Source organism: Thamnophis sirtalis, unplaced genomic scaffold (assembly GCF_051295495.1).
Source record: "Thamnophis sirtalis isolate CommonGarterSnake01/CBP01778 unplaced genomic scaffold, rThaSir2_p1.2 scaffold_5, whole genome shotgun sequence".
Lineage (NCBI taxonomy): Eukaryota > Metazoa > Chordata > Lepidosauria > Squamata > Natricidae > Thamnophis > Thamnophis sirtalis.
In genome coordinates this window covers 132,640,925-132,707,110 of record NW_028261385.1, presented here as the reverse complement: position 1 = coordinate 132,707,110, position 66,186 = coordinate 132,640,925, and the positions used below count along the sequence as shown (strand labels likewise).

The 66,186-nt window shown below is 38.3% G+C and overlaps 3 protein-coding genes across 5 annotated transcripts in view; 2 read left to right on the top strand and 1 right to left on the bottom strand.

The window, feature by feature from the left end:
• LOC106538330 (phosphatidylinositol 3,4,5-trisphosphate 3-phosphatase TPTE2) overlaps positions 1–32,434 on the top strand; it is a 35,007-nt gene extending 2,573 nt beyond the window's left edge. The window contains exons 3-19 of the mRNA XM_087715166.1: positions 3,648–3,728; positions 6,077–6,124; positions 6,752–6,913; positions 8,681–8,800; positions 9,420–9,519; positions 15,825–15,888; positions 18,601–18,665; positions 20,343–20,403; positions 22,634–22,715; positions 24,594–24,682; positions 25,644–25,705; positions 26,476–26,556; positions 27,322–27,427; positions 28,952–29,049; positions 30,453–30,548; positions 31,034–31,104; positions 32,168–32,434. Coding sequence (XP_087571292.1) covers positions 3,648–3,728; positions 6,077–6,124; positions 6,752–6,913; positions 8,681–8,800; positions 9,420–9,519; positions 15,825–15,888; positions 18,601–18,665; positions 20,343–20,403; positions 22,634–22,715; positions 24,594–24,682; positions 25,644–25,705; positions 26,476–26,556; positions 27,322–27,427; positions 28,952–29,049; positions 30,453–30,548; positions 31,034–31,104; positions 32,168–32,270 — 1,489 coding nt within the window. The 3' untranslated portion in view covers positions 32,271–32,434. The remainder of the gene's footprint in view (positions 1–3,647; positions 3,729–6,076; positions 6,125–6,751; positions 6,914–8,680; positions 8,801–9,419; positions 9,520–15,824; positions 15,889–18,600; positions 18,666–20,342; positions 20,404–22,633; positions 22,716–24,593; positions 24,683–25,643; positions 25,706–26,475; positions 26,557–27,321; positions 27,428–28,951; positions 29,050–30,452; positions 30,549–31,033; positions 31,105–32,167) is intronic.
• A 2,038-nt stretch (positions 32,435–34,472) lies between these two features.
• Positions 34,473–52,999, bottom strand: SLC25A15 (solute carrier family 25 member 15). 2 transcript variants are annotated; one of them, XM_087716928.1, is made up of 8 exons: positions 52,762–52,999; positions 50,907–50,992; positions 49,230–49,363; positions 44,854–45,112; positions 41,824–41,961; positions 39,935–40,104; positions 36,201–36,359; positions 34,473–34,746 (listed from the first exon to the last, which is right to left on the bottom strand). In XM_087716928.1, the coding sequence occupies exons 3-8, from the start codon at positions 49,282–49,284 to the stop codon at positions 34,625–34,627; spliced, it is 903 nt and encodes a 300-aa protein (XP_087573054.1). In that variant the 5' UTR covers positions 49,285–49,363; positions 50,907–50,992; positions 52,762–52,999; the 3' UTR covers positions 34,473–34,624. The 2 variants fall into 2 exon arrangements, with proteins under 2 accessions (XP_087573054.1, XP_087573056.1); XM_087716930.1 differs by having other exon boundaries at positions 34,621–34,746; positions 36,168–36,359.
• Positions 53,000–54,115: 1,116 nt separating this feature from the next.
• Positions 54,116–65,932, top strand: MRPS31 (mitochondrial ribosomal protein S31). Of its 2 annotated transcripts, XM_087716927.1 has the most exons (8): positions 54,176–54,316; positions 55,925–56,144; positions 57,907–58,021; positions 58,162–58,308; positions 59,208–59,342; positions 61,931–61,995; positions 63,157–63,315; positions 65,340–65,932. In XM_087716927.1, exons 2-8 carry the CDS (start codon positions 56,132–56,134, stop codon positions 65,597–65,599), a joined length of 894 nt encoding a protein of 297 aa, XP_087573053.1. In that variant the 5' UTR covers positions 54,176–54,316; positions 55,925–56,131; the 3' UTR covers positions 65,600–65,932. The 2 variants fall into 2 exon arrangements, with proteins under 2 accessions (XP_013908273.2, XP_087573053.1); XM_014052798.2 differs by lacking the exon at positions 57,907–58,021 and having other exon boundaries at positions 54,116–54,316; positions 55,920–56,144.
• The last annotated feature ends 254 nt before the right edge of the window (positions 65,933–66,186 follow it).

Below are 66,186 nucleotides of genomic sequence, written 5' to 3'. Positions count from 1 at the left end.
TCAAGTTAATACTAGATATCTAATAACATATCTACCCAAATATATGAAAATACAGTTTGAGTTCAAGTTATACTTTTGTGAAAGTATGAATTAATTTAATTAATGTGTAGTTTGTGAGATTTATAAATTCTTGAAATGCTTTATCATTCCTACCATCTTCATAATTGTTCCATTATATTTTAAAACTTTACAGTTGCTCTAATAAATAAAAATTTACATCTATCGTAGTAAGCTCTACTTTCTTCCATCAGATATACCTTAAATACAGGTGATACCCCTCTTATTTCAGAAATATTAACAGAATTACTAGCTTGTCTTAGTTTTATTTTCAGGGGAGGGGCAAAGATGGACAAATTATAAATAGCATTTTAAGAATACAGTTGTTAAAATGAACGACATATTCTAAGCATGCTTGTGCCTGTTCCTTCTTTTTCTGGAGACAAGAAGCATAACTTGCTTTGGTTTCTAGCAAATAAAAGTACAAACAATAGAAAGATAAGATAAATAATTTGGATTTTCAAGCAACAATACTGAGAAAGTTAAACCCTCCTAATTTAAGTATCACTACAAAAATTATTCCGAATAAACTTTTAAAAAGAACACTGAAAAATCTTATTTTCTAATATAATTGATGTTTATGTTTTCTAGATTAATCTCATTTTTACTGTTTGTTAACTTCCAGACAACTTTGGTAGTTGGGCAGATTATAAGTACTTTCTTATCAATTAGATAAAATGAGATAAAAGGGATATGGGTTTTGGATGCTTGCTAGCATACTTTTCAGGATGCCATTGCTGAATATTTGTGTACATATAAAAAACGGTCTTGGTGCCTGGGGAAGGTGTGAATGCCCTAGGAGGGCCCGAATTATTTAAAAATGCACTATTAGCTCAAAGCTCTTTTGTGTGGCAGCACCTACCTGCCCTTGGGGGAATACCAGCAGTGTGCAGTCTGGGGGAATGGGGCGAGGCAGATTCAAGTAATGCCAACATAAGAACGTAAGGAAGAGAGTGATCTTCCATTTTTCAAAACATCACAGATATACCTCAAAGGAGGTAAGTTTGCAGTCTGATACTGCTTTTGTCAGAAGACGCGTAGTAGGCCTTAGACTATAGGCTAGATTGAAAAATAAAAGACAAAAATTCAAAATAAGTCAATGGCAAAGCATTCCAGTTTATTGATAAGAAAAGTACACAGAATGTCCATGAAAACAGTTTGGGTCAAGCTCAAACTGGAAGAAGATTGTACATTTTAATTAATTTCATTCAAAAACTGGGAATGGAAATATTTTTAAGATGCACTTAATGTTGGGTTTCACACATGATAATAAATTATGTTTTGTTTCATTATGCTTTGTGGAAAAATCTATAATGTCCTCTTCTGCATATAATACTTTTTGTAAACTACAGTACAATGGCTACATTTCTATATCATACTAAGTCATAATCAAATCAAATGACCATATATCGGATCTGATCATGTATGAACCTGAATAAAAAAAACCAGTTGTCTGAATTAATATTTTCTTTATTATCCAATCGTGCATTTCCCCTCACATTATTATTATTTCAATAGTTTGAACTGGGCATTAATATTAATAGGCAAACTTTCATATTTTACAGTAGATAAGACATTTCATTTGAAATGCTAACTTGAATCACATCTTGTGCTGTTCAGGGCATTTTGTATTTCGTCTGAATATGGGAAAGACTTGTACAGACAAGTGTGATGTAGTATAACCCATGACATTATTAGTCTGCACATTTTCCACTTGAAACCTTCTCAGTTTTATATACAAGTGGACGACTTTCATGGGAGTAAACAGAAAAATCAATACTACTACTGATTAGATATGTGAAGAGGATGTATTCATAAAACACTTTTTCAAGATATGTCTTTGGCTGTTCCTTTCCATCCTTGACTAATTTTGATTTCTGCTGTTTTTGAAGAAAGAGGAAAGTACATGTTTAGAAAGTGAACAATAGTGTGTAAAAATATGTTAGACAGAATGCTTTTTCATTCAGCAGCATCTTACAATTTAGCATTTCCCAGATGTAATAAGGGTAAAATCATTCTTGAGTCACTCAATTCCTGGTGATTACATGGACACATACGCATGGAACACCAATATGAAAGTTGTTTGCCTCTGCCTTCTGGGATATAGTCTACTTTCCAATTTAGTCTAGAATCCTAGAATGTGATATCTGGAGGGCAGTGATTAGAATGGGGAAGATGTTGTAGTATGTTGCCTTTGAAGAGAAAATATTAACTACAGCAGCTTGATTGATTACAGGTAATTCCCAGGTTACGAGCATTCCCTTAGCGAACATTCGAAGTTATGTGATTAGCGCCCCCTAGAATTTATAAACAAGTCCTGAAATTATGAATATTGCAGCACCACAGCAGTTGTTCGCTGTTACGAACTATTGCAGAGGCTCTGCAACATTCACGCCACCAATTCCCCCCCCCCCGAGTCTTCACCAATGCTTCACCTGTGGAAACTCACTCACCTTGCAAAAATCTCCTCTGTCACGGTTTCTTTGCCTGCATTCGCAGAGAACAGAGGCCTAATGTAGTGGGAGATCATGTGAGATCAGTAGTGTGAGATCTCACATTATTTTGTTCCTCTAGGCTTCAGCAGCCCTTTGCAAAAAGCCTTTGTTGGCACCAGCAGATCTTGGAAGGAGCAGGCACATCCCTCTGAAGCTCTGTTTCTACTGGCAAAGGCTTTTGCAAAGGGCTGCCGAAGCCTACAGGGAAGCAATCCTTAAGCACTTTGCCGAAGAGAAAGTAGCCTCATAAGGCCTCATGTGCTGTTTTCTCACCGGAAATCAACTTGATGAAGCCTCCAGCGGACAGAAAGCAGCTCCATAAGGCCGCACAGTTTTCTCTCCTCCGGAGACCTCAAGCTGATCTCCAATGAGAAAGCAGCTGCAAAAGGCCACATGCAACATTATGGGACTGCGTTCTCACCTTGGAAGCCTCGTCAAGCTGATCTCCACCAAGAAAGTAGCCGTGGAAGGCTCCATGTGGCCTTATGGGGCTGCTTTCTCGCCACCAGAGGCCTTGTCAAGCCCTTTGCTGATGAGAAAGGAGGGAGCAGGGACAGAATCAGGCTGGGGAGGAGACAGATCTTCATAAGGTAATTCACGCGGTGCGGCAGGAGGGGGAGGAAACAATTGTGGGGACCCCAGGGGAGGGAGAATGAGGTATCTGTGGGTCGGGGGAGGCCTTGGGTGGTCTGAAGTAGGTGGCCTATTCCCTCACTAACCCCCTCCCCCCATGGCCTTCCCCAAACCAAAGTATCTCATGTGCACTTAACGAGCTGTGCATTTTCCCACGTATTAAATTAGTGAATGTGTGAGTGAAAGCAGGGAGTGATCTTTATAACAAATTCTTGAGTTACAGATGGAATAGGCAGGATCCATTAGATTCGTAAATCGAGGGCTGTAATTCTGTGGCAGAAATCAAGTGACCAAGGGGATTACTGAAGAGGATGCAGGCACACATACTAAATAAATTAAACTTCCTGAACTGTTTGAGAAATTTAAACAACACTAGTCATTTGTCTTTGGTATAAATGGATATGATTATGTTACCATTGAAGAAGAAATGTTATAATAGCAGCTTGACTAATTCTATGGCAGACCTGAGCTAAAGAAGGAGTCTGAAGTTTCTCTTGATGATGGTGTTGAGGTAGAAGATTCTGATTCAGACTCATGGGTGAGGTAAGCTGATAAATGTAAATAAAACACAATATAATAATATTATAAATAACATTTCTCTGTTATTGAGTTAACTTAGTTTAAAAAAGCAAATTAGGATTTTAAAAATGTTTATGTTTAGCAAGTGTTTGGACTACTGCAATGCACTGTATATGAGGCTATCCTTGAAGAGAATTTGGAAACTTCAATTGGTGCAGAGTGTAGTGGTGTGGACAGTTCTTGGATAGGCCATGTTAACAACTATGTGAGCTGCATTGGCTGCCAGTTTGCTTCCAGATGCAATTCAAGATGTTAGTAATTCCATTTAAAGACAGGCATTGCAAGGGTCCAGGTTACTTGAGAAACTACATCATCTCATTGGGACTGGCCCACTTCACTCATACTGGAAGAAAGAACATGTTACAGGCTCCACAGTCAAGCAATTTTGGCTGGTCTGATCCAGGAGGTCTTCTTTACCATGGCTCCTTCCCTTTGGAACATCTTGACCTCTGACATGAGATCAACTTCCACCCTTCTGACCTTATATAAGGGTCTGAAGACCTGGCTCTGCCAGATGACTTGGGATCTCAATGGCAGAGCATCACACCGGAAATGGTTGATGAATTAAGATTGCTCCCTCCTGCATATCCTTCTCCCTCCCTCACCATCTTTTAACTATAATTTTACCATTGTAATTTCCATTTTTATTTTTTAGAAATATTTATTTTGTTAGATGGTCACGGATAAAGAACAGGCAGCAGGCTCTCGTAAAGATTCAGCACTTTATTTCCCTATTTGGTTGCAATGTGATCTGCCAGCAGGCTGCTGGAGCCCTCCATTTATTCAGCTCCGGCAAACCTGCTGGCCAATGACAGCAATTTAAACTTCCTGCAGCTTGGCGAACCAATCCGTGGGGACATGCAAATTATGGCTACGTCCATACGTCTGTAACATATTTTTTATGAATTTTAGTGCTATAAGCCACCTATGGTCACTTCAAAATGAGATGGCAAATAAATCTAATCAAGCAATCAACCCAAATAGTGGACCCCACAAAACTTCACAGAATTATGTATACATTTATTTATGAAATGTATAGGCCACCCCATATTATATATAGTAAATTCCTTGTCAATATGTACCGAAATGGTAATAAAGTCACCCAAGGTTGTAAAAGTATGTATAAAGGGAAAATGTGGTCAGTGACGGGGGAAAGATCCAGTACAGATCAGAAGAGATTAAACATTTGATCAGGCATGAAATGTTTGTTTTCCCTGATTGAAGAAGACTAGTGTTTTAAAATATATCATATTTGTTCCTGGTCCTTTTCTGTTTATCATTTCATTTAAATTTAAAGTGCATTTAGTTTTTAAAATGTGCCATTCTGTTAGTTCCTGTCAAATGGTAGTTCTGAAAAATAAAAAGCACTTCCCAAATTGGTAGTGTAGTTATGAGACTCTGTAGTAAATAACTATAAATAGTAAAATAACATTGAAAAATTAATTACACAATTAACATTAGAACCATAGGGAAAAAAACAAAAAAAATTCTTAAGGACATAATCTTAATATAACAAAATTCAGACTCTGGTTCTAGGTTGCTTGTTAATGGAAGGGTATGCAAGGGACAATAATGTATTTTTGGATAAGAAACACAGGCTTTTCTGTTTTGCAGGCATAGTTGAACTATGCAGCTGAATCCAGGGTGTAAGCACTCATTTGGTTTTCTTATTTTATTTATTAGATTTTTTAAATCCCACCTTTATTACTTTATAAACAACTCAGGTGGCGAACATAAATACTCCTTCCCCCTATTTTCTCTGTAACAATAATCTTGCGAGGTGAGCTGGGCTGAGAGTGACTGGGGCAAAATCACCCAACTGGCTTTCATGGCTAAGGCAGGACTAGAATTTTCATTCTCCTGGTTTCTAACCTGGTGTTTTGACTGCTAGACAAAACTTTCTTTCTTTCTTGATGGAATCCTGTTTGTTCTTTTTTTGATAGAATTCTATTAATGAATGAAAATTTATAAATGTCAATTTAGTTATCTTTTAAAGCTTGGATTCAAAAATCCTTAAGACAAAATAAACAATTGGCTACTTTGAGGAATTATAAGGAAAACAAAAAGGATTGCTAGGAAGATTTAACTAGTACCTAGCAGGCCTAGAAATATAAGTGTTACTGTGGGTATAATTCTAGACTGTCTTTTAAATACAATAGAAATTTTTATATTACTGATACCACTACAGTATTTAAACTTGATCAGGGAGTACTAATATGATTCTTTTTTGTAAGGTTTGATTTGTTCCTTGAAATCTTAGGCAAAATCGTTAACAATTTTTCTTTTACTTCCTTTCTCCACTAATTATTCAGGAAGATGAAAAAAAAGATATCTCCATGTGTGATGTCTTTAGGATTCAGGTAAATATTATGTTTACATGAAAAGTAATTAGTACAAGGAAAGAATTGTACAGTGAATTGTTCCGTTTCAATTACCACTAATTTACTGTATCAGAATGTATTGCTCATAATGTATGCATTTTTTTATAAATCATGTTTTTTTTCCCCAGTAAGTCAGTTTGTTGGAGTCATTCAATTATTAAACCATAATTTATAATTTACAATCCATGACACACATAATATGAAACTATATTATGGTGTAACACAATGTAAGAAGTCTACAATGCACATGCCTCCAGCATATATAACTTTGGAGAAACTTTCTATATTTGCATTAACATAATTAACTGTTTTTTTAATGTCTTTTCAACTGTTTTAATATACACGCAGGCAGGTTGTACATCACACTTGTGGCTCTCCAACACCTTGTCATTCCACTACTGAATTGATAGGGTTTGATGAGACAATTTATCTACAGCTCTCATTATCAAAAACTGTAGTTAATGGTAACTAGAGATTACAGAAGATGTGGTCCAAAACCAATTGGACCTCAGCATCTCAACAGAAAAACAAAAAGTGTAGAATTATGACTTGCATTCTTTTTGCTTTGAAATATGCCTATATTTCTCATGTCCCTTGCACTTGCAGATTTTTTGGTGTGGTGCTTATTTTTGTGGATATTTCACTTGTGATTCTTTCTCTGTTGGTTGATGAAGAACGTGAAACTGTTGAATCCATGATTGCAAACCTCTCTTTCAGCATAGCACTATTTTTCTTCGTAGATGTACTCCTGCAAGTGTTTATTGAAGGGTAAGAGCATCTGTGCACATAGAAATTTGCTGATTCTTACAGGCACCTTGATGGAATCCAATGTGGAAATTTAGAACTAGCCCTAAGGATTGAAGGGAGAACTATATATTCTTATAGTAGAATTATACTGGGAATAAAATATTTTAAAGATTTTCTTTTAAAAGGTTTAAAGTTTTGGGACAATCTGTAAAAAATAGTTTGGAATACTCCTGTACATATTTCTAGAGATTATATTAATTATTCAAGACACTGAAATGCTTTCAGGTAAATTGCATTTTGTTTCTCGTAGAGAGAAAAGATGGAAAACTTGATCAGGAAAAGATAGGAGGCTTCTAAGTGGAATTTTATATAATCTTGACTGTCTGTAAAATGTCATGAATTAGGCAGCATTGTTGCATCTCAGAGGAATAATCTAGAAGCAAACTTAGTTCCACCTCTCCTTCCAATTTCTCCCCCAACAATCTGTATTTTATGATCACTGAACATGATCAATGCTAAGCTGTTTCTTTTAAATGGATTGTGTATCTAACTCAGTGGTGGGTTTCAAATTTTTTTAGAACCTCTTCTGTAGGTTTGTGGGAGTGACTTGCCGGTCATATAAACGGGTAGGAGTGGCTTGGCAGTCATGTGACTGGGTGGGTGTGGCCAACTTGTAAAATGTGATGAAACTCACTTAACAACGCTTGTGCTTAGCAACCAAAACGTTGGCTCAGAAACTCTGGCACTTGAAGCATGCAAGTCTTAAAGCTGTCAAGTTACAAGACCCTCACACCCCTAACCCTTTAGAAAAAAACCCCAAGGGGTGTTCACACTTGACAGCTTTAAGACTTTAAGGTTTAGATAGGACTCTTAGAGGGCAGGGCGATTGGTGAGCCAGCCAATCAGTGAGCGGCGGGCGGGGCAAGCGTGGTGCGGACAGGTGGGGGGAGGGAGCTGGAACCAGTTCTAAATGGCACACTAGATTTGTGGAACCTCTTCTATAGAAGAGGTTAGAACTGGCAGGAACTCACCCCTGATCTAACTTTTTTAAATGACTTGTTTTGTATTTAAAAAAAACATTGCGCTTTCCCCTAAAGGTGTTGATAATAATAAAATAATGGATTACATACAGATTCTGAGGTGATAATATATACAATATAGGTTTTACAGCAGACTGTTGCAATGTGGAATGCTATGGCAGGATATTTTTGAAACATGAATAATCAAATTGCCCCAGATTTGATAAAAACTCAAAGCGTTAGAAATCTGGACAGTTGGCTTTGGTTTCTGAATTCTGAATCTCCCTTCAACAGTTTGGGGTGACTTTTAGTTTATGAAATAAAGAAAACTTACATAAATAAATAAATGTAAATTATAAGGACTTTTAGCTATTTCGTATCATCTTTTAACTATTTTCCATGAGCTCTTTATCAACACTATATTCTGTATCTTTCTATCCTTGTACTATATGTTTCTAATATATTTATTGCTAATATCTATGATTTTTTTTTGTTGTAAAACCTGTATGGATCCTATTGTCACTCTCCATAGAACTATACTATTTTCTGCAGAGTTCATTTACAGATAGAGGGAAGAAAAATATAGGTTCTGTGCAGAACTCCAAGGTAGACATTTTGTGTCTCCTCTTCCTCCCTTACCTCTTTAGTACTGAAGTCTTATTGGCAGCAGCTTTTTGATGGCAACTGTATCATTCTGAGAGTGGGAGAGGGACGCCATTAAGCTATTGTTACTTAGTGTTTGAATATTCTTATTTGTTTTGCATTTCAGATCCAAAAAGTACTTCAAATCTAAATTAAACATTCTAGATAGCCTCATTGTTGTGGGTACATTGTTGATCAATGCTGTAGATATTACCTCTGACTTGGGTGGAATAACTGTAATTCCAAGGTAAGAAATATGCACCTCTCCAGCTCAAATGTGTTTTTTAAAAAGGCAACTAGACTGTTTTTTCCTTGAGGAAGAAGACATTCTTATCATCCCTCTCTCTCTACAGAGGGGGAGGGATAAGACACCACCTATCCTCTATCATATAAGATAGCCCTTGCCACAATTACAAGAAGATTCCACCCCTTTTGCTCTGTGATACAGAGGACCCTGAGGGCACAGATAGACTCCCAAGACTCTTTAAAAGGGAGAGATGGGATGAGATGAGATTTTAAATTATTGGGTCTTGCATGCATTGATTTTTATTTATCTTATTTGGATTTTTTGTTTGAAGAATGATAACATTTTGATATATAACAATAGTCACTTCATTTGCTTCCAAAACAAAGTAGATATTAAGTGGCATTCTTACTCTCTTTTCTACCACAATAACGCTGATATCTATAGAAAATCTTTATATGTGGGATGATATGGTAGGAGATGAGGTTGTACAATAGTTTGGCGGGATTGAAATTTAAGGATTCCCAAACCTGAATACCAATGTAGATGGGCCTAATATGATATGAGCATAGCCAAAGTTGGCACTAATAATTGATATAATCCCATTCTTTCTATTTCCCAGAACATTTGTCATTCTTCGAATGTTGAGAATTATAATTCTGGTAAGAGTTTTTCGATTGGCTGCTGAGGCAGAGCGACTTGAAAAAATGACCCGGAGGTTGGTAAGTGAAATAGAATGTTTGCCAGCTCTGGTGCCTAGATTTGCTGAATTCACTTCCTAAGCAGACTGATATAGTGGTTTACGGGCTGGTTATAAACAGGTAAACTGAACTAGCCTTTTTATGTATATATTTTGAAATCTCTGATTGACTCTTCTTTCTTTTAATAAACATGAATACCTTAATTAATTTTTTTTTCAAAATACTTTTTTATTTTCCATTTACATAACATATAATCACATGTATACTATTATATAGCCAATATCATATTGTATTAAGTAATAATTACATCAGTTCCTCTTGCTGTCAATTGACTTCCGGTTGACATTGTGGTGCTATCGGATGCGAAGAGCGGGGCTCCACGAAATCGCTCCGAATCCCTTCGTTGGGGTGCTCCATAAGGGGCTAAAGTCACCCTGTAAGGTGATAAAAAGTCGAGGCCCTGCAGGTCACGGAGAGTGGTGGCTCTTCTACTTGACCAGGTCTAATTCGTTCTCAGCCGATAGCAAAGTGGAATGGCAGCCATTATGGCTACCATGAAGCTGGAACAGCCGAAGAAAGAAAGAATGTGCTATACTGGTGTGGATGAACAGTGACTGGAACTGGGTGAGGTGACCTACCCCAAGGAAAACCTACCCCAAAGAAAATTAACTGTGAAAAAGAGACTCTTTGAAAAGTTTGTTTAAACAGGGAACAATTACAGAGAGAAAAATTACCGACCTGAAAGAAAAGATTTTAAGAAAAAAGGCAAAACTTTTAAAAACATTGAAAGATTAGTGGACAAGGGGAATGTCGTTGATATAATTTACTTGGACTTCAGTAAGGCATTTGATAAAGTGGACCATAACCTACTACTAGATAAAGTGTAGTGTAGGTTAGACAGCATCACCACCAGATGGCTGACCAACCACACTCAATATGTAGTCTTTAATGGAACTGCATCTACATGGAGGGAAGTATGCAGTGGAGTACCTCAAGGCTCTGTTTTAGGCCCAGTACTCTTCAACATCTTCATCAATGATTTGGATGAGGGGATAAATGGGGAACTCATCAAATTTGCAGATGACACCAAGCTGGCAGGAATAGCCAACACTCCAGAAGATAGGCTTAAGATACAGAAGGATCTCGACAAACTTGAACATTGGGCACTATCTAACAAAATGAAATTCAATGGTGAAAAAAGTAAGGCTTTACATTTAGGCAACAAAAATGAAATACACAGGTACAGTATACTACCTTGCTCAATAGTAGTAACTGAAAGGAATCTTGGAGTGCTAGTGGACAACCATTTAAATATAAGCCAGCAGTGTGCCGCAGCTGCCAAAAAAGCTAACACAGTTCTAGGCTGAATAAACAGAGGGATAGAATCAAGATCACGTGAAGTGTTAATACCACTTTATAATGCCTTGGTAAGGCCACACTTGGAATACTGCATCGTCACAATGTAAAAAAGATGTGGAGGCTCTAGAAAGAGTGCAGAGAAGAGTAACAAAGATGATTAAGGGACTGGAGGCTAAAACATATGAAGAACAGTTGCAGGAACTGGGTATGTGTAGTTTAATGAAAAGAAAGACTAGGGGAGACATGATAGCAGTGTTCCAATATCTCAGGGGTTTCCACAAAGAAGAGGGAATCAAACTATTCTCCAAAGCACCTGAGAGTAGAACAAGAAGTAATGGGTGGAAACTAATCAAGGAGAGAAGTAACTTAGAACTGAGGAGAAATTTCCTGACAGTTAGAACAATTAATCACTGGAACAGCTTGCCTCCAGAAGTTGTGAAAGTCCCAACACTGGAAGTCTATAAGAAGATGTTGGATAGCCATCTGTCTGAAATGGTATAGGGTTTCCTGCCTAGGCAGTGGGTTGGACTAGAAGACCTCCAAGATCCCTTCCAATTCTGCTATTGTATTGTATTGTATTGTATTGGATCTCTAATTTTTACTGGCAATAAGGCATTTTAAAATGCTCGATAATCACAAACGGAACCTGTTAAGAATTTGTGCAATGTTGAGGTTAAGCTGAAGACGCCATCTACTGGTGAATGAAATATTTCATTCATTTCATTTTATTAAGTTTGTATGCCGCCCTATTCCCAAGAGACTTAGGACGGCTAACAATAAAAAGGGAGGGGATACAAAAAATAAAATAAAAAACAACAATTTAAAATTCTACAACAGCCATAACCTCGAATGGGGCTCGATAGTTCAACAGCCCCAGGCCTGCCGGAACAGCCAGGTCTTAACTGCTTTGCGGAAGGCTGGAAGGGTAGTAAGGGTCCGGATCTCCACAGGGAGATCGTTCCAGAGGGCCAGAGCAGCCAGAGAAGGCCCTCCCCCAAGGAGTCGCCAGCCGACATTGGCCGACAGATGGAATTCGGAGGAGGCCTAGTCTGTGGGATCTAATAGGTCTTTGGGAGGTGACTGGCAGGAGGCGGTTTCTCAAGTACCCAGGTCCGATACCATGTAGGGCTTTAAAAGTAACGACTAGCACCTTGAAGGGTGTCTGGAGACCAATGGGCAGCCAGTGCAGCTCGCAGAGGATAGGTGTAACGTGGGTGTACCGAGGTGCACCCACAATCGCTCGCGCGGCTGCGTTCTGGACAAGCTGAAGTCTTCGAACACTCTTCAAGGGCAGCCCCCATGTAGAGCGCGTTACAGTAGTCCAGTCTTGAGGTGATGAGGGCATGAGTGACTATCCGAAGGGTCTCCCGGTCCAGGTAGGGCCGCAATTGGTGCACTAGGCGAACCTGGGCAAAGGTCCCCCTGGTCACAGCCGACAGATGATGTTCTAAAGTCAACTGTGAATCCAGGAGGACTCCCAAGTTGCGGGCCCTCTCTGAGGGGCGTATAATTTCACCCCCCAGGCTGAGAGATGGAATAGCTGGACCATCTTTGGGAGGGAGCATCAATAGCCACTCGATCTTGTTGGGATTGAGCGCCAGCTTGTTCGTTCCCATCCAGACCCTGACAGCCTCCAAGCACTGGCACATCACTTCTACCGCTTCACTGAGTTGGCATGGGGCGGACAGATACAACTGTGTATCGTCCGCATATTGATGATATTTAATCCCGTGCTGGCGTATGATCTCACCCAGCGGCTTCATGTAGATGTTGAATAGGAGGGGGGACAGGACCGAACCCTGCGGCACCCCATAATTGAGGGGCCTAGGGGTCGATCTCCCTCCGACCAACACCGACTGCGACCTGTCCGAGAGGTAGGGGGAGAACCACCGAAGAACGGTGCCTCCCACTCCCACCTCCCACAACCGTCGCAGAAGGATACCATGCTCGATGGTATCGAAGGCCGCTGAGAGGTCAAGAAGCACAAGGATAGTGACCCCTATCCCTGGCTCGCCAGAGATCATCGATCAGTGCGACCAAAGCAGTTTCCGTGCTGTAACCAGGCCTGAAACCGGACTGAAAGGGATCCAGATAATCGGTTTCATCCAAGGACCGTCGGAGTTGAAAGGCCACCACTTTCTCAACAATCTTCCCAACAAGGGAAGACCGTATACTCCTACAATCCTGGGAAAAATACTAATAAGACAGAGGAGAAAGTGGAAATAGCACCTGGAGGATTGCTATGCTATCTATTGCTCTATACCTATCTGCTCCAAGACTATTGGAGTTCTAATGCTGAAAACATGGATGACATCAGGAGTTATGATTGAATTTATAGACTTAAGGAGACATTTGCAAATCTTCCTGGATTACCTAAAAGAACTAAATTGATTAACTGTGGGACATAAAGAACTATATTACTGTATTCCCTGAGGAGCAATGTCTGGACTGACTAAATGGTTTTCAAATCGCCTTTCTGAGATCAAATATAATTGAGACTAAGGGGAAGTGATAGACCATTGATGGACTTTTGAGCTATACTGGGACTTATGAAAAGAAGACAAGATGTTTTAGCAGGGGGAAGTAAGTGGGTTACAAAAAGAAATGATGTTGATGTTTCAAAGCATTTATGATATCATGACAAGGAATCACAGGGAGATAATGGATTTAATGAATAACATAAATGGGAAGCTAGAAAATGTTCCATAAGGGATCATGAATAATGATAAAAAAGCCCAGGAAACAGGAGATAATAGAGGACCAGGGAAAAAGTTAGAATGGACAAATCAACAAATAAAACAAGAAGATAAAAGAAAAGACAATGAAAACGTATGAAGCAATTCAGGAAAAATACATGCTAAAAGACCAAAAAATGATACTGGATAAACAGAAAGATATCTTTGAAAAGAAAATAGAGATTTGGGCAGATCTTCTGGAGGCTTGGCAGCAAAAGATAGTAGAGATGGAAGAAATATTTAAGCTAACCAGGAAAGATGTACCATATTTTTTTGAGTCTTAAGATGCACCAGAGTAGAAGACACCAAGATTTTGAAGAGGCAAATTAAAAAAGTTTTTGCACTCTGCAGACCTCCCAAAAATGGCCTGTATTTCACAAAAACAGGTCCGGTTTTTTTTGTCAAAAAAGGAAGCTTATAGAGTGCTCCTGGGGGTGGGGGTGGGGAAAATTGAGCAAAAACTGGGCCTTTTTCACTAATTTCTGCTCTCCCCAGTCCCCAGGAGCACTCTGGAAGCCTCCTAAAGGCTATGCCATTTTGGTGAAGAGGCGGGGTTTCCAGAGGCAAAAAAATGCTGTATTCAGTGTATAAGACGTACCGGGATTTTCAGCCTCTTTTTTGAGGGAAAAAGGTGCATCTTATACTCCGAAAAATACAGTAGATAGAGATGAAGACATGGGAGAAAATTGGGAGGCAAGTTAAAAAACAAATAAAAATTGAAATATTAAAACAGGCAAGAGATATTAGATAGAGGAAATGTTATGTAACACAAAATTGGATATACACACACATACACACAGACACACACACACTTTTTCCCTTAAATTCTATGGTTAACTTTGTACAGGAAGATGGGATAGAAGGGCTTGAAGACTTTTTCACAGGAGATGAAAGGCAAATGTTAGCTTAGAATAGAAAGTTGCATTTCCAATCTAAGACAGAAAACATTAAGGTCTTTTGTTGGAAGATACACCTTTTCAGGCCTTGTGATTCCAAGTAATATTCAGGTTTTCATTCCGAGTTTTAGATGATATGTCATCTGCTTCACATTTATTACAAATTTTGCACTTTAAATTCTTGGTCCTGATTTTCTGAAGAACCCATCATAGTACAGATATTCCTCAACTTAGAACAGTTAATTTAGTGACCCTTCAGTTACAACGGCACTGAAAAAAGTGACTTAAAACAATTTTTCACAGTTAGGGCATTTCCAGCATTCCTATGATCATGTGACCAAAGCTCAGATGCTTGACCACTGGTTCGTATTTATGATGGTGCTGTGTCCCAGGATCATGTGATCACGTTTTGCAACCTTTTGACAAGCAAGCCAATGGGAAAGCCAGATTGACTTAACAAGCAGGTTACTAATTTATCAACTACAATGATTCACTTAACAACTGAGGCAAGAAACATCATAAAATAGGACAAAAATCACTTAGCAAATGTCTCATTTAACAACATATTGGGGTCAATTGTGGTCGTAAGTTGAGGACTACCTATAAGGCTGAAGCTCTTAAATCAGCCTGAGCTCAAAGTAGTGTGTGTGTTCATTTTAACAGCGAAGTAGCAGTATTTGCAAATGGGTGACAGTACTTTGTCTAAACATATCTTTCTGATTTTGGACCACTTGATCTATTTTTTTTTAAAAAAGATAACATAATGTATGTATAACTTTTCTAAGGATATATTTTTAAAAGCCACCTACAGTAGATTAGGACAAAGACTTGGCTGCAGATGAAAATTGTCTTTCTCTGACTTCCAGTATTTATATTTCCATCCTAAAATGTGAGCAAAGAATAGCCAGATTTTTGAAAGAAAAAAATCTGAAAATTTTATAAAACTTATTCATTGTAGAGATTTATTGGAGAGGAGTTATTTTTGTGAATACAGTTTATGTTTACAATGTTTAATACAGATTACTACTATTCATTGTACCAGCCTTTGCAGTGTTTTCAAAAAAAGTATTTTTGCACTTGCTGAATTAAACTAAGTTATGATTTTAAAGCCAAGGTGCTTCAGAGTTAGGCAGAAAAATATTGGAATTTTTTTCAAGAAATATTCAGTGGCAAACCATTTCTCCACCCATTGTGTTAGGAAGTTACCAGGAGATGAGTGAATTGAAAATGTCTTCATATTTAATGGGGTAATTTCTGGAGTCTAGGCTTCCATGACTGACTACTTATTTCCTAAGATCACTATTTAATAATTGGTTTTTTTTCTTTTGACTGACAGGTCTCAGAAAATAAAAGGCGTTACACAAGAGGTGGCTTTGACTTGGATCTCACTTATGTCACTGGTTAGTATTTCTTGACTAGTGGAGATATTGGTTAAAAATGGAGATCTAGGCATCCAAGGATAATGGAAGAATGTGTGTAAGATGAACACAAGAAGAACTCTTCGTTCCATTTTCCATCTGTATAGACTGCTTTTAGGGAAATACCTGTGATACCTGTGCTTCTTTTTACTATTGCTTCTTTGTGTTGAGAACCAGTGCTTGCTGAGGTAGACATTACCAATTATACTGAGCAGTTAAATGCTAATTATTTGCAACAGAATATTTCTAGAGTGAGAGTCATGTAATTTTTTTTGTATGTGGCCAAGAGCCAATGCCACCTCTTTCAACCTTTTCATTTACATAGACGTGCCTCCCTTTGAATGAAAAGGAAATTAGATCTTTAATTCTGTTATGCTTGGTTATAATAGAGAACATTTATGCATAAAATTTTGATATCATGGGTCAGTGATGTTCCTCACGAAGGGCGGAATGCTGGTCCTAAGGAATGAGGAACAATGGCCGGGATGGGTGGGGGGGACGGGAATTACCAGTGTGAATTAATTGCATTAGCAGCTTTTGCCAATGACTCTGGCATTACCTTTTCTTGCTAGTAATTCACGAATGACTAGATCTTGAGCAGGTCCTTTGGCTGTAGTTTGAAAGAAAGTATAGTTCATTTTTCCCTCAGCCTGATGCCCTTCAAGTATTTTGGAATTACAGTGCCCAAAGTAACATAGGTAACATAGCCATTGGAATATTGACTTGCAATTCTGGGATCTGTGTTAGTGTATTTGGGAGGTATTAGATTGTGGAAAGTTGCAATATCTAATACAGGATATTAGATATTAGTAACACATTTGTCTTTTTTCATGGAGCTTTATAATCCATTTGTACTGCATAATATAAACAGTTACTGATTGATATTGGGACTTAGATATGTGCCAATAAAATGCTTTTAATTTAGGAATATTTCTTTAAAAATCAAATTTTCATAGCTGTAGGACCTTTTCCATTTGAGTGTCATAAGAGACTTGATGGTATGCCACTAATATATCGATTTTATCCTTCACCAAGTCAACTGGTGATCATATTTTTATTTTTAATTGTTAGATGTCTTTCATATCTTTATTGTAACACAACACATTTTTCTGTTTTTTATAATATAAACCAACAAATTTATACAGTAAGTATAAGTCCTTGACTTATAACTATTCAATTAGTGACAGTTACCACAGCACTGAAAAAAATGATTTCTGATGGTTTTTCACTTTCTCTTTAAAGTAGAAAACGATACTTTAATGAAGGAATAATAAGAAAAAAAATATACCCCTACCAACACTGGAAGGGGCAAGCTACTGTACTTTGCTATTGTGTAGCAAATATCACGCTCACACTGATGATGTTACTTAATTGTAATGAAACATCTGCAAGCAAACAAGCTCAGCAAACAAGGACTCCACAGTTACTTTTTTCCTGCATAAAATCTAATGTTTGCTTGGTGGTGCTAACCTTAAAATTGTCCTTCAGTTTTTTAAAAATATTTTGTACTTCTGAACTGATTTAAGTCACTAATTAATCCAGTTTTCTCCCTTTAAAAAATGTTTTACCAGAGTTGCATTTGCAACTATGACCACAGGATTTGAAACTGTCACGTTTTTGCTTAAGAGAATGTACAAACTCCAAACCTCAGAGTTGTATGTGACAGAAAGGGCCTTGTCATAATCTCTAAAACCATGAAATGTTTTTTCTTGTTTTTAATCTACAAATTATATGAAAAAGTACACTCCATGTAAAGTTTTTTTTTCTTTTTTATTATATATGGGCATGTCATTTTATCTTCATTTAAACAGTATGTAAATATAGAGGTATTGAAGAAAAAATTCTTTGCAATCATTAATTCATCAACAAAAAAGAGCAAACATGCCATTTCCTTCTGTGGAAAAAAATAATATAGCTTTGGTTCTAACACCTGGTATTACCTTTTTGATAGAAATATGCTTTTCAATTGGTATCAGGTTCTACTGGTGAAATGCTTACTTTGATTTTTGCTAAACATGTCTTCTGGTACTGTGGCCAAATAACTATCTTACATCCTTCCACCTAGATGTAATTTGTACAACTTTTTTATAATAGTAAACTCCTGCATTTTGATATCAGTAATGGTGAGAACTATAGTGGGTGATGACATTCTTCTGGATAGGGGAATCATAGATGTCCCAAATGTTTGACAATTTTTTGAAATTGTCCCCAGACTCGTAGGCATTATAATCTCCTTTCTGAAGGCTTCTGAGAGTTTTTTGGATCTAGGCAGGTGTTCAAGAACAGAGAGCAAAATCAATTAAATGTTTGAAGTTTTAGTAAAATAGGTTTAATACGGCCTGACCTGGTATACTTGAGTCTAATATTAGGTATTTGAGATAAAGTAGTGATAAATATTGGTGGTCTACTTAGTTTTTCCATAATGAAAATTTGCATTTCTGTTTATTTAAATTACACAATGTACTCCAAAATGTAAATGGTGCATGATATTTCTAATAATTTATCTCCTTTAATAACATTGTTGAAATGAAGATCAAATATTTGTATGTTGCAATATGTTGAAAACGTATGTTGATATATTTACTTTTTCACATGACTCTACTTGAAGTAGTGATCCTATGAAAAATCTCACATTTCTCTCACAATGCAGATCTTACATTTTCTTTCTTTTGCTTATTTGTATCTATTCATTAGCTCGTGTTATAGCAATGTCGTTTCCATCTTCTGGGCAGCAAGCTTTCTACAGGAATCCTATATCGGTAATCTAAAGATTAAAAGATAATGGAAATAATTTCTGTTATTCTGTGAATCTTCCTCTTTGTTTTCCTCCACTCCCAGTTATTATTGGCTGTGTTTAATTTTAGTATGATTGTAAGAGATAATAATGGTAATTGTAGAAGAAAAGACTTCTTGGTAGTTAAAGCTATATTGTAAAGTAAAAGACAGTCTGCCTTTAGGATTTTTTCCTCAAAGCTTTAGTCATTAATTCATATATAGCATCTACTTAACATATGAAAAAATGGGCTTCAATGATAAGCAATGAGAAATCATAACTACTCAAGGAGAGAGCCAACGTAGAAGTAAGGAAAAATTTCCTGACAATCAGTTGAACAACTTGCCTCCAGAAGTTATGGTCGCTGCAACAGTGAAGGCTTTTCAGTCATTGGTCTGAAATGTTATAGAATTTCCTGCTTGAGCAGGGGCCTGAACTAGAAGACCTTCAAAGTCCCTTCCAACTTTGTTATTCTGTTAATAATGGTATTCAATTCCTCTTCTAAATTGGTGAGTTCTGCAGGCCTCAGAATGCTGACTATGCCTCCTTCATCAGTTATCAAATTTAGCAGCGAAAAGTACAATTTTTGAGTTTGTAAATAAAGCAGAAGTGCTTTCTGCATTTTGAATAAAAAGTCAATAGGATCCGCATAATGAAGATTTACTGTAGGTTCTCCATACTACGGATTATGGTATGATAAGCACATATCCATATAATGGATAAACAGGGAGTTATAAGTCCCAAAATGCACCTCCAAAACTAAATTCAGCTTATCCACTAGTGGGCTTACATGGTAGTACTTTTTAAAAATACATATACAGATAGTCCTAGATTTACATTTTGTTTGATGATTATTTGAAATTACAATGGCAGTGAAAAAAGGTGGCTTATGACCTTTTTTCACATCACTGTGCAGCATCCCCAAAGTCACGTCATCAAAATTCAGATGCTTGACAACTGACTCATATTTATGACAGTTGCAGTGTCCTGGGGTCATGTAATCCCTTTTGTGACCTCCTGAAAAAATAAATGAGGAAGTCAGAATCACTTGACAACAGTATTAATAACTTAACAACTGCAATGATTCACTTAACAACTATAGTAAAAAAGGTCATGAAATGGGGCAAAATTCACTTCTTGCTTAGCAACAGAAAGTTTGGGCTCAATTATGGTCATAGGTTGAGGAGTACTTGTATATAAACTCACCCTCAAATTTTTAATTAAAATACCATGAAAAATGTGTCACCTGAAGCTAAGCAAATTGTGAAAATTAAAACATACAAATTTTTTAGGGTTGGCTTCCCCTTGAGTGGCACATTTTTCGTGGTACAGCATTTTGATTAAAAATTCAAGGGTCAGCTTATCAACAGATGGACTGATCTGTAAAAATATGCAGTGTATGTACTTTGGTTTATCTCTTTCCCCGAGTAGTCCTTTAGCTTATTGATGGACTTTAGCAATACCAGTATTTATAATTCACTCAGGCATACTGGTTGGAACTTATGGAAGTAGAAGTCAGATTGTAGGAGGTTGCTGTATGTCTCTATATTGGCACTAGAACCCTCTATCTGAGATTCGAATCTCCCTTGAAATGCTACATAAATAAAATTATCAATAATTCATGCCACCTTGACAACTAAAATATATTATTCTTTTTTATAAGGAAGTTGCAAAATTCTTGGATACAAAACATGAAGACCATTACAAAGTCTACAATCTTTGTAGTAAGTATTACTATGTTTCCTAGTCACCAAAACTGGAGCAATCAGGAAAACTTCAACTGCATCTCTTCTAATCACAAACCAGGCCATCCACCATCTTCAGTCTTAGCCCTGTCTTCTGTAGGTATGTAGTGAATGTCCATAACTGATGGAGGACATGAACCTGGATATCACATATCTTAACCACACCCCACTAAATCAGTAACTGCTTTCTTTTAAAATGAAGTTTTGAATGATATAGAACTCAAGTGTTCTATATCTATATGATAGCTTTAAGATACATTCATAGTCCCATTTTTTAAACCTCTTTAATATAATGTCATTTAGTCTTCCTCAGTCCCATGTTTTCCCAGCTTACTGGTTTCTAACTGGTGGGTTCAATACCTTACTGATTGAAATTCTTGAGTTGTAATGTCAAAGCATCTAATTCGTAATTAATTCGTAATTTAATAAACTTATATGCCGCCCAATCCCGTAGGACTCCGGGTGGCTTACGAATACAAAGATAAAACAAAATAAAAAATAGGGGAAAGTTAAGAACAATTTAAAAGGAACACACCATACACTCAACTTAGCTGGGGGCTGGACCTCATTCATGGGTCAGCAGCCCCAGGCCTGCCGAAACAGCCAGGTTTTGGTAGCTTTTTGGAAGGTCGCGAGAGTGGGAAGGGTCTGGATCTCTGCGGGTAGATCGTTCTACAGGGCCGGAGCAGCTACAGAAAAGGCTCTCCCCCGAGGGGCCGCCAGCCGGCATTGTCCGGTCGACGGCACCCGGAGGAGGCCCAGCCTGTGAGTTCTTATCGGCTGTTGGGAGGTATGCAGCAGGAGGCGGTCTCGCAGATATCCAGGTCCAAGGCCATGTAGGGCTTTAAAGGTAATAACAGCACCTTGTAGCGCGTCCGGAGACCAATAGGGAGCCAGTGCAGCTCACGGAGGATAGGTGTAACATGGGTGTATCGAGGTACACCCGATATTGTTCGCGCAGCTGCATTCTGGACCAACTGTAGTCTCTGAACATTCTTCAAGGGCAGCCCCATGTAGAGCGCGTTGCAGTAATCGAGCCTCTGGAAGATACAAAACATCTAGAAGGAAAAAACTGCTTCGGTTATAGATTAATGTAATTTTTTCAGTTCACTTCTTGTCAAGCCTCATTGTGGCAAGTGTTGAATCAAACTTTTCTAGGTTTACATCTATGTCATTCAATAATCAAGATTCTGGTCCCAATTGCGGTCATAGGTTGAGGACTATCTGTAGCTCAGCAACTATCTAAAAACTGTAGAGGTTAACTGAAGACTGTTTCTGTTAGCAACAAGATTCAGTATAATAGCAGGGAGGAGGGCTGAACATTTTGTTGTTTGCTATCCTGTCAACTCCAGTAGAAATTTGAAATTAATATAGTTTTGCTTTTTTTCTACACAGTTTAATAACATGCATCTTTGTATATGTATTTAATGAACCATATACGTATTGACATTTAAGATGGCCATGCACTTCTGGGCTTTGAATACGGAGATGAAATACATACTGTAATTTGATACATCTGATTCTATAAATATAACTGAAATGTAGATGTTTTTGTTGCTAATTTAAAAAAATCTTCTCCAATCTGTTGTTAAAACTGGAAATTCTACTGACTAATTAGGGGGGAGGTAGATTTACATCAAATTTGTATAAAATTTGGTATAGATCAGAGGTTCCCAGCCTTTTTGGAATAGGTGCATTTAAAGTTTTGAGTACAAATAGTGCTATTGCAAAACAATTGCTGGTAAAGATTGCCTGTTCTCAAGATGGTTGATAGAAATGTAACCAAATTCAAAGTAAAGGTTTGTCAGAATATTACCTGCCATGCAATTAGTATTCCTTTTACTTGATATGCTATATTGCCCTGATTTAGTGTTGCCCTTTTTCTGAGCAGATGGGCATATTTCCAAACTAAACATGTTGATTAAAGTTGCTTAATATTTTTATTTTCTTAAGGAACCCAGATATTCATGAAAGAAGGATGAAAATATGCAGTTTCCCATTTTAAAAACTCTGGGTATTTTAATATTAAAAAAATCAGGTAGGGCATGGAGTTGTGTATTCCAAAGGGACGTGGAGTAAATAGTGTCCCAATTACCATTTAAGGACATTTAAGGTCTAGATATTTGTCCAAAGTATTGCTTTGTAATCTTCCTAATAGAAATTGGTCTCTGTTTATGTACATAATATCTGTATAATATTTTTCCTGCAGGTGAGCAAGGCTATGACTCAGGGATTTTTCATTATAGAGTGGAGAGGCTGTTTATTGATGACCACAATGTTCCCTCTCTAGCGTAAGTATGATTCTGCAATGGTTCTATGTAGATTTGACAATAAACCAGCTGGCTGAATAAACCAAGTTCTGTTGATTAACGTTTGCAGATATCTATAGTCTGTGAAAATATATAGATTATTGAATTTATATATTGCTGTCCCACAACTGTTGGCAATTCACAATAATAAGGTACAAATAAAATAGCCACAGTAACTTATAAATTAATTAAAATTGTACAACTGAATCCTGCAACATTAGTTAATACTCAAAGGCCCTCTGGAATAACTTACTTGTAACTTGTTTCCTGAAAGTTGAAATCAATGGACTCAATATCTCCAGAGAGAGGCCATTCCAGAGGGCAAGGGTCATCAGAGAGATACCTCTGGACTTCAGCCCTATCATTTCCTAGAAATAAAGCAATACCAACAGCTTCTCCCTGGAGAAAAGCTTTAAAAAGCTTTTAAAACAAAACTAGATCAATATAAGCCTACTTGTATTTGTGAAACAAGATTATTGTGGACCAGTATATGGTTGCCATGGAGGACATGAATTCCTGGGCCTGCCCTTACCCAGCTTTCAGGGCCAGTAAAATAAGGGTTAGGGTGAGGTCATCCAGCACCAAAAAGAGAGGGGAGCCTGCTAAAAGACCAAAGATTTCCTGCCTTCCATCCTTCCTTAGTATCTGTAGGACCCCAGATCAAGAAGGGCAGAATTCTGAAACTGAATTTAGGTAATTCAGGTGATGTCTGTTAATTTATTCACAAGTGGTTTGTGGGTGAAAGTGGTTTTATTGCAGGTAGACATGGCATCTACTAGCAGCCAATTGGAACCAAGGTCCTTGGCAATAATTTTAGGGTTTTTTTTTACAGTTTTCATGTAATTAAGCACAATAGAAAGAAATTAAAACATTATATGCAATATAAATAACAATAACAATCAAACAATATAGTAATATAGTAATATGAATTTCCTAATACCATATCATAATACAATACTAACACAACCTTAGTAGATGTAATAGGAAGAAGGAATAACCTTGTGGGACAAAAGAAAAAGCTGCTACCAAGATAAGGGTCATATAAAAGAAATCTGTGTCCGGAGCAAAATTGTAACCTGCGAAAACATCTCATACAAAATATTTTCTTATTTTTCATAAATGGGCCGGTGGTGAGGGGATGCATTTAGATTGCAGGTTTGTGTTACTGTAACTTTAGTAAAAGTAGTATTGGCCTGCATGATTTCAGTTTCCTAGTCCGATCTACCTTGAAGGGCTAATATTATCAATCCAGAATCAAGCCCACTGGATAGAAGCAGGGATGGTTATCAAATTGTTGATTGCTCTTCCTCACAATTGCTTTTCTGGGCCTCATTATCCCTCAACCTATTATAACTGGGATCATCCTGCTACTGTCCTTAATGGTGTGTCCACAATACCTATCCCTCTCTTACGAGCCGATTAACCAATCATACACCCACACTCTAGGCTCAGTAGTCTAGTTCTTGCCAAGCCACTTTAGCAGGCTATCCTATCCTGACCCACCCCCTATTCCAATAATATATCTCTCAAAATGCTCTTCCTCACGAAAGCCCTCCAGCCTAATCTGCCTGTCTCCTCTCCCAAGAAAACAAGACTGTTAATTAGTTCAGCTTGTTTCCAATTGTAGCAGCAATGTAAGCCCTTTCAGTGGGAAGTCCTTAAAATCTCTTTTATGAACTTTGTGCTTCATGTGGCTTTTCTCCAGAGGCAACTAAAAGAAACCTGTTTGGAAATTGTGTGTGGTTATAAGAAATTCCACTGTCAGATGGACTTGTGCTGGTCTAATAAATGAGATAACATTTTAATTTTTCTACAGTAATATATAGACAAGCTCTTAAACAAGGCATTCTTTTCTTTAAGGGAGACACTCACATTCACTGCCAATGTGAGGCAGTGGATGGAACAGGACAACCACAATGTTATAGCAATACATTGTAAAGGTGGGAAAGGTATGTTAACTTTTTGGTTTGGAAAGCATTTCCAAAGATCCCTCTTTTGAAATTTCTAGTGCAGGAGAATGTGTAAAATGATGGACAGAGGCTAGCATTGGTATTAATGTTGAAGGCCTGATAAAATGTTTTCAGATAATGTATTAGTTAAAGGATGTGCTGTCCATAGCTCCATGATCTTGAAAAATCGTCCTATGCAAAATGCACTGTAGTGATCCAGTCTCTTTCAAATATGCTCAAGGGGAATGTCATTTTAGCCCTTCTGTAAACCTTAGAGTAAGTCATTATCTGGGATACATGGAAATTCTGTAATAGATTTAGCATTCATTGGCAGTACCTATCTGCAAAAGCTGTTTGCATCACTTAGTGTTAGATGTGAACTTTTCATAGATTCAGATGCTTTTCAGATTTCTTAGGCCCATGATGGCGAACCTATGGCATGTTTTTCGCCTCTGGAGGGCGAAAAACAACCCTATGGGCAACCCAGAAGTTTGGGAACAGACTTTCAGGTTGCCCATAAGGCCATTTTTCTCCCTCTGGGGACTTCAGGAGGCTTTCCTGAAGTCCCCAGGAAGGTGAAAAATGGCCCAACACGCAAACCAGAAGTCAGAAAACCTCGGAGGGCCTGCAGGGGGGGGGAGGCTGTTTTCGCCCTCCCCAGGCTTCTAGAAAGCTTTTGGAGCCTGAGGAAGGTGAAAAATGGATCCACCATGCCATCGTGTGCCAAAAGTGAGGAGGAGGGCGGGGGTTGCGTGCATGCGCGGAGGGGAGGAGGCATGCATACAACCCCCTTGGGCTCCCCCTGCTTTTGGCACACGATGGCAAAAAGGTTAGCCATCACTGTCTTAGGAGGTGCAGGGGTGGGGTTGCTTAATACTGATGCTGTCATTGCCTCATTCTTGGGGACAAGTAAACACGACAGTGTTATTTCTAAGTAACTGATTTCTCCTTTTTCATGCAGGTAGAACTGGAACTATGATTTGCATCTGGCTTATTGACAGCGGACAGTTTAAGACTGCGCAGGTACCAAAATAATGTTGATATTTTCGCTCTTGTTTCTGAATGAATTAAAGTATCTGAAATGACTATGCAGAGCATGTTGAAAAGTACTACCTCCCATAATTCTTCTGTGTGGTTCCAAATGTAAAATGGGATTCAAAACTAATACTTTCAGTATGGCTTGACCGAATCACCTAGCATGCAACTTCTTGTTTATTCAATGTCATCTTTGATAAGGACTTTGAATTTGCTATATCCAGGACTTCATTTAATAAAGCCTGATTCTGTCACTGTGTGAAATTCCTTCAGTAAGGCTTGTTCCTATGTGTGTCCTATTATTATTATTTCTCTCTGATTACTATTTTACCTCTTTGCCCGCAGGAAACTTTAAATTTACCAACCTGTAATTACTTGGATGTCTCCTGGAATTCTATTAAAAATTCAATTTAAACGTGGCATTAACGTAGGTGCTGCCCATAGAGTTCTTCCAAAAATTGCTTATGGTATAATTTATAATGTGACTAAAAGGAAAATAATTAAATATATATTACAGTAACTGTTTCTTTAATTAAATCCAAATTAAGTTTTTTTCCACTATGCCCAGTTGGTTTTCTTGGACACGTCTGTTTTCTGAAGTATAGCTCTGGTATGCCACTCACAAATAATGAGTAGTTCTGAGGCACTCTGCCAATCCCAAGTTGTGCACTTTTCTCATGTAAGGTTTCTAGTTGTTCTTAAACTAAATACTGTAAGATGCTACTATAGTTATAGTAACACAATTCTCAATTTTTAAGGAAAGTTTGGAGTACTTTGGCAAACGAAGAACTAATGAAGCTACTAGCACCAAGTTTCAGGGTGTTGAAACTCCATCACAGGTAAAAATGTATTATGAAACCATGTTTAAGGTTGAATCAAAGAACTACACAATTGATGGGCAAAAAATAGCTTTGTAATTTAAATATTTATTTTCTATTTTTACCTTGCATTTCTTAAGTGCTGCTTCACTTCTTTCATCCAATCATATGAGCTTTGGGTTTGGTCATGTTTTGATTAAGTGAAACTTGGGACAAGAATGTTAAATTTGTTCTTATGAAGTCAAACATCAGAGAATGATATGGGAAATACCTTGAGAAATGGGTGCTGCCTAGAGAACGGTCAGATAAGAGATGGCATATCCTACAGCTGGATAGTAGTTGGGACAAGAGGTTCAGAAGGGAGTTTCTTGGGCTGTACCTTCAGACTTTTCAAATTTCTATTAATGTAACTTCAAAGTAGAATTAGCTCATCTGATCTTGTTTCCTGTCTGGCTACTTGATAAGGCTGACATCAGTTTTGCAAGTTAAGTACAGTTCTCCCACTGTCTACTTTGCAGCCTAAGAAACTCAAGGAGGGTCCTTTCCGCGCTGTTGTCCCACCCACCATCCAACTGCAGGGTATTTCTTGGGCAATATCTTTGTTCCGTCTCCCAACAACTTTGCAACATAGCATGACAAATAGACTTCCCATTTTTGTGGATTAGCAGGGCATTTGCTTTCCTTAAGATTTTGACTTTATAGAGATATATTTAATTATCTATATTTATTATAGATTTCTTTATAAAATTATTTTTGTCTCAAGGCACTCCAACATTTTATTTGCAGAGTAGGTATGTAGAATATTATGCAATCTTGAAATCAAAATACAACCTGATCCTCCCACCAGAGAAGCTTTTCAGAATCAAATGCATAAAAGTCTATGCTATCAAAGGTAAGTGCCATTAAAATGCTGTAGGAGGGGGATTTTTCGGATGCTGCTGCAATCTCAGCACTTAGATCAGTTGGGTTCCCTCCATCACACAGTACTATATTAACAAAGTAGGTTAGGCTGAATAGTCTTGAGATTTACAGCTTGCTGGACTTATTCTAGCTGGTCAGCTCATATCCACAATGGCTGTTGGTTGTGTTAAATCAGACTGCCCCATCTCCCTCTGTGAGAGGTAGAATTTAAAAACAAACAAACCAGGACTTGGGAAAGAACTTGGAAAAATTTTCAGAAATAAAGTGAGGGAAAGAGTGGAGTTTACATCTCTTTGAACGGCCTCTATTAAATGGCTAGAATGTTTATGTCAAAGGAAAAGTATAATTTAATTAGAAGGAACCTCTGATTTAAGAGTCACTAGTTTTTTTGTAGAAATAGGTAAAACGGGATTTTGCATTAGATTATTAGTTTGTTTTCTCTGGCTGTTAAATCTATTTTTTCTGTATTTATTTATGCAGGATAATACATTGGCTATATTATGCTCAGCTTTCTTTTATCCCTTCTTCAAACTTGACACGAAGACACTAGATTCATTTAGGATACTCTTACGAATGGGAATCCCTATAGTTTCTCTTCTGAGTTCCATGAAAGTTACTATTTACAGCAGACCAGTATCATCTTAAAAAGAGGATGTTCAAATCCTTCAGTATTTCCACACATGTTCAGCCACCCATTTTAACCGGGTAGAAGCTACAACATATCCTTGTGTTGGTGCTGTTTTAGCCCACTGATGTCATTTTAGGAAATGAACTGACCAGTTGCCTTGGGTTTCAAGAGATCTGTGCTCCTCTTTGGTAGAGATTCTTTACTCAACCCGTCTCTCAGCATTTTAGTTTTCCCATTGCAGAAATGTGCTTGCACATTTGGGGAAAGTACACAAATACAGAATTGCTGGTTTAGCAGCATTACAAGTTTCAGAGGTTAGAAGGCAAGTTTGCTGCCATGAAGCTGAAAGCTGTTGAGATTTTTCAGTGCACCTGCAATTTCTAAGCAATCTATCTCCCTAATGCACAATTTTCCTTCATACTATAGCTGCATCCCCCCCCCAAAAAAAATCAGTGGATACATAAATGCATAGGCATACATGGAACATAGAAAAACACACTGTCCATCATCTTTTCCTTTTGTGAAGAGTGAAAGGAATGCTTGCTTAGATGTGAATCAAGTAAAAGGTAGTTATTGGCCAGCTTGAAATTAAAGCAATCTAGGAATGATTGATTGGTGGTTCTCTATGAATTATAGATTACCAAACCTGTAAATACTATTGTATTCCTAGCATTTAAATAGTCAAATTGTCAGAACAGTCCAAATCAATCTTGGGAGCATTTTAAACTGGATTGGAAAAGACTAGGAGATGAAAGAGCTGATCATTTTGCAACATCACAGGATAATAAAATATGAATTCCATTGTTAGGTTCCAGTAATTCTCTAATGCATTTCTTTGTCTCCAATTCTCCTCTTTCCCCTCTTTAGGAGTTGGTAGAGGCAATGGGACTGATTTCAGAATAAAGATAATCATGAAGAAGGAAGTAGCATTTCAATGCAGTGGTGCAACACCAACGAACTGCAAGGTCAGAGCTTCATGTTAATTTAACAATCCTTCAGTCATGAAGGCCAGGATTTGTTGATAAGAGTTCCCATTCATCTCATGTTCAATTGAAGCACAGATCTGTGTACTGCAATGGAAACTGATGCACCCTTGCTTTGAATTCCCTGATTGAACAATTCCAAATAGGCAGTAATGGGTTCCACCACAAAACCGCGGAGGACAAAATCGCGCTCGACGAAAGCGCGCATTTGACGTCATCACAGCGCGACGAAAACATCGCGCTGTGATCGAAAAATGTAAAAATAAAGCGAAAACCTTACCCTAACCCCCCCAAACCTAACCCTAAACCTAACCCTTAACCTAACCCTAAATCTAACCCTAAACCTAACCGTTAACGTAACTCTAAACCTAACGCTAACCCTTAACCTAACGCTAAACGTAACCCTAACGCTCTAAACCTAACCCTAACCCTTAACCTAACCCTAACCCTAACCCTTACTTTATGTGAATTGGCTTGCTTTAATTTTAATTTTATTTCAATTTTTAATTTTTTTCATCGCGCTGTGATGACGTCACATGCGCGCTTTCGTCGAGCGCGATTTTGTCCTCCGCGGTTTTGACGGGTCACGCAGTAATGAATAAAGCAGTGAGAAAGGTCATGCTTAGTGGCATGCATGCCAAGTATTGGTTTTAGTTCAGTCTGTAGTGCCTATACTGTAAATGGGGAGGAGAAACTTCTTATTTGAGGTCCTGGAGAACCAGTATAAAAAAGAAAGTATTAGAGACACTAATAATCTGACTTGCAATATGGCAGCTTCTGCTATTCCTTTTGGCTGTGTTGTGAGAATAACAGATCCTTTTGCAGTTCTTTACAAAAATAGCTAGCATGCTATTTGACTACCATCCAGAAAAGTTGCTAGATAGTTCCCACAAATAGTGATAAATTAACTAGAAATGGCACTAATCTATCTGAGGATCAGAGAAGAATGTACTTTTAATGCTCATGCCCCGAGAGAAGTAACTTTTGAGAAGCAAACTAGCAAAAGCTTCATTCAAAGTAGAGGTAATTATTACCTAGAGCACTAGTGGAGAACCCTTTAATGTTGCATGTGGCTTATATAGTTATAAAACTATAATCTGTTCAAGAGATAAATGGCAGTTTTATGGCATGACTTCTTACCCTTAAATTTTCCTTTTGAATGGGTAATGCAATATGCATATGGATGTCAGTCTCTCACATACAAAATCTTGTCCTCTCAAATGGAGAGACTTATTGAAATATTAACAGATAATGAGCTGAACCTCCTTCCAAGCTCCTTCGTGATGATTTCAGTGCATGAGAAAACAAACTAATAAAGTACAGACTTGCATTTTGTGAGAAACATTTAGTGAGTAAAAATAAGATGTATACCTATTTCATTTTAGTTGTTCGTTGATCGTGAAAATGACCTGTTAATAATTGGTTTGAAGAACTGTCCTGTCATCAGAAATGATGTGAAAGTCAAATTTGAAGCTACTTCTGTAAGTTGAGAAATGGTGACTTTGTTACATACCTTTCACATTTGTAACTATTGAAATAGTCATTCCATTCCATCTCAGTCACAAAACCTTTAAATGGTTTAACCATCCTACTGACCTTACATCCACCTACCAAACTTGGCTAACTTTAAAAAACTAACCTGGTAGGCCTCTTTTGGAGTCCATCAGGAAATGCCAGACTGAAAAACTCTAAAAAGCAGTGGCAAACCACTTCCAGATTCTTATTAAGGAAATTAATCCCTCAAAGTGACCAATTGTTGATTTGGATTGGGGAAAAAACAAAAACTTCAGACTTTTCTGTTTTGCAGTCTTAAGCTGCTAGACGTCTCTGCGTAAATTGACCAGAAGTGGCCAGCTTAAGACATCTTATTATGGATTTCAATTCTTTCTATGGGTTGGCTGTGATGATGGTTTGATGTTTAATCTAAGTAACATTAACTGTATTTCTTATCTTTTTTTTAATGTAGGATATTCCAAAAGGCTATGATAGCTGTGCTTTCTTTTTTTGGTTCCACACAGCTTTTATACAGGACTATCAGTAAGTTGTGATGTTTGAAAGCACACATGTACCGGAAAAGAAAGCCAAAATGCATCTAGACCTATGAGCCAGGGTGTAAGAGACTTTAGGTTACAGAAGCTTAGCTCAAGTCTCCATAGAAAGAGACAGGGATTTCTTTATTTTTATGGGCTTGTATATTTTGGGGGGATTGTTGAGAAAAGGAGACCTGCCATTTAATATTGCCAACTGCCAACTCTTCAGAGAATGCCAGTTTTAAAAAAATGCCTCTACCATGTAGAGAGTTGTTCCTATGTTCCTATTACTGTTTTTCCTTTAATGGATTTATAAAGCTTACCAAGTCTCTAAGAAAAGTTACATGATTATTTAGTAAAAACTCAAAACTTTTTTTTTTTGAAAATAATTCTTAAGTGGTACCATTCAGTTTGTCCCTGCGGATAAACAACTTTATTTGCCATGTAGGATATCCAAAATTTTAGGGTGGCATCTTAATGCTTTTAAGCAAGGGGATAATTTCTGTTGCAAGTATTATTTCTCTTTCTTTAGTCTATTAAACTATGTTTCATATTGCTTGTTTGCTAATGTTTGGGAATACATTTTAGCCTTGGCTAGAATTTATTTTGCATTCAAGCTATTATATTTTTCCCAAACTATGCTCTTCTTAACTTGTGGGCATTTATACACTTTCCCCTCCCAATTGCATCTATTGATTGCATCTATGTGACATCATCATAAATGAGTATTGCCAAGTGCCAATACTCATGAAAGTATGAGTTTTATGCGCTTGAAAATTCAGCTTTCTTAGATGTGACATACCTGTCATTCTTCCTATGAATAATGTTTGGAGTTGAATGATAGCATTGCAGAGACACAATGGCACTATCCATGCACAGGAGACAGACATGTGCATTCTTAATGGAAACCAAAGGGTTGCTGAAGAGCTGAATATTTTTCAGGGGAAAAAATAGAGGCTATATTCTGTTACTTCAAAATTCAGTGTTATAAAAAAAATATTTTGTTCTCTTCTGTGCAAGCTTAAATTATTTACATTTAGAGAACTAGTTCTTTTTTCTCTTTTCCCTAGCCTTTTCCTCACAAGAAATGAAATCGATAACTTAAACAAGCCAAAGACGTGGAAGATATTCAGAGATAATTTTGCTGTGGAGTTAGTTTTCACTGACCCATGACTGAAGCAAGCAAAAACAGACTTAACTGGGAATTGCATAATAATTCAGTAACCTGGTTTCGCACCAGATATGGAACTGTATTTTGAGACTACTTCTCAGTGTGCAGAATCATCTTGAATGTAAAAATAAAACTAAGGCCTAGTGCGCTATCATGATTACAACAATTAATTTTGCCATCTGGATTATGTGTAAGACAAAGGGTCTTCAAAGAGTAAACTCAGTAGCAAGTTCACAAGGTCTTCATCATCTTATTCTGATCTTTTAAAAATGACTTGGTTATTGGCCAGTTTCCAACAGCAGTTTATGCCTGGGAGTCTGGAGATCAGACTTAACTATATTGTAATGGCTTCCAAAGCCAGATTCATCAGATTTATGTATGAGCCATGATGTCCCAAGGCTTGAGATAAAAGATTTTACCTGCTTTTCTCTCTCTCTCCCCCTCTGCATTCCATAGGCCTTTTACTGAATTTCTGATATGTTGTATTTTTGTTATCCCACATGTGGGAACCTCAAACATTGTCAGATCAGATAATTTCATAATTTGCATTGACTGGGAAGGCTTTAAATTCACAGTTCAGTTTCCAGGCACAATAGGGGTAGATGTACAGAGAATATCATGTTAGGAAAAGTTGCCACAGAAGTTCATTGTTTTAAAATGGCTGGAGTTTATGATATGTAATGATGATGGCCCCTTCACCATAGATAGTGCATGTAAGTGATTACCTCCCCACATTTTTCCTTATACATCACCTTTCATGTTTTCTTTGGCAAGCAAGAAATTCTACCTGTTGGATCTAGTTACACTGTAATATTTGTTCATGAATTTCAGTTCAGCAGCTTGATATTAGTTCCACATTGATGTTTTGTCATTTCATATATATTATCCCTTCAAGTTTGCAGCACAATATCTTGAAGGAATGAAATGCTTTCCTCCTATGTTTCTCCTAGGTTTAATGTATGATTTATGTAATTTTATGATTTCATTTAAACTATGATGTCCAACATTAGAATAAATAATATGAAATATATTTTTGATTAAAATTGGTAGCTGGAAGCATAGTTCAAATGGCATCAGGAAATTGTACAGTATGGTAATGATTTTGTGTAATATGTAAAGATAGGTTTAACAAATAATATTCAAAAAATAATATGCTGTATTTTTATTCTGAAATGTTGTCAGTCCTAATCACCTGTATGCCAACCTGTCAAGCAATATTAGGTATTCAGTTATATAGTTTATTGAAGTGTATTGCATACTTGTCAACTTTTAAGAGGTATGAACTTCAACTCCTAGTGTTCTCCAGCTAGTATTCTGGATGGGGAATTCTGGGAGTGGATGTCTGCACATCTTAAAGCTGCCAATTTTGAAAAACATAGATCTAGTATTTAATAAATTATTAATACTACTTTGAATTTCCAAAATTAGCATGTAGTGCAGAATTTGTTACTACTGCATTCCAAAATGTTTGGTACATCTAAAACGAGTCTGTAACATGCATGTTTGTGAAGGACTTTGTTAAATGCATTGAGTTTCAGCTAAAAGCTTGTTCTGTATTTGAATCCAGGCGCAGTGTCAGTGAGCTAAATGCAGACTACACTCCATTCCAAAGCATTGTTATAGAAGCTGAGCCAATTGTTGTCCACATCACTATAACTAATATGCTACAACTAAGAAATATAACATGATTATAGCCAAATACAGCAGATGATATTAATACCTTTTACTTTAAAAAAATGCTTAGACGTGTAGATTATATGTCATTAAATAATGGGGGGAGGGATCAAGTTTCTCTAATCAACAGTTTCAGAACAAAAGCATTGTATTCTGGGAACACGGAATATTATAAAGAAATATTGGGTACTGGGTTTCAAGTGATATTTTTAGAAGTCTATTTATGTGTAATGTGCTTTCCAGGGCTCTTTCATGTAGAGTCAAGTAACCAGTAAGTAGAATTGCATACAAATTAACTAATGTGGGACATTATAAAAACTACTCTGCAATGGACCTCCTGCTCAGCTTCCAGGCATATTAAATTATAAAAGTCACTATGTTGCAAGCTAATAGTTAACTGATATTGCAGCATATTCTTTTTTAAAGCCCCATGACTAGAATTTTTATAGAAATGAGTAATTAAAATCCCTTATAAGATCATGTAGTATCAGTGCTGATCACAGATGTATAAATCCACAAAGCACACAATGTTTAGAAAATACAGCATTTTTACTGAAATCATTTTTTTAAAAAAATGCAGTCATTTCACTCTCATTTCACATTTTAAAATCTGTCACTCACAGTGGGACAATTGATATGGAGACTACACATAGTCTAATGTTGTTAGTCTGTGATAAAAGTTCTAGCTATCAAACTGGTTCATCATCAGTTTACGGCTGTGTTCATAGGCAAGGAACAGGGCACCGTTGGCTGGGAATGCACGGATCATAGTAGGTTTCAGTCCAGAGTACAAGGCAAACACACCTATGAGCAAGACATAAGCATTAGAAAAACTACCTTAGAATTTCACTTCCATCTCTTTTTTGAAACTCAGACTATGTTGTATTGGTTTAAAACTGAAGACGGAAATCCAACAAAAGCTAAACTTTTAGGAATTTCAGCTTTCCTGCAAATTCAGAAGAAATTGTTAAATATTTTTGCTTGATCAGATGACTTATCTTAATCTCAATTTATTATTTATTTATTTATCTTATTTTGAGTAGTTGATAAGGTCCAGAAATGTATTAAGCAATATAATCTATTCAAAAAATAAAAGATGAAATTGTAAGACTGAAATGACTGGATTATAGTAATAATAAAACAATATATAAATCTATCCTGTGGTTGATTTGGAGAAATAAATCTAAATTTTTATCTGGATCACGACTATCATGGGTCTGTGGTTCTCAACCTTTTCTTCACCTTTTGTGGCCATGGATCACGGCCATGGACACCCCAAGATTTAAGATTTAAATCATAACAGTTCTTCAAGCCCTTGTGGAGCCCCTGTTATAGCGGATCACAGGTTGAGAACCATTGTCATAGGTTAAATATATCTTAAGAGTGGTTAAATTCATCATGGATTCACAGGTTATGCAACCTAACTTTCTTACCAAAAATTAATCCTAAAGACTATCTAACCATTCTATGAACATGAGATGACAGAGAGAGAAGAACTGGTTTACATATTATACCAAATTAAAATGTGGATTACTGTGATTTAGTCTCTGCTGTAAACCCAGCCAACTATGCTTTATTCAACAAACCATAACTTAGCATGATGTGTGGACCAGACCGAGGCAAGGCGGCTCAAACTTAAAATAAGAGAAATCAACTTCCTATTTCCCTGACTATATATGCATTCATAAGCAAATAAAGGCAAACTGTCCTGCAACAGTCTATGACTAAGTTACATTTACCTCCTAAGAACCATTTCAGGTTTATGTAGTAATAAATAACATTTTAAATCCTATCTTTCTAGTCTTTTGCAACCTTAGCCTTGAAAAGCTGTTCTTTTTTTCTGGTTGTGTTCAACCATCAATCCTAAAATTAAATGTAATGGTTATCTGATCATTCTGATAATCTATCCTAATCTGGTCCTGCAATTTCCTGTCATTGCAAAGAAAATGACTAGCAGCGTCAATGGATATAAAATGACAATTAGTTGGTTCTTTTCAGCTAAATATGTAGTCCAGGAACATGTTATTTTGAAGAGACAAGCTACCTAATCCTGCCAAAGGCAAATTTGACCATCACCTGTGAAAACCAAATAAGTGCTTTCTGGAAAACACCAGGGTTTATTTTGTTCCTCCCTCTCCCAGGCTGCCTGCAGCCATAAAAACAATTCCACAGGGGATAGCTGATTCCTCAGCTGTGGCTTTGCCGAAGTTAAGAGATACCCTCACCCATGGCCCCATTAGTCTCTTCCATATTCTAACCTTCATTCTTGACAACACTTGCAAACGTTCTCATAAAGCCAGTTTGTTTTCCTGCCATGGAAAGAACTTGGATCCTAGATTTGACGCAGTCCACTGGGTAAACAGCAATCCAGAGACACATGCCACCAAAGCCACCACTGAACATCAATGCAACTGGACCTATAAAAACAAGCAGAAGGAGCTTAATGATAGCAAAAAGCCCAAGTGTTTTTTCCCCCAGCCCGCAATTTCATAAAAAAAAGATAGCTGCCATATCCTACTAAAGCAGATAAGTATGTTTGTTTTAAGCTTCAGTATATTGGTGAGTTATGAGAATCACTTGAAATATGTTATTTGTGTGTGTTGGCTATTGAATTGTCCAATTCTCTGCTAAATCTCTGACTTGGCTGCTGTTAAGGTTTTTTCCCCTCTTCCTTGTGCAGATCAAGAACTGAAGGAAGGAATGGGCACTGGTTCTACTCCACCTAATTGGATTGGGCTTTTTTTTCTTTAATCAGCAGTAATCTTTAATCTGAGTTTCTCAAGAGCTGTACCACCACCACCCACTCCCTGCAGGGACCTATTAGAGGCAGGACCTATTAGATTGGTCCGTCACCATTGACTAATGAACTCAGATGAGTTCCAGAAGGAGGTGGAGGTTATAATTGCAGATCTGTTGTGCAGTCCAGCCAAGCTCCAGTGGTGGGTTGCACTTACCTTCACTACTTGTTTACTGATTGCGCATATGTTCCGTTCGCACATGCACCTGACTTACACTGCACAAGGGTGCACAATCCACCACCCCTGTGACAACCAGCTGATTGTTGGGGCTCACGTAGGTGCTACATGCTGTGTGCACGTGTGTAATTTGCCTTTTGTCATAAAAACAGATATAGAGCGTGGCCACCATACTGGTTCGCTCTCAGCTGCTCCAGGCCACTACCGGTTCAGCTGAACCAGCAGCAAGCCACCTCTGCCGAACTCTTAGTCACTGTTAGTAATAGGAAGGTGATTAAGGCTGTGGATAGGATTGCATCCATGCAACCTCTCTTCAACCGTAGATCTCTCTGTGCCCCGTGGTATACGGAGAAAGAAAAGAGGGATGAAACGCATGAGGGGACATCTAGAGCGCCGCTAGTGGAAGACAAGGGATGAACTCGATTGAACACGGGTAAGAGCTGCTATTAAGGCCTACCTCGTGGCACTTAGTGCGGGAAATGTAAATACTTCTCCAAACTAATTGCATCTGCAGATAATCACCCAGCGACCCTCTTTAAGGTGAGCCACTTCCTGGGGAAGGAGGTGATTGCGGTCCACCTGAAGGGGCACGCTGAGGAATTTGCAGATTTTCTGGAAGACAAAATCACTTGACTTCATTCCCAGTTAGATGCCGGCATGGTTGCTGGTCCAGTGGAAGCCTCTGAGGCAGGTTTTTGCCGTGTTATCTGGGAACTGTTGTTCCCAAGGAAGTGTACAGGATCCTAGGGAGTATGCATGCAAGCACCTGTGTTTTAGACACATGTCCGTCCTGGTTATGAAAGCTTCCCAGGAGGTGATAGGTGGGTGGACTGGCAGTGATTAATATTTCCCTACAGAAGGGGGCAATGCCCCAGCACTTTAAGGAGGGTGTGTTCTGTCTTCTATGAGCCAAGGTGGCGCAGTGGTTAAATGCAGCACTGCAGGCTACTGCTAGATCAGCAGGTCAGCGGTTCAAATCTCACCGGCTCAGGGTTGACTCAGCCTTCCATCCTTCCGAGGTGGGTAAAATGAGGACCCAGATTGTTGGGGGCAATATGCTGACTCTCTGTAAACCGCTTAGAGAGGCCTGAAAGGCCTATGAAGCGGTATATAAGTCTACTGCTATTACTGCTATTGCTATTCTTAAGAAGCCATCACTGAATTATACCCAGTTGGATAATTTCCGAACTCTCTCCAATCTTCCCTTTCTAGGGAAGGTTGTTGAGAAGGTGGTTGCTCCAGAGGCAGCTCCAGAGGTTTCTGGATGAAACAGATTATCTCGACCCCTACCAGTCAAGATTCAGGCCTGTATTTGGAACAGAAACAGCATTGGTTGCACTTTTGGATGATCTCTGGTGGGAGCAGAATGGGGGTAGTGCATCCTTGCTCTACTTCATCCCTTGGCTGCTTTCGATACCATCAACCATGGTATTCTCCTGGAGCAAACTCAGGGGATGGGACTTGTGCTATCCTGGTTCATTTCCTTCCTCTCAGTGTTGATAGGAGGGAAGAGATCCAGCCCTCACCCACTGCTTTGTGGGTTCTGCAGGGCTCGGTACTCTCTTCACTCCTGTTCAACATTGATATGAAGCCACTAGGGGACATCATCCATCGCCATGGACTGAGGTATCACCAATATGCTGATGATACTCAGCTGTATGTCTCGGCCCGTGGTGAGTTAAGTGATGTCGTGTCTTCCCTCTCGCAGTGCCTAGAGGCTGTTAGGGGCTGAGTGGGGAGCAACAGGTTGAAACTAAACCCTGGCAAGATCATGGCTCTGGGTTTGGGTTTGTTGGCTCAGGGAGAATTGCTTTAGTCTTGGATAGGGTGGCACTACCCCAAACAGACCTGTGCATAATCTGGGGATTCTCCTGGACTCATGACTCCTGCTCAAAGAGCAGATGGCAGTCATGGCTAGGAGGGTCTTTACGCAACTGGGGTTTTTGCGTCAGTTACGCTCTTTCCTGGATCAACAATCCCTACTTATAGTCACTCATGTCCTAGTCACTTCCTGTCTTGACTATTGCAACGCGCTCTACATGGGGCTGCCCTTGAAGAGCATCCGGAAACTCCAGTTGGTGCAAAATGCAGACCCCGGTGTGCACATGTATCACCTCTCCTGCAGGAGCTGCATTAGCTGCCAATTTGCTTCCAGGTGCAATTCAAGGTGCTGGTTGTCAACGTTAAAGCCCTTCATGGCTTGGGACCAGGTTATATGAGGGACCATCTCTTGCTGGTCTTATCTACCCAAGTCATCATAGCGGGGAGGCAAGGAATGTGGAGGGTCCCATCCCTAAGGGAGATATACCTTCTCCATGGTAGCCCCCTTTCTCTGGAACTTCATTCCCCCAGAGATTAGAATGGTCCCTGCTCTAATACTCTTCCAGAAGGCCCTGAAGACCTGGTTCTGCCAGTGGGCCTGGCGAACGCAGAGAGGGATGGAGCCCATTAAATGGCTCCTGTGATCTGCTGTCGCCGGGATGGAAGGGTGGGGAGTGATTTTATTATGATTTTATTACCATATTAATTTATTTGATTTTTAAATAGTTTTATTGTTTTTAAATGTGGTTTTTATATTCTGTAAGCCGCCTTGAGTCGCCATGGGCGAATAGGCGGCAATCTAAATTTAATAATAAATAAATAAATCAAATAAAATCTTTAAGGCTGCTAGTCTATGTATGATATGCCAGTGTTTCTCAACCTTGTCAACTTGAAGGTGTCTGGACTTCAACTCCCAGAATTCCACAGCCAGCAAATGCTGGCTGTGGAATTCTGGGAGTTGAAGTCCAGACACCTTCAAGTTGACAAGGTTGAGAAACACTGTGATATGCCCTACAATAAATAAATAAATACTTTAAAGCTACTGTGTTTTATATCAGAAGATTTTGAACAGGCAGCAAGATATTTTTATTATTATACAGAAATCCTTTGGGCTTAAAAGTCAGCACAGGTGGGACTAAAAGAAGCTGTGTTTATCTCGAGGCAAGGAGACATATCATTAGCAAGCTCAGATATACCTAATTCCTCTTTTGGTTTTCCAAAGGCCAAAAAGGTCCGGCTCAGTTCATAGACTCCAAAGAATAAAAAGTAGCCTGGAATTTCACGTAGCAAAGTGCTGAACCAGCCACGATAGAAGCCAAGGGGGCCATCCTTTTGCAGCACACTTTTGATTACTGACCAAACTGTACTAGGAGAAGAAAAAAGAATATTGTTACAAACATAGGTTGCCAGCTAATGATGGGAAAAGTTACCTGGAAAACTGCATCCAAAGATGTCTGGTTCCTGTCTAGGAGCACTGTCAAACCACATTACACAGCAATGGTTAAAATTAAAGTGTGTATTTCACAAAAACCCATCTCAGAAGTAGTTTGGTACAATTTTTGGACTATAGATGTCTAGATACAACTAATCCCTCATTAAAAAAACCTTTCGATTGCCATTGGTTAAGCTTCTAGGATTCTTGTCTAATACTTCAAACAGGAAAAGTGTGATTGATGTTGGACAGAGCCTAGAGCTGCAGTTCATTCATATCTGGTGAGCCACATATTTTCTAGTCATGAGAAAAATAATGGGCTTAAACTACTTTACAATAGAGATCTGCTAAGGGATTGTCTATTGCATGGGAATAGCACTATAACCGGTCCCAGATTCCATAAAAATCTAAATTATAGGTGCTGATGCTTGAGGAAGAAGATGAAATAAAGATGGAGTTGATTTTATGAATACGTAAATCTTAAAAGGAGTGCCTCACTATCACCACTATCACCATCACATTTCATTGAAATAAATGTTGTGTTAGCAACACATAAACCAGAACACTGGACTAAACTGCTAATGCTAGCCAGAAGTATGTTTTAAAAACAGCTATCTATCATGGTATGTATGTATGTATGTATGTACGTATGTAATTAATTAATTGGTTTATATGCCCTACTTACCAAGACAACTCATGACGGCATACATATCAACAACAACAATAAAGATTTGTGGATTTGAAGATCAAGAAATATGGAGACTAAATGAGGGGCTGTAGAGACTTGTATAATATCCAAGAGAGAAAGGACTACCGTATATACTCGAGTATAGGCCGACCCGAATATAAGCCGAGGCACCTAATTTTACCACAAAAAACTGGAAAAGTTATTGACTCGAGTATAAGCCTAGGGTGGGAAATGCAGCAGCTACCGGTAATGATGTCCCGTGCAGCCGCGGGAGCGATGTCCCGCCTCCTATGACACACGGCACAGTGATTCCTATCATTGGATCACTGTACCAGAGGAGGTGGGACATCGCTATGTGGCTGCTTGCCATAACAAGGAGGAGGTGGGACATCGCTGCAGAGCGGCAGGAGGGGGAGGAAGGGAAATCGTAAGACAGCCCTGCATTACATTAAAACGTGAGGGGGGATGGTGCGGTGCGCGCTGCGCGGCAAACTGACACAGAGGGAGGGGAAACTCACAGGGGCGCCGGGCCATTCACGAGCGTCACCCAGCGGCATGGCCCCCCCCCTTTTTCTCCTCCATTTCGGGCACATTTTTCACTGACTCGAGTATAAGCCGAGGCGGCTTTTTTCAGCCCAAAAAGTGGGCTGAAAAACTCGGCTTATACTTGAGTATATACGGTATACGATTGTAACTTGAACTGAAAAAAAGATGGGAAGTGATTCTATTTCCTAATTTTAATTCCCCACCCCTTCCTTCTTTCCTTCCATTTATCTTTTATTCTGTGAAAAAAATCTTAATCAATTTACATCAATAAAAATGTAATAAAACAAAATACGAGAAACGTAATTAAAATAATAATAATATGCAAACCTGTAAATGCAGAGAAATAAATTCACTGAAAGGGTCAAACCACTTCCAAACCTGGAAAAGGCAGGCAGGGTTGAGGCTAACAAATTACTTACTTGTGTTGTTGCACTATCTTCCCAGATAATTGCATTTCGTGCATGGCCTGCAGGCGGCACTTCACAAGCTCTGTAGGGCAGAGGGCCAAAGTGGCAAAGGCAGAAGCAAAGGAACCAGCCACTGCATTTTGAAGGTCGCTGCAAAAAAACCACAACATGTATCTAATACATGGAAATCACATGCAGCTCAAAACTGGCATGCTTTGACCCAATCACTGCTGCAAGTAATTCTAAAACGAGATAGCAAAGGAGCATTTTACAGCATCCCACCTGATTGAAGCAACCTTAGGATAGAAGAATTAGGTATGCTTGCTGTTTGAATTATATATATATATAAATATAATATAATATAAAAGAGCCGAGGTGGCGCAGTGGTTAGGGTGCAATACTGCAGGCCACTTTAGCTGACTGTGATCTTCAGTTCAGCGGTTCAAATCTTACCGGCTCAAGGTCGACTCAGCCTTCCATCCTTCCGAGGTGGGTGAAATGAGGACCCGGACTGGGGGGGCAAGTTGCTGACTCAATTTGCTAAAAAATTTGTAAACCGCTTAGAGAGGGCTGAAAGCCCTATGAAGCGGTATATAAGTCTAATAAATAAATAAATAATAATAATAATATAATATATATATAATTCAAACAGCAAGCATACCTAATTCTTCTATCCTAAGGTTGCTTCAATCAGGTGGGATTCTCTCTCTCTCTCTCTCTCTCTCCCCCCTCCCTCCCTCCCTCAATATATATATATTTAGTGGGATAAAATCATATCACCATGATCATGCTTTCAAACCTGGATTTAATGAAGCATCTTTTAAATTTCCTGCCATAAAACAGGATGCTATATAATTATCATTGGTAGATAAGGGTCTTTTCGTACCAAGCATTAAAGGAAAAAAGTGGTTTACAACAGTTCCAAGTATCTTACTCCCTACCAAAATGTATCTAGATAGCTTCAACATTACTTTAAAAAAATAAGCATAGCCTATTTTTGTTGTTTTCAATGGGCAACCGGTCACAGTGATAAACACTTCCACTAATGAAATGAGAGGAAAGAAAGAAATTGGGGATGTGATTTACACCCATTTTTTTTCCAGTCACATCCTTTCTTGCTCGATGGCCAAGCACACAGTATTACTATTTTTGCTTTGCCCACTGTTGGATGCCTACATGTTGTAAATGGGGCAGTCCTCCAAACGTTTTCAAAGCTTCAGAATCAGATGGAAACCATCACTCATGATGATTTCTATCATTTGTTTTCCAGGCCTATCCATTGTCCTGAGTGTTCAATCTTTTCAAAAGTTTCAAATGTCCTGCATCCATCTTCAAGAATTCTTTAACTTAACCCAACCCCTGGGCATTAAAAAGATGTTAATGTTCCCTCTCAGTTCATCAACTTTCACATCAAGCTTATAATGTAGATGCTTTGCAATCTATTTGGCTTTAAAAGAAGCTAAGCTAATATATGTATATTTTATTTTTGTTCATTTTAATTTTGTTTTAGGATTTATTTATTTTTTTGCAATTTATATTGTCAACAGCTAACATTTAGAAAATCATTAATTGATCTTAAGAATAAACAATTCTCCAATCATGCAACTCTCTGAAAGAAGGTCATGTATTTGTCAAAGGCCACAGGTCAGATTAGCAGATTCATGGGGAATTTACTGAAGCCTCAGAAGATTCTGCCAGTTGACTAACAATCACCAACAGGTAAATTCCGGATACAACGCAAGGATTTAGAACATGGGATATGGAAAGAATATATTACCATATTTTTCAGAGTATAAGATGCACCGGAGTATAAGATGCACCAAGATTTTGAAGAGGTAAATTTAAAAAAAGTTTTTGCACTCTGCAGATCTCCCAAAAATGGCCCTTTTTTTCACGAAAACGGGCCTGTTTGTTTTTTTCTCCAAAAAAAGGGCATGAATAGCTTTTAGGAGACTTGTAAAATTCTCCTGGGGGCGGGGGGGGGGGGGGCAAAAGCAAGCAAAAAAGGTCCATTTTTTGTCATAAAAAGGGCATGCATAGCCTTTAGGAGGCTTATAGAGTTTTCCTGGGAGCTTGGTTCAATTACCATATGGATCTAGCCACTATGATTTGCAAACCATGCCTTATCATTTATCGTGTTACAGGAACTCAGCTATTTAGAATTCCTTCAGCAAACCATAGTTTAAAACAGAGGCGAGCAACTTCTTTAGATTGGGGGCTTCAACTTCTGATTTTCTGGAGAGTCACCAAGAAACTATCCAATGATATAGTGACTTCAACAGAAGGGGAGGAGCTCAGTATTTTTCACTGCTTTTCAAGGTATTGGTCGGGATGTACAGTGGGAATGGGAGCAGGCTATTTTTATCCCCATCCTTGTTTAAGAAACCCCCAAACAGGATAAAATTGTATGACTGAGTTTCTGCTGTCCTCAACACCTGGATTGCAGGCTTGTTTTTAGGCCTCTGGAAAGCCTCCTGCTTACATTCCCACCCAAATCAAACGGGCAGCCTGTAAACTTCCCATCCTTGGTTTAAGTAAAGTAAGGACATGAAGTGCCATGTTACAAACAGCAAGTTTTCTCGCCATTCCTTCAGGAATAAGAAGACAAGGAAAAGGTTTTCAGATTTTCTTCTAAATGACAAAAGAAGTAGTTTTTGCAGACTCCTCTTTTAAACAATCTCACTAAGAAAGTCGTAGTAGTAGGCTGGCTTGCCTGGAACACTGACCTGTAACCTGATTAAGTGAATTATTTGGAGGAAGCTTATGGTTCAATTAATCAAATTTTAAATGATTTTATCCACATTTATTCTATAAACTACTGTCATCTGTCCTAAGTACCAGAAATGCAGAGGGGGGAAAAAATCAAGATATAATTAAAAGAAAAACATGTGAGTCAAGGAGCAGAGTTTCTATTTCAACAGGATTCCCATTTTCCGTTGTGGAAACTGCACTTCTAGTTCCGAGCTGTGATACTTTAAAAAAATATATATTTTTTTAAAGCTTCTATTAGTTGCAGAGCCGTTGAGGGAATAACACACTAACCTCAGGTTTGCTTTCTTTTCTAGGCCAGCAATTTTCCTCACGATATTTTGGCAAAAGCCATAACACATAAAGAGAACGGCATTTTCAGCAATGTTTGCCACAAGTGCAGGGGTGGTCCCCTTGTAGAAGCCACGGAACCCTATTTGTTTGTAGGTCTTCACAAAACAGTCCACAAGCCCTTGGTACATATTAGGGAATGTCTGCATTTTCACCTTTGCGGTGTCAAATGGTTGACCGGTTATCACACAGGCAGTACCCCCTGCATGAGAAAGGAAAAGTAAGTGAAAACATCAGAAATGGGGGCTGTTGGGTGGCTGGTTTTTGTTTTGTGTTTTAGCTATTACATTCTCAAGCAAAAGGAGGTAAATTGGAGAAAGAAAATTATCCTTGACAAAAAAGGCATGCGTGTGTGTGTGTGAGAGAGAGTTATAATTTGATAATATTTTAAGCTTGAAACTAAGGATAACCAGAATATTTGCTTTGCTCTAGGAGTTATCAACTTTTTCACACAGGGCACTATCTGGCAATTTCATATGGGGCCAAACCTCCCTCATCATAAAAAAATATTTAACACTAAAAGCGAAGTCTTATGAATCTGAAGGCAAGAACATATTTTCTGAGATTTGGATTATTTTTTTTTATTTCAGTCACTCCTTCCCTCTGAAGGCAAGAACATATTTTCTGAGATTCAGGTTATTTTTTTCATTTCAGTTGCTTCTTCCCTGTTTCCAAATAAATAATAATATGTATTAAAATCAGGCTCTCCCTTTTTACAAACCTATAATCCCTTAATTCAGGATAAAGTCCTGGATGGAGCTGATATATTAAAATCATACTATCCCGATTATTTTTTTCAAAGAAGGGACTTATTAAAACCCATCTCACAGAGTGGTGGTTGTGAGGAAAGTTGGAAGTGAGAGGATTATGTATGCTATCTTGAATTTTATACAAAAGATGAGATGAAATAATGATAATACTGATGACTTGGATTGGAAGACAAGAAAACTAATGACAAGGGACCATGCTTTGTACCCAAAAAATGATATTGATCGGCTCTATTTGCCAAGAGTTGAAGAAGCTAGAGGACCTCTAAAGGTGAAACAAACTGTGGAGAAAGAAAAGCATGGCTTGAATGACTACATTAAGAAAAGCCAGGAATTCTTGCTGAAGATACTCAATCAAGGAAAGCTCTTGAAAACAGCACAGGTGAAGGCTGAGTATAGAAAAGAAACAACTGAAAATTGACGTTAATTGGAAGAACAAATCAATGCATGAAAGATAAAGAAGGAAAAGCTGATTTTAAAAAAACCCATGGAGTTGGTTACGATCAGGAGCATTAATGAAAGAAACTGAAGGCTTTATTTTAGTAGTTCAAGAAGAAACTTTGCCAACTACAGGTAGTTGGATAGAGGAAAATATTTAACGTAACAAACAACAGCAAATATTGCCTTTGTAGTAAAAAGGATGACATCATTGACTATTTGATTAGTGGCTGCAGCAAAACTTCACAAACTGCCAGAAATATTCATTGGAAATATTGCCAGACGTTTGGATTTGAATGTAATAAAAGACCGTGGGATCATCAAGGTTTTGAAAAATGAGTGGGTTAACCTCTTACAGGACTTCAAGAACCAAACAGACAAGCATCTTCTTAATAACATGTCTGATATTTATTGAAAAGAAGAAAGTCTGGTTCATGTATCTTGCTATTTTGGATGATGCTAGGATTGAGGAAAAACATTTGGAAAAAAATTATGAAATATCTGAACTTGCAGATCAGAGTTGAATGATGATGGGGAAAAAATCTGTTGTTATATCAATTTTGATTGGGGCCCTTGGAGCATAACCTAAAGGAATCCTTCAGTATAGAAATATTGAAGTCATTAGACTGAACACCCTAATTTTACAAAATTAGGAACTGGTTGGAACTGCCTATATTCTTAGATACTATAATAGATATTATACTTTAATAATTCTTAGATCCTTGGTTAGGACTTGAATGATGTTTCCACTTGTCTCAGACAGTGAATCTCACTGCAAAGGAGCCACACATACCATAACTGAATCAGTGTAGTACAGGGGTCACAGAAACAATGGGAAGTGGATGAGTGGGTGTGCTCCATTTGGGCAAACAGTGGGCACTGGTGCCTGCCTCTTGTGAAGAACTATTCCCTTTCCCCCCTTCGAAGCTAGAAAGGTTGGGGAACATCAACAGTACAAGCTTTCTCTAATCTGGTGTCATCCAGCTATTTTAGAATAACAATTTAAAATTTCTCAGCCAATGCAGTTTTTGGCATGCTGGTGGGAAATTCTGGGAGTTGCAATATATGGAGAACATGGCATTTTAGAAAAGTAGCACAGAGGGCCTCTGTGACTATGACTCGTATTTAGGAAACCAAAGTTCAATTTCTCACTCAGCATGAAAAAGAATCATGATCTAATCTAATCGGCATCAGTATTATCATAAAAAAGGGGAACAACTGCTGATGTTCGCTCTAAGATTAAGTTACCTGAATGAATTATGGGATTTCCACATATTAACAACATATAATAGTAGGGATCCCAGCACCACATTTTTTTCTTCCAAAGAAAGTTCACATTCAGCTAACTTGGAAGTGCTGAGTGATCAATGTTCTATAGATCTAGAAGAAGGGCACTTCTAAGATTAAAAAAAAGCTGGGAAAAGCTCAAGAGTAGCATTGAGGATTTTAAGATGATGAAAAGAAAAGAGAATGATTTCTCCTCCCGCTGCCCTTAGCAAAAGAAATACAATGATGTTACCTAGTTGGGAAATGAAACATCTGCAAGAAAACAATCAAACTCAGAGCAGACCAAGGACCTACAGAAGAAACACTTGGGAACAAAAAGTTATCTTCCCATCATTCTCCTCCAAAACTAAAGAATGTCAATCTGGAGGCTTTTCTAAGTGAAATGCGTTGAACTATAAAAGTAATTCTTTGCATCCAAGAACACGCATTTTACAAGTGAAATTAATTATTTTGTGCTCTTGACAATCATTTTTAATGGTCTAGAAAAGACCCTATCCTTCCACAGTGGTGACAACTACACTGACTTAAGAAATGCAAGGAAGGTACAAGCTTGACTCTGTCTTGGGCATGTGGGCATTTGCATTTTCTGCTTTTCATACCTTCTTCTTAAAGAACAGAACAAGCAAGCAGTTAAATGAGCCCTGCCATTTTCTCTTTCCTATTAGTACTGGCTTCTTGTAGATTTCACTTCTGGATCTTTGCCCAGATATACAATAGAGTAGTATTTCTTAACTTTGCAAACTTTAAAATGTGTGGACTTCAACTTTCAGAATTCCTCAGGCAATATGCTGGCTATTAAAACTCCACTGATGACCTAGATTAGCGGTCCTCAACTTTTGGGGCACCAGGGATCGGGGCATGGTTTCACGTGCTGCCTGCATCCCACAGATGGGGCTTTGCTTGTTTGCACAGCCTGGTTGCTGGCATGCCATGGGCCTATGCCGGACCACAGACTGGGGGTTGGGAATCCCTGGCCTAGATGATACACCTAGATCAGAGCTAGCAGGAGGAAAAGGCAGCAGTTCTGCATTGGAATCTATTTTGGGGGCTTCTGATATCAGCAGTATTTTCTTTGCAAGTCTCATCAGAAGGACAGGAGTCTCAAGAGCAAATTTGCAGCTTTCCTCTATTTTACACAAACGGCTGGTTTTCACTTTAAAGAAGTCTTGTTTCTCTAGCTTATAGGCTTCCTGTGAGCATCTGCTTGGCCTGGGAGGGAGAAAGCTCCCGCCAAGGAGAGCCCAATGCTCCAAACTGAGATAGGTTTGTTCTGTGTCTGTGGTTGATGGGCAGTCTTCCCTTTTCACCTGGGTAACAGCTGAGACTATAGAGAAATACCAATAGCTGCCATCTACACTGCTGCGTTCCTGAAAACAAACCAATAAAAGGCATTTGACTGACCAGCACACCACTTAACTATAGAATGCAACATAAAACGAAGATTATCTTGTCTCTCCAATCGGTCATTGCTCAACTTTTTCTTGTGACATATTTTGAAATGCTTGTGTAAGCATGAAATAAGGGCTCAATAAATTAAAAGCCACAGTTAGGAAATTATTAGACAAAAAAATGCTTACACATTTACTTTTCCTCCATAGGAAGGGATTAGACGAAAGGAAGCAATTCATGGGAAGCTCATAATTTAGGGCAAGGTCAAAACATTATTCCCTGTTAGTGCCCTCCACTATAAAAGTCACTTTTAGGACCTATACTGCTGTCAACAGAAATACCTTACACCTCCAGAGAAGAGCTTTGTTTAAAGAGCATACAAGCATCTGTTATCCGTTTTTAACAGGATTTATGTAAACAGCAATTCCCAAGACTTACCTACAGCCCCAGCTGTGAGGTCAATGGCAGCTTGGATGACAGGATTTGTTTTCATTTTTTTAAAAAAAATTGCTTCGTAGTGACTCTAAATCACAAAGTTTCCTGTAGCACGCAGGGCTCTGGGATGAGTATCTCTAAATTAGATTTGGAGAGGGAGGAAAATGAAAATATTAGTTCGACAGCAAGTAAATGAGTCACACTGTGTAGTGCATTTAAATATAGACTAAGTTGATCAGGTCTTTTTTTTTTTTAAACCAAAAGTTACTTCAATATATAAATTTTTGAGATTGGATTTCTCATTCAAACTATACAGAAATGTCACAGAAATACAAACTTTTTAAAATAAAAAGTTAGCAAAAAGAAAATACAGGCGTGAGTTTCTTATTAGCAATAGCAATAGCAATTGCAATAGCAGTTAGACTTACATACTGCTTCATAGGGCTTTCAGCCCTCCCTAAGCTGTTTACAGAGTCAGCATATTGCCCCCAACAACAATCCGGGTCCTCATTTTACCCACCTCGGAAGGATGGAAGGCTGAGTCAACCTTGAGCCGGTGAGATTTGAACAGCCAAACTGCTGAACTGCAGTCAGCTGAAGTAGCCTGCAGTGCTGCATTTAACCACTGCGCCACCTCGGCTCATAGGATCTATTAGGATCTATGCACAATGATTCGAGAATTATACTTCAGTTCTCAACAATTTCAGTGGTTTTCACCAGATGTTAGCTCCCAATAACAGCATCAGAATAAAACCATATTGCCAACTACCATCAAACTCTCCTGTCCCAGCATCCTATTATTTCCCATTTATATTTCCTCAAACTCTATGAATCCTGCACAGTTCCAGCACACTCTCTTGCTGTAAAGATATGCAGGCTCACTATGGTTAACTGTCAGATGACTAAAGTTTGTTCCAATGCATTCTTTTACAATATTTTGATTTCTTATCCACTATGTATCAGGTTGAGGAATGATTTATTTTAAAATAACTGTAAGACTCAGGAGACATTGAAGATAATGAGTCACACTCTTGCCTCATCTATCAGCTACTTTGGGCTGCCCTTGAAAATAATGCAGAAGGCAGAGAATGGCACAGCCTTCTTGTTGCTTGGTACCAATCAGTTTTAAAGAACACCGCTGATATTGTAGCAGCTGCAATGTTTGCCAGTAAGTTTATAGCTCAACATGGGGATTATCTAGTCAACCCCACACAGCTTGGGCATGACCCGACAAAAGCGCGAACGTCAAAAGCGCGCTGACAAAACCGCGGCGCTAAAACCGCGATGTCAAAAGCGCGCCGACAACAACGCGCTGACAGAAGCGCGATTTAAGATAAGATAAGGTTTAGGGTTAGGTTTAGGGTTAGGTTTAGAGTTAGGTTTAGGGTTAGGTTTAGGGTTATTTTTAGGGTTAGGTTACAGCGCGCTTCTGTCGGCGCTTCTGTCGGCGCGCTGTAACCGCCGACAGTTGTTGAATGAGCGCACTTCAGCGCTCATTCGTCGGCGCTCATTCGTCGGCGCGCTTTTGTCATCGCGGTTTAGTCAGGCGCGCTTTTGTCGTTCGCGCATTTGTGGTGGAACCCAGCTTGGGAACATGTTACCTTTAGAATCATCTTCATATAGACTCTGCCTGCCCTACAAAGATTCTTTACCAGAGGATAAAGGTTCATACCCACTTACAGGGGGCTTGAGATATTCTTAGCAGCAGACCTTTTTCTCTAGAACAGGTGGACCAAGGTCAAATATGCTGGTATTCAGATGTCTTTCTGTAAAAAGGAAATAAAAGTCATTTCTAGGAGAGCATTCAGATAAAAAGATTTGTCCATCAGCAGCAACAATTTGGATTGCATTTTTAAAAAAATTACTAATAACGTGTAATGGGTTTTTAACAGGCTGCTATAATTATGAATTTTTTATAGATGGGTTATTGTATTTATTGTAAGCAGTCTAGAACTGCAAGAACAGTTCAATAATTGTAATGATGATACAAATAATCATTGATATATAAATACTAAATACAACAATCCCATCACTAGCTAACTAAAATTGTGTCTTTCAGGATGGCAGCGGGCAATTGATGGCAATCAGTAACACACAAATTGTTATTAAACAATTTTAATGACCTTAATGGAGAGGTATCAATGCAGACAACATTTATATTTATTTCCACTCCCTCCCTCTTCCACCTATAGAAAAACTGGGCATCCTAACAAAAAATAATCATCTTACCTATGGAAGAATCAGAATTTTGCCAATCTCAGTGGCTAACAAAACAAATATAATTAAACTTTATATATCTATTCAAACATTTTACCTTTATATTATTAAATCTATGATACAGTATATAAAACTGATAATCTGGACTGAGAAATTTTAAGGTGTAACAATATAACAATATTTAATGGATATATTACTTTCTTTTGAGTCCTTTATTTCAGCTCTTGAATGTAATCAATGTAACATTTTACTCTTTCCAAAATTTACCAAGGTTTTGTCATCTTATATGTATAAACTCTAATAGGAAAAAGGAAATCAGTATAGATTTACGACTACAATTGAGTCCAACACATTTCTGTTGCTAAATGAGACATTTGTTAAATGAGTTTTGCCCCATTTTATGACCTTTCTTGCGAAGTTGTTAAATGAATCACTGTGGTTAAATTAGCAACATGATTGTTAAGTGAATCTAGTTTCCCCAATGACTTTGCTTGTCAGAAGGTTGCAAAAGGTGAAAACATGACTCCGGGACATTGCAACCATCATAAATATGAATCAATTGCAAAGTATATGATTTTTGATCATGTGTCCAGGGGATGCTACAATGGTTGTAAGTGTGGAAAAAAATCATGTCCCTTTGTTCAATCCCATTATAATTTTGAACAGTCACTAAATGAACTGTTGTAAGTCGAGGCCTACTAAACTAGAAAATAGAAGACTATGATTTCTAGTCCTGCCTTTAAGTACAAAGCCAGCTGGGTAACAATGCCTTTGTACCTAAAGGCAGGACTAGCAATACTCTCTCAGAGGAGTATTATGTACATTCAGAGCCTTGAATTACTCATGTGTTAATAAAAGTGGAGTACAAATCAAATAATGAATTATATAGATAGATAAGATATAGTTATAGATGATATATAGATATATTTATGCATCTATATTTAGGCATATGGTAAATTCATATGTCATTATATGTATATACCTAAATCAGGGCTGGAGAATGCTTTGGGTTCTATTCCAAAAACTTGCTTTAGCAATGCCAAGGGCACTAACCTAGCATCACTCTACAGCTCTTTAAAGCAGCTTCATCTTTTCCGGGACTTGTGGGCCAGCTCATCCAGGGAAGAGACTCGGCTATTTTAAAGATCTGCAGACAGATGCTACCTCCATCTCTCCAGCTGCAAAGCCAATAATAGCTTGCTTCTGCCAGCAGACAATCAAGTGATGCATTATTTAAAAACAGGGGTGGCGGGGAGCCGAAATGAAAGATTACTAGACCAAGGAAGAATCCGAGCACAAAGAAAACAAGACTTCGCACCGACTGATCCCTGCAGACCGAAGAGGGCAGCTCCCCGAGGGAGGGACGGACGGTTTCCCGTTGGGGGTCCGCTGAAATCGTCTACTTCTCTCCGCTGGAGTTGCCACCGAAAGCCCTGCGCTTCTCTTCGGCTGACTCAGCTGCATTGCCTCTCCAGAACGGCTCGGCTCGCTTTCTTCGTAGCGAGCGCTATATAACCTGCGGTCAAAGGGGCGCCGGTCGCCACCCGCCTGGCATTGGAAAGAACAGGAGGAGGAGCTGGAGCTCGGCCTGGGAAGCGGAACCGGAGGCGGGGAGGGTGCTGCTATTGCTGCCCTCCCTCCAGAGCCCGCCCGAAGGCCGGCCAGGTGGCCTTGGCAGCTTTAGAGGGAGCGGGGGAGGCCTCGAGTCTCTGGGGCGTTTTGCAATTTACCTTTTAAAGGAGAATATTTGTAGCTCAGGGTCGACATAAGGGGTCCTTGGTGCTCTTTGAGCTTCATTGTTTTCTTGCAGAGATTTCATTACCCAGACTACTAGGTAACATCATCACTGAGGATCTTATCTCGTTTGAGTAATGAAACGTCTGCAAGAACACAAGCGTGCTCTCCGAGAGTACCCTCAAATTACCTTTTAATTTAATTGGTAAATTAAACCCCCTTCTTGGATCTACCCCTTTGCATGCCGCACATTTAGACCTGGTTGTCACCTCGCTCTGTATGCAGGATAGATAGATGATAGATAGATAGATAGATAGATAGATAGATAGATAGATAGATAGATAGATAGATAGGCATAGATAGATAGATAGATGATAGATAGATAGGCATAGATAGATAGATAGATAGATAGATAGATAGATAGGAGAGATAGGCATAGATAGATAGATAGATAGATAGATAGATAGATAGATAGATGATAGGAGAGATAGGCATAGATAGATAGATAGATAGATGATAGATAGATAGGCATAGATAGATAGATAGATAGATAGATAGATGGATGGATGGATGGATGGATGGATGGATGGATGGATGGATAGATAGATAGATAGATAGATAGATAGGAGAGATAGGCATAGATAGATAGATGATAGATAGATAGGAGAGATAGGGATAGATAGATAGATAGATAGATAGATAGATAGATAGATAGATAGATAGATAGACAGACAGACAGACAGACAGACAGCTAGCTAGCTTTGGGGCTTAGGGTATTAGGTGAACGTCATCAATACATTTTAGAAATCATCATTTCCCACCCTCTCAACATGCATGCAGTAAATATTTAAACGGCTGCGTCCCTTTTCCCTCGTTTAGAACGAAAAACAACACCCAAAGAGAGCAAGGTTTATCCGCCTGCGGAACCAATATTTGGGCGTTTGCGTTCCGGACGGATTGGTGGGGCGGGACCTTGTCGGAACCTTGTAGCGGAAGCCTTTTGTGGTACGGAAAGATTGAGCGTGACTCCTTGTCGCTTCCAGGATAATGTGGCGGAGAAGCGCCAGGGTCCCCGGGAGGCTCTGTGCTGTGGTGTGCTTTGGTGCTCCACGAAAGGACGTGGCGGTGGCCTTGCACAGGTACGTCCTTGGGAGAGAAGAAGGTGACTCCCCCCCCCCCGTAAGAGTATCGGTCTTCCATGCCCCGTTTCTAAGGCAATTGATATTCTCCTTTCAGATGTTTGCAAGGGGTGGGTGGGTGTTGCCTCTCCGCATCATTCTTTTTCCAAGGGTTCTTTGGAGTGTTCTGTGACGAATCGTGCGCAGGCGGTAGGTTTTAGAGGTGAGAGAGGGACAAAACGTCTTTTTTTAATATTAAATTCAGCTCGCTCAGGAGGTTTTGGGGTGAGTTCACGAAAGACATGAGGTTTGGTTGTGGTTGCTACAGATTCGACCAATTTTGTAAATCAGAATAGTGTTAATGTACTGGGTGAATACGGACGCTGATTCAGCAACAATAGTCTTACACATGATTACAATAACAGAATAAAGATTCAATGTTAATAACAGAACAATAGAGGTTGGAAGGGACCTTGGAGATCTTCTAGTCCAACCCCTGCTCAGGCAGGAAAACCTATACCATTTCAGACAATCTTTTCTTTAAAACCTCCAGGATTGGGGCACCCACAATTCCTTGAGGCAAGTCGTTCCACTGATTAATTGTTCTAAATGTCAGGAAATTTCTCCTTAGTTCTAGGTTGCTTCTCTCCTTGATTAGTTTCCATCCACTACTTCTTGTCCAGCCTTCAGGTCCTTTGAAGAATAGGTTGACCCCCTCTTCTTTGTGGCAACCTCTTAAAAAAAACACTGCAGTGTGCTTAAACTACATTAAGATGAACGTATCCAGCCTAATTCTCTTTCTTCAAAATTCATACTGTGGGAATTTGGGAGTTCCTTCTTGTCTCTGTCAAACACACCCAGTGTTACTTTTGGGATTTTCTCATCTGATAGCCCCCATTCTGTAAACCCTAACCATATAAAAATGGTTCTAATCAATTTTATATGCAAAATAGCATCTATTTTCTTTACTCAAAATCAGTGGATATGGTTCTCCTCCAGAAAAATATTTACTAAGGCATTGAAAGCCTAGTTACGTGTCCTGGCCTGAAGTCCCAAGTATGTGAAGGAGCCAATTTCTTGATTATTTTAACATCTATGGATTGTCACATTTTCTTGGCTGCTGAATATATTTCATTATTATTTTTTGTATTGTGAGTGTAGCTTGGATTTTAATTGATCTTGTGATTGCCATCCAGCATCACTTGTTTGAGATGGGCAGCCATACAAATTGAATAAACATTAGAAAAACTCAAAAACAAAGGTGTGATTATTATTAAATAATGCTAACAAGTTTATATTGCGTATATTTTTCCTGGAATTGCATTTTTAAAATTTACACATAAAGAGCAAATGCAAGTTTCTGGTGGAGTTTACTATATGTATAGTAAGTATAGTATAGCAGCTTTGTGAAATAAGGCACATTTTGTATGTTTTAACATTTAACATTATTTTGACATTAAAAGAAACCCTGGGATTACCTGACCATAAAACATTAAATGTTTTATATATCTCAGTCTTGTTGCACATATTTGCATGATCTCATAATAATCTCTTGTTATGAGTTTTTAGGTTGAAAAAAAATTAAAAATCTGTATCATTAGTCTGCTTTTTACATCTTTCCTAGTAAAGGACACAAATTCTTTAGTACCACCACTACCTTCTGCAGTAAGGAAGATGATCAAATCAGCTGCACCAATACAAATGTTTCACCAGAACAGGAGCAGGAAACAGAAGTACAAAAAAAGAAAAATTTGCTGCAATTAATCCATGGAATGAAAATAGAACTAAGTACAAAGAAGAAGATTATGGAGAATTCCCAAAGCAAATTGCTGGAAGATGATGAAAAAAGGTAGCATATTTTCATACTGTTTGTCAACAAATACTGTGGCTGTTTGATACATACCAAAAAGGGGCAATGAATACGATAAATAAAAGGTGTATTTAAAAGAAAAATAATAAAGAGCCAGAAGGACACTTGGTATGTATTCTGTCTGATTCAGAAATGATCAGCTTTATTCATTGTGTTCAGTGGTGGGTTTCTAGTTGGTTTACTACCGGTTTGCTTGTGCATGCGCGCACGCTTGTGTGGGTGGGCAGAGCCTCCCGCTGCTGCTACTAACGGTTCGCCCGAAGCAGGAGCAACTCACCTCTGATTGTGTTGTGAAAATAAGGAAAAATTCTTCACATTCTTTATTCTGATTTTGTGTGAAGTCATTCTCACTCAAGGAATCCAAACCTGTGGGCTGTGTGTATGAACCCAAGAGTTCTCTCCTTAAATTGTTTTGCCAAATTGTGGTGGCAAGGAACAAAGAAAACCCCCCAACTAATTGCCAGGAACTAGACAGTCCTATTTATTCATTTTATGTTTGTTTATTTGTACCCCATGTTTATTATTTGTACAAATGACTCAAGGCAGTGAACATAAACAGTACTCCTTCCTTCTCCTATTTTTCCCAAAACAACAATTCTGTGAGGTGAGTTGGGCTGAAAGAGAGTGACTGGTCCAAGATCACCCAGCTGTTTTCATGCTAAGGAGGGACTAGAACCCTCAGTCTCCTGGTGTCTATCCTGGTATCTTCACCAATCGGCCCAACTGACTCTTTACCAGGATACCTGTTGCTGTTTCTATTGGCATTAGCAGTTTATTACCGCAGTTCTGCAGTACCACAGCTAAAGCCTTATGTGGGCTCCTCAACAATCCCAGGTTTCTTTTCCTTGCATTAATGTTTCTCATAGCCCTTTTTGTTTTTTGCTTTCATTATAAGCATTGGGCTAGTCTTCTTTTCTGCTTGCTTGTTCTGGTGTCCTGGCTTCTGCCTTTTCATTGTGAATCATTGATCATCCACTAGAGAACTTTGATCAACTGACTAGGCAGAAAGAGTTCTATCTGCTGCATATGAGAGGGACAAGGATATAAAAATATTATACAGGTGGAAGAAAGTAGATTACATCTCCTTCAGTTTTCTGGATAACATCTGAAGTTCTCCAGATGCTGTTGCTTTTATAATAACTGCAATTGATGAGAGCTAGAATCTAGCAACATATGGAGTACAGTAGTTTGACTACTTCGGGGTTACATACTGTAAGATATGCAAAGATGCATGTAAACATTACTGATATATCTTTTTGTAGAAATGTGTAGCTTTTTTTCCTTAGAGATGAAAATATGAAGATAACCAGAATACTTGTTAGTGCTAGTACTTCGCAGTTTTAGAAATATGTTATCTGGAGCCTGCCTGATGTTGATCAATCATAAGAGGACTGGGCTAAATATTTTTTAAAAAATCATATATTTGGGTTTGATTCATTTTTCAGAACAAACTTTCCTGATAATGAGGATTTGGTCTTATTAATAGTGATTCAAATTTCCAAAGGGGAAAAACAAGGAATTGGAAAATTTCCTATGCAAATTAAGGGGATTTGAATAGGAAAATGGCCAGTTTGAAATGGAATTTTTTCTGATAAAAAGAGTGAATAATTTAAAATATTTGTGAGGGATTATCACCTAAAAAACAGTAATTGAAATGTTAAAAGTTGTCTTACTGTATTATGCAATTGGTATAATTTAACCATTACTAAATTATTACATTTATGAAGCCGTTTTTCAATAGAAAAATTAAGGCCTGGAAAATATTTCCTTTCAATGACTAATAAGGAATCAAGTGGACATATGTCCTGCTTTACCGAGAACGGTTCCCTATTTGAAAGAGTTGAAGCTAGTATAGTGTGAGTATTTTAAAAAAATTGAATGATGCTTTCTTCTACTGTATTCATTGTTAATTTTGTGCCTGTTCTCAGAAGGTTAGCAAAATATGGGCAACAAAGAATGTAAAATGAGCATTTATATTTTGGATTTCTTTTTTCAGCAACCAACACGTCCCAGAATTGGAGGCAGCAGCCTCTGCTGTTGCATCTTCACTCCCATTCGATAAAGAAAAGACAACTTCGGAACTGTTGCATTTGGTAAAAAAGCACAAGGAAGAAATGAATGCGCATAAGATAGCTGACCTAAGGTTTGTAGCTATAATTCTGTTCCCATAATATGCTTATCACATTGAAAACAGACAATAGTAATAATTTGGTTTTATTTGCCTTCTTTTAAAAATGCTAATTTATATGATGATAAATGATACTTACGTTTCTTTTGGAAATTCTGGAAGTTTTGCCAACAGCATCTTTTCCCTGTTCTCTAGATTAGCAGTCAGGTGCATCTTCATTACTTCCTTAATAGAACTTCTCTGATCTTCAGCAGCCAAATCTAGTTAAGGTGCTTGTGCTGACTTACAGAATTCTTTGTGGTCAGGCGTCAGTAACTACCTTCACTCATTTTTCAGTCTACTACTTACAAATAATGCAAGGTTAAACAGAGCATTTTCTGTTACTGCCGTAATGTTTGGGAAGACATTATCACTGAAGACTGGCAATATGATCAGTGGTAATGGCCATTACAAATTCCTACTGAATTCTAAGGAAATAGGGAAGATAGCTTTGTTCTGGCTGATCTTCCGGAGAAGGGTAGACCGAATTGCATTATTTTGTAAATTATGTAAAGATGATGGATACGGAGTTCATTTGCTTGTTTAAAAGCATTCTTGTCACTCTTCTTTAGTTTATACGGTTCCCATTACCATAATTCAAACACAGAAAATATAGTCACTGCTGCTAGGTTTCTGGTCTGTGTAAAAAAATAGGGAAAGATGGAAGGAGGTGTGGGAAGAATAGGTTTCAGAATATCCACACAATTGAATTTTTCTTTACAATTTCATATTTTCATATTTTTACATTTTCTTTACATTTTCATATTTATGTTTCATTTCTTTATTGCACCAGAATAGCAAACATGAACAAAAAATCTGTACTGTGCATCCTTCAATACATTCCAATATTTACATGCTAATATTTTTAATTTTAGCAAGTTTATGGCAAGCATGAAAATTAGAAGAAAACCTATGAAACGAAAAGCCTTCAAAGCATCCAGTGAAATTGAATGTGATGAAGATGAAGATGGCAATATGGCACATATTAAGGAAATTAGTAGAATTAAAAGGTACTTTACTTGATGATTTTCTGCATGTATGTCTTTAAAATCCTGAATTTATAAATCATTACAGGTAGTCCTTGAGTTACAACTATCCATTTAGTGACCATTTGAAGTTACAACAGCACCAAAAAAGTGACTTATGACCATTTTTCACACATATGACTGTTGTAGCATCCACATGATCACATGCTCAAAATTCAGGTGCTTGACAATTGTGGTGCATTGATGACATTGCACTGTCCTAGGGTCATGTGATTACCATTTATAACCTTCCCATCTGGTTTCCTGATAAGCAGAGTCAATGGGGAAGCCAGATTCGCTTAACAATTTCAGTGACTTACATAAAAACTGTGGCAAAAAGTCACAAAATGAGGCACAACTTACTTAACAATTGCCTGGCTTAGCCACAGAAATTTTGGGCTCAGTTGTGGTTGTAAGTCAAGGACTACCTGTACAAGGATGGCCAAATGTTGCTGTGTTGAAGCATGCCACATTCTTTCTCCTTATCCCCCCCTCCCACTTTATTGTCACGTGCTACAGAAGGTTAGACTTGTCACATTTTTAATATGCCATAAAAATCAGGCTTAATAAAATAGCTTAAGGCTGGCAGGTACCAGTATGTAAACTCTAATTGCCGGCAACTGCTGCTGACTGCAACTCAGCAATTCGATTCTCACCAGGCTGAAGGTTGACTCAGCCTTCCATCCTTCCGAGGTCGGTAAAATGAGGACCCAGGTTGTTGGGGGCAATAGGCTGTAAAACCGCTTAGAAAGGGCTGTAAATTACTGTGAAGTGGTATATAAGTCTTAAGTGCTGTTGCTATTGCTATTATTCTTTAGCTGTTGGGTATCTGCAGAAAAAGGGATGGCCTCTGTGGACCTGATGTTGTGCAACTGCTATATCAGTCATGGAGCATAGATATTGAAAAACAAACAGATATTTTAAAAATCATCAAAATAGGTCACTAATTTTAGAGAGTTCTCTAATCAACCTCTTCCCCATCTCACTATTCCTTTTTGGCGTAAACAACATTTTGGGTTAAACATTTTTCAGAAAGGCAATACAAAATTGCAAAGAAAGTAAAGCATGATACAAAAATGAAATATAGCTAAAGTTAGATTGTACTAGCAGCATTTATTGTATCCCTCCATACTCTTCTACCTTACTAACCAATGTTGCATCTATCACATCCATACACTCCTTCATACATCACCCTTTTTATGTTAAAATTATCAACAGTAGACAGAAGCATGCTCTTATACAAGTAATTTTTGCTTCATTCAACAAGCATTTATTTCTTGGGGTAAAGTATATTCCACATATTACCTTTCAACTATTATTTCCATATCTTAAAATTTTTCTATACCCTTTCCAGCTTTTCATCAACATTTCTCCAAAATATACCAATGCAGCTACCATATTTTTTTGAGTATAAGACACATTGGAGTATAAGATGCACCAAAATTTTGAAGAGGCAAATTTTTAAAAAAGTTTTTGCACTCTGTAGACCTCTGAAAAACAGCCAATTTTTTTGCAAAAACGGGCTCGATTTATGTCAAAAAAAGGGGGGGACATGCACAGCCTTTAGGAAGCTCCCAGAGTGCTCCTGGGGGCTGGAAAAGCAAAAACAAGCAAAAAATGGCCCATTTTTCACTCATTTTTGCCCTCCCCAGCCCCCAGGAGCACTCTGGAAGCCTCCTAAAGGCTATGCATGGCCATTTTTGCAAAGTGGGCAGGGTTTCGGGAAGCCAAAAGTGCTGTATTCAGTGTATAAGACGCACCAAGATTTTCACCCTCTTTTTTGAGAGAAAAAGGTGTGTCTTATAGTCTGAAAAATATGGTACTTACTTTTACCCCATTTGTGTCCAATATGAAATTGTTCAGTCCATTTCCTTGTTAAATACAGTATATTACTCTTTGATATGTATATTTTTAGATCCATGATCCTTTTTGGACCATGTAGTCTGTCTTTTTCCTTTGCAGAAAATATTTCAGATTCTCAACTAACAAGGCAGTGTTGTCTTCATATTGAAAAATTCATATGTTCACATCCCAACCAACGTATCCCTTCCTGTGACCACGAGCATTCCTTATTAGGTCACTTCCTCAAAACAATGCCATCTGTTGGAATCTAGGAAGCATGGTAATTGGCTGCAATGCCTGCCTTATGGAATGGTCTCTCCTTATGATTCCACTGGCCTTCTAGCCTGGTTGGTCTTCACAAAGTCTTTGAAGACTTCGATATTCCCTCAAGATATCTGGGAGAGTCTGATCATATGTGGTTTCGCACCAATTATGTGTTTTGCTTTTGTTCTTGTTTATGGAAAACTAATCTGATTGTACGCTGCCTAGAGTCATATTTTGGCAAGTTGGGTGGCCACATGTGTATAAATAAATTTAATTTAGTTTTTGTGTCTGTGTGACTGCATGAACAATGCAACTATTGTTACATGATTGAAAAATGTGTGGGCAATGATGGCTTGAAAACAGATCAGAGGAGTATGTTTAAGATTTCAAACTGTTTGGGACAGAGTTCAGAATTATTCATATGGATCCTTCAGCAAAAGGAGAATTTTTAATTATTATTATTTTAGGAATCTCTATTCTGGAGAAAGGCTACAGATTTTCACTCCTAAATCAGAGGGAGCACGTAAAACAGGTTAGTCACAAAATAGTTACTATAATCATACCAGAAGATAATTTGAGTGTAATAAAACTCATCCACTCGATGCTCATTGCATTAATCTTGAACATGCCACAAACCGTGTTATAGAAATTCCCTATGTGTATTTGGAGAAGAGGCTAATTGCTTAACAGCAAGGGAGAATTTGAAACCAGATACTCAAGACAGGGTAAATCAATAAAAATTGAGGGAATTTTACCTGGTGTTTGCATAGAAGTGTTGAAAACTATGTTAAATGCAGACATTTGGCTCTCAGTCAGAGAAGAGTTTCTTTAGTAACTGAGTGCAGGCTTCACATATAAAAAAATTGTTTTTAATTCCTGGCATTTCTAGGTAAGATTTTTTTTTTAAAAAAATCCAATGCCCAAAGTTGACTCTGGCTCCATGGTTCCCAACATGGGGCCAAGGCCCCACTAGGGGGGGGGATTTGATTTTTAATGGGGGCAATTTGAACCTTGATTAAACCAAATTAATGGCCTTTTAGGCTTCCTATATGTGAGTAGAGTTCACTTTTTGAGTAAAATAAGAATTGTATGTCATGGTGCGGGGGGGGGGGGGGATCAGGATTTTAGAGATGCTTAGGTGGGGCATGGCCAAAATAGGTTGGGAACCACTGCTTTAACCCCTAACAACCACAACAGGAAAGGAAGAGATTGCTGTTGGTAAGCAATGACATCTGGCTTTACAACCACGTTTTTTAATGACCCAAATTCCTGTCTCGGTTGTGATTGTAAGTCAAGGATCACCTGTAACTACAACATTTGTTTTAAGGAACAGATTTCTTTATAGGGAAGCTAGAGAAAATTTATCCAGTTTTTTTTTATTTTCACTTCAGACTGAAACATAAAGAAATAAAATTATAATTTCTCTCACTTTTCCTGCTAGTTCAAATAATGTCAGAGTACTTATCCTCATAGTACTCTTCATTCATGTAGCATTTTTGAACATATTTTCAAACAATAATTAATTTTTAAATTGAAATATACATTCAGTCAGCTCTGAAGCTAATAAAGCACGTGAATTTGTAAGGAAAATTGAGAACAGAAAAGTGGTATGGAAAACAGTTGTCCTTTTATTGAGCTGTGCTATGCTGTTATAGCGTGTCAATTTTTCCAACTTTCAATTTCCAAACATTAGGGGTGCTCAAACGTTTTGACATGCCAACAATTTGGGATCTAGAATTTGCCAAAACCATTACATCCAACTTTTCACTTCCACCCCAGAATGGTTTTGAGGAGATGATACAGTGGACAAATGAGGGAAAACTTTGGGAGTTCCCAATTAATAATGAAGTTGGTGAGTATCCTAAAAGGGCTCTGAGCAGCTCAGTAAAAATTGGGGGTGGAGGTTTTGGGAGGTTAGATTCAGAGGGACAGTACAGTACAGTATATTGTACAAAAAATGGGTAAGTCATTTGCAGAATTTGCATATTGTTTTTTTAGACTTTTGACTGTTTTCAAACATAGTTGTTTTTTATTTTATTTTGTTTAAATAAGTTAACAAACAAAAAAATTCTGAATTACCATCACTTTTTATGAACCTCTGGGAAAACAAAGAGATCCCTTTTACTTCATGTCTTCAAAATGAGAATTAAAGGCTACTTCAAATATTTGAAGAAAACAGGACACAATTTCACGTGATAAGTGAAAAAGATGTTATGTGGTCCTCTCAGATACACCTTAATCAAGAGTTACCTTGAACTACAAGATGGGCAGTACAGTGGTACTTTGGTACTCAGTCACTTTGAAACTCATCGAATTTGGTACTCAGTGCATTTTGTCCATGTACTCATTGTTTGTTTGAGCTAGAACTTATCGCTGTCAACTGCCTTGTACTACATCCGGGATGGCGAACCTATGGCACTTGTGCCACAGGTGGCACACGGAGCCATTTGCCAGGGCACGTGAGGCATTGCCCTGTCAGCTGGCCAGCTGAGTTCAGCCTTTTTAAAAGCCATTTTTCGCCCTCCCCAGGCGCCAAAGGCTTTATAGGAGCCTAGGGAAGGTGAAAAGAGCCTCCACCACCACCACCCGGAGGCCCTCTGGAGCTTCAGGAACTTCCCTGAAGCCTCTGGAGCGCAAAAAAAAATGGCCCTTTGGGCAAACCAGAAGTTTGGGAACAGACTTCTTGTTTGCTCGTAGAGTCGGTTTAAGCCCTCCAGAGCCTTCAGGGACCTTCAGGAGGCTTCCCTGAAGCCTCCGGAAGGCTAAAAACGGTCCTATGAGCAAACTGGGAGGCTTCAAGGAAGCCTCCTGAAGGTCCCTGAAGCCTCCGGAGGGTTTAAACCGTCCCTACGAGCAAACCGGAAGTGACTTCCGGTTTGCTCATAGGGTTGCTTTTTGCCCTTCGGAGGCTTTAGGGAAGCCTCCTGAAGGTCCCTGAAGCCTCCGGAGGGCCTCCCGGGGGGGGGGGGAGGGGACAGGGGAGGCTGTTTTCGCCTTCCCCACGCTCCTATAAAGCCTCTGGAGCCTGAGGAGGGCAAAAAAGGCATGCAAAAAAGGGGGGGAGCGCCTCATGCGTGCATGCGCACTGGGGGGGTGCGTTGCATTATGGGACCCCCCTGCGCTCCCCCCCCCTTATGATACGTGAGCCAAAAAAGGTTCGCCATTGTTGCACTACATTATTTCTTTGGGAAAAATTTGTTTGGTACTCAATTGTTTTTGATACTCATCATGCTTCCTGGAATCTATCAATGAGTACTGAGGTACCACTGTATATAAGTTTGGGGAGAAGGAAGTAAGGGGGGGAGGGAAGAAAAGGGTATGGAAAAGAAGAAATGAGGGAAGAGAAGAGGGAGGGAAGGAATAAGATACCTAACCTTTGATGTTTATAATGATTTGATAGTATGGGAATATCTCGAAATGTAGTTGTATTGTTTTTTACAAGTTATGGATGTTGTATTTTCTTTTTACCAATAAAATCTTTTTTTTAAATAAAAAAAAAGTTTGATAAATATAAATAAATTATCTGCTCTTTTCAGTTTCATGGATTTTACTTTTTAAAATATATAAGTTGAATGATAGACTCAAAAAATGTACATGTTTTTTGGGGACATCCAGATAGCACAAGAGGATGTATAAAGCTTTTCATTTACTTGGTCAGCTGAGCAATGTATTAAATTTATAAAAAAAATTGTAGTATTTTAAAAAACTAATAATTATCAGAGTGGCTTTTTAAAGCTCAAGATATCAGTAAGAACATTGTCTTAGGGATTAATGTTTGCAAATAATTTGCAAATTATAAGACAAGGTACGGCAATCTGCTCTGGGAGGTTGTGAATTGAAGTGCTTTGACAGTGATTGTATCTTTTCCTTTGTCAGGACTTGAAGATGATGCTGAATTTTATGAACATATATTTCTGGATAAGCATTTGGCAGACTTTCCTAAAGAAGGACCAATTCGCCACTTCATGGAACTTGTAACATGCGGACTTTCCAAAAATCCCTACTTAAGTGTGAAACAAAAAGTAGAACACATTCAATGGTTCCGGGATTATTTCAAGGAAAAAGAAGAGTTGCTGAAGGAAATTGAAGCCCATGAGAAGGAAGCTTTGGTTCAAATAGAGAATACATCAAAATGAAAATTCAAAAAGTCATGTTCTAATGTAAATAATCATTGGGAGGTTGTACAGCATAATCTGGAAAGAACCTGATTCAGAGATGGTTTAATCTGGCTTGCAAATTGTTGAATAAAATGTATATTTCTCTGTTTATTAATGTTCTTAAAATAGCATTTACAATGTTTTGCTCTAAAATATTGGAGTGAAATCAGTCTGAAGATTAAAGAGAAACCATCAACTGATGTTCATTGGTAATGCTTACTAATAGTATATAGCACTTTAGGATAAACCTTTCTGTATTTTTACAGTATTTCCCCATTTTCAATAATGAAAATATAAAATAGAATTAAGTCACTTGTTTATTGCTTGAGATTTATTCTAGAAAGAAATTTCTTGCAAAATGATACACTGTTTCTTTCCACATGGATCTATATATTGCACCAGCTTATGTTTTCTGTGCCTTTATCCTCAATTTTCCGTGTGTGTGTGTGTGCGTGCATTTAATTAGATATGCTAAAATAAGATTTTATTCAGACTTGCTGATTGCTTTAGAATTTGAAGATAAATAATACTAGATACTGCTTGAAATACTTATATTTTTATAAACA

Bases quoted from the DNA above. Each gene is read 5' to 3' on its own strand.
- SLC25A15 (XM_087716928.1), bottom strand. From the start codon at position 49,284: ATGAAAACAAATCCTGTCATCCAAGCTGCCATTGACCTCACAGCTGGG. The intron at 36,360-39,934 runs GTATATCTGAGC...TTGTTTTTATAG, and splicing joins AAAACCAAAAGAGGAATTAG to GTCCAGTTGCATTGATGTTC. The intron at 34,747-36,200 runs GTTAGAATATGG...TCTTGCTCATAG, and splicing joins AAGTGTTGTCAAGAATGAAG to GTGTGTTTGCCTTGTACTCT.
- MRPS31 (XM_014052798.2), top strand. From the start codon at position 54,225: ATGTGGCGGAGAAGCGCCAGGGTCCCCGGGAGGCTCTGTGCTGTGGTG. The intron at 61,996-63,156 runs GTTAGTCACAAA...TCCAAACATTAG, and splicing joins AGAGGGAGCACGTAAAACAG to GGGTGCTCAAACGTTTTGAC. The intron at 63,316-65,339 runs GTGAGTATCCTA...TTCCTTTGTCAG, and splicing joins CCCAATTAATAATGAAGTTG to GACTTGAAGATGATGCTGAA.